Source organism: Juglans regia, chromosome 2 (genome assembly GCF_001411555.2).
Source record: "Juglans regia cultivar Chandler chromosome 2, Walnut 2.0, whole genome shotgun sequence".
Lineage (NCBI taxonomy): Eukaryota > Viridiplantae > Streptophyta > Magnoliopsida > Fagales > Juglandaceae > Juglans > Juglans regia.
Window position 1 is genome coordinate 25,778,368 of NC_049902.1, and position 56,330 is coordinate 25,834,697.

At 35.7% G+C, this 56,330-nt stretch overlaps 1 protein-coding gene and 1 non-coding gene across 2 annotated transcripts; one reads left to right on the forward strand and one right to left on the reverse strand.

Annotated features, from left to right (window-relative positions):
• The first annotated feature begins 31,141 nt into the window (after positions 1 to 31,141).
• Positions 31,142 to 31,213, forward strand: TRNAW-CCA. Its single transcript has one exon. It is a non-coding gene; the product is annotated as a tRNA-Trp (tRNA).
• A 540-nt stretch (positions 31,214 to 31,753) lies between these two features.
• On the reverse strand, positions 31,754 to 37,255 carry LOC109020226. The gene is made up of 7 exons (XM_019002647.2): positions 37,027 to 37,255; positions 36,810 to 36,899; positions 34,411 to 34,565; positions 33,256 to 33,376; positions 32,338 to 32,457; positions 32,160 to 32,230; positions 31,754 to 32,071 (listed from the first exon to the last, which is right to left on the reverse strand). Exons 1-7 carry the CDS (start codon positions 37,132 to 37,134, stop codon positions 31,825 to 31,827), a joined length of 912 nt encoding a protein of 303 aa, XP_018858192.1. The 5' UTR covers positions 37,135 to 37,255; the 3' UTR covers positions 31,754 to 31,824.
• Between the last annotated feature and the right edge of the window lie 19,075 nt (positions 37,256 to 56,330).

Here is a 56,330-nt window from a genome sequence, read left to right on the forward strand (position 1 = left end):
TTACTACCAAATATGCCCATCACATGTGCCCACTCATCTTTTTTTTTTTTCTTAATAGTTAAGGAATTGATTATTAGTAAATTTATATATTTTTTTAATAATTAAGGATGTTTAGAAAATGATTAAAGAAAAAAAAGATTCATTTGTACTAGTGTGCACATTTGGTGTACACATTTGATAGTCATCCTAGTATTGTCATTCAAACTAATCGTTACAATTTTCTAAACTAATCATTATAATTTTTTTAGACTCTCAAACAAAACAATAAAAAAAAAAAATCAATTTTTTTAAATCTTAAAACAAAAATTATATTCTAATAATATTTTAACTTTATAATATTTTTTATTTAACTTTTTCTCTCATTTCTCAAAACTTAATAAAATTCTTAATTCAGACTATTTCACTACTATTCACATATCTCACTACTATTTACAGATTTATCATATCATCTCATCTATGTAACTAAATGAGGCATTAGTGTTATGAGTAATGTTGCATGTAGTCGTGGAGTACGCAAGCGTTATGCAATCATTTTGAAAAATATTGAAGTTCATTATTAAAAAATTAATTTTTTTCATGTGAGTCTCTTCTTAACTCATTTTTTTAAAGAGATTATGCAATACTTATATACTATACGACTGCAAATATAATTTTTAAACTGTTATTATGGTCACATTTAAATAGAAAAGTCTCTTTGTTGTCTCATTTCAATTTCTCCCATTTTCTCCTGAGTGAAAGACAAGGCAATAAGACGGCACATCTCTTGACAGGTCACGATAGAGTTGTGGATGATACTATTTAGATTTCTGTTATATAGAATCACTTTTATGTATTATTTATGCATTTCACTAATTATGATTAGTCAAAATAGTTATTTTATATTAAAATAAAATAACGCAGTCAATCACATTAACGAAATATTCAATAAGTAAAAATTCATGAAATTCATGTATATAAAGTTTTTGTACTTTTTAACAGTGGCAGCGACCTTCAACTTTTCTGGCAAGTAGAGTGGCAGTAGATGCTGCAGTCAATTCTTGTGTTTAATTTTTCATGTCCCTAAAGTTGTCTATGAAGATTATGCATTTGGTTTACTTATGAATGAAGTTGTTATCTAAAAAAAATAGAGAAGTCCCCCTATTACTGAGATTAATACTATTTAATTAGTATTATTGCTATTTATTGTTTTTTAAAACATTCTAGTTGTTATATTAATGCAAGTTTGGCTTGGGGAAAAAAGGTCAGGACCATGTTTTTATTTTTCATTTTTGAGCTTATATTTGTTCAGGGGAATACAAATCCATGTTTATGGGTATGATTTTTTTTTTTTTGAGTTGTGGGAAGGGATTTCAAACTAAATAGAGGTTGAAGGTTAAGCCAATCAGGCCACAGGCTTCCAAAACTTTAGACCTCCATGTTTTTGGGTATGATGGTAGGCTGTCTGGTTAGCAAACATGAAGGGAAAAAAAAAATCGTTTTGGAAGTGAGAAGATGAGTTTTGCCTCTTTTAACAAAAAATAAAGGTTAATCAAGAGTTTAATCCCTTACAACTAGCCAAAAGAATACTTGGTTATGTTGTCTGGTAATCCACGACAGCTGGGTCACTATTTTTCCTTTTTCTTTAATATAATAAGTTATTTTGTCTTTTCAAAACTATTTCAAGAGAAATGAAGGTACATTGCAATTTTTTTTAAGGGTTGTTGCAAATAGTGTAATAATTTGATGGGATTATGTGTATTTTCTAAACCTTGTTTGTTTAATAGTATACACGTACAATCTCAAGTGTCATGTCTAATAAAATGCACTTCATAATATAGTGAAAAAAAACACGTTAGGAAAATTAGCTATTTCGTTTCAAGATTAATAAAAATATATATATTTACTAGTAACGGTTTCACGTGCAAAGCATGTGTACCCAATTGAAGATGGCGTAACTGAGTAGGATGTCGATCAAAATAGCATTGTTCGGTGATCCCAAACAAGAATTATTTTCTTGTGATACTCAAAATTTTCGAACAATGTGTTTATCAGACTGGATTTTTTCGGTGATTTCGAGCAAAGATTATTTTCTTGAGATACTCGAAATTTTCAAGCAATATGACAACTGGAGTTGCCTTGCTCGGTGATCCTGAGTAAGGGCTAAATTCTTACACTTGATGATCTCAAGCAAGGGTTATTTTCTTGTGATCCTTGGAATTACCAAGCAATGTGTCGGTTGAAATGGTCTTACTCGGTTATCCTACGTAAAGTTTATTTTTCTTGCGATGCTCGGAATTACCAAGCAATGTGTCCGTTGAACTAGACTTGCTTGGTAATCCCGAGTAAGATTTATTTTCTTGTAATGCTCATAATTTCAAAGCAATATGTCGGTCGGACTTAAATAAGGGTTAAATTCTTATGCAATGTGTTGGTCAAACCGTGCAAGGCACGTATGTTTAGGTGAAAGTGTTGCTGCATTTTTTATATAAAAAAAAATGTAATATTTAAAATGCATATCAATTAGAACTAATCATTAAGACTTTGAATCATCAAGGAAAAATAATAATTTTTAATATGATAATGAACTAAATAATGTGAAAGTAGTTTAAAGTTTTGTCAATTCTAAAAAATAATTATTAAATCAGTAGTAGCAAAGGTAGCAAACCAAAGATAGATATGTAAATCAAAACGTAGTTTTTGAACAAGTTAAGTCAAGAGGCATATATAGAATCATTGTAAAGTTTAATGTTTGTTAGTTGTGGGCATGTATTTGTTTCACACATGATCAAGCTATCAAGAAAATGTTTAACTTGTTTTACGAAGATGAAATTTTTTTTTGTTCATAAAATTGATCTTCCCAACTCATGTATAGTTTTATTTTGCTACTATACTCATGCCTAGGTCTACATTATTTGTATATATGAAGACGATTTTAAAAGTTGAATGTTTTGAACTCAATAAATGAAAATGTAAAACAAAAAGGCACAAGAATAGGACGTTAGTTTGAAATTATTTAATACATTAACCCTTATGATTGGACCACGTTTTTGTAGATATTAATAGATAAAAAAAATTATTAGATTGTCTTATTTATAAATAACTCATACCATATGATGTTATCCCTAAACACAATCGCACATGAATCTAATCCTAAACATTTCATAGCACGAGGGGATGACCAAATTTACCTAATTTTTCCAAAAGGAATCTCAAAAGTAAAAGTATAATTTTATTTAAGAGATAATACAATTTAATTAAGGAAAAATAGATAGTAAGAAAAAGATAAGAAAAATAATCTAAATGAAAACCTTGTTAATATTGCCCGCTAAACAAAAAATATTTTAAAACCTCATGGACAAAAGATAGCCCATCAAACATAAACCTCAAGGAGAAAGATGTAATTTTACCCATAAAAAAACATTAGAGGTGCAAGGGGATTTTCCCCATCACACATAAGCCCATTGGGCGCTCGGGCAAGAGTAATGGATTTCGTCCTGATACGGAATCGTTTGGATTCAAAGATGAGTTGAGATGAGTTGAGATGTGCTGTGAATAGTAGTGAAATTGTTGAGATGAGTTGAGATGAGTTGAGATGGGTTGTGAATAGTAGTGAAATTGTTGAGATGAGTTGAGGTGAGATAGTTTTTGGATTGGAAGTGACTTGAGATGGTTTTAACTTTTTGGAGATGAGATAGATGTGGGTCCCAGAAATTATTGCATAGTGTTTTGAATAAATTTGTTTTATTTATAAATATATTTATTCCTTAAGTAATAATAATTTATAAATTATCTACCCAATTTTTTATTTTTATAATATATTTTATAATAATATTTTCTGCATTACAATATTTTTTTTCTAACAGAATTTGTTTGTAAAATATTAAATACAAATTGATTACAAAAAATTGTTTTAAAAATGATTTTTAAATTGTTTCAAAAATCGTTAAATAATAATTTTGACTATTATATATAAAATAATTTTTTATTTTACACCCGTGTGAAGGAGGGCTGGGTGAAGGCGTGGGTCTTCATTTGCATTCATTACATAGTTGCATAGAAAAGTAAAAAGCAACATAAGCTATTTTGTCCTATATGAAAACAAATAAAAAGTTTGGAGAGAGTTTGCTGGGAAGAGTTGAAATGTTCTGAAGTGATCTTCGAATCCAAACCACGCGTCTCAAGGCCCAAACTTGCCCACGAAACCGCTCGCCTGCAAGGAAAAGTAAACAATGATGGTTGATAGGACGGAAAGGCATGACGTCGCTCGGCCGAACCCCGCTCATGGGGACATGTACATGGCGGAATGGAAAAGACGGGAACCTTTGATCTTCTGATATGGGAACATCAACGGACCACCAAAGACACCAGCATAGTAAAACAAATCGGGAAACCACACCGCATTAATGGAACCACTACCTGAGCAACACGCCCATTAATAGCACTGTCATAGAGGCACGCCGCATTTAAAGGACTCTGACAAAAAGAACAGTAAAAACGACATAAGCTCCACAGGGGCAGGGACGATCTGTTCCCCCCAGACTCTCGGTATAAATAGCAATTTCTAGGTATGAAAAACCTATCCGCTCTATGGTCTCTAGACTCTCATTATTTAAAAACTTCCAAAATACTCTACTAACTTTGGCATTGGAGACTCCCTAGCCCCAAGGCCTCCCTCTCCCAGCTACTTTCTTCATCATTTTCGCAGGCCCAGCTTTGAAGATCTGAGTTGCTGGAACTTGGCCCAAAGGCGTACGAAATATGACGTTAATAGTAGCGCCATTTGTGGGATCTTTGTAGATCTTGCGTGTATTTCTTATGCCTACAAAAACTCATTCCGGACAACTCAGAAGGGACACAAAGGAAGTTGCAATAGAGACGAGATTGAAAGTTATGGAGGACTGGGTAATAAAGTTGACTGGATAAGTGCAAAAACTTTGTAAGGAGAATGAGGAGCTCAGGAAACCTCAACAAGGACAAAACGAAGAGGCGAAGCCCAGTAATAGCGAGCACATGGAGTCCCGAAACGCAGAAGCTGGAGCGAATGTGGAGGAGGAAAGGAAGAACATGCAAGACGAGCTTCGCAATCTCAAAGGGAAATACGAAGAGATTGTAAAGAAAGTGGGCACATCATTGTCGATGGACCAACTACTCACAAGCACTGGTCTACCCACATAGAAGAAGTGGTGGTTGTGCCCTTTTCCACCGAAGTTCAGGATCCCCACCATGGAGTGGGAGAAATTCGAGGCGAACAGGTCCTGGCGAGGGAATGTTATGTCCAAGAATTGAAGCAGAAAGACGGTGGAGTCATCCCGAACGACACCTCCAAGAGAGAGCAAGGCATGCATCGCTTGAGAAGCCTTGGCAGGCCTTAGTCTATGACTCATCCTGCCAAGATCGAAGGGGAGCGGGAGGGTGTATGGTCCTAGAGGCAAAGGCAAAGCAGGTGTAAGCTCCCCGGCTGAAGGCTCTATCTTCCCTTATTTTGTAACTCGCTACTTGAATATTGTAAATTCTTGTTGTTTAATGAAAGACATGATTTTTCAGGACAGTGCACCACACCTACTTCAAACTTTCACATAGTCGACAAGACATCGACAGGGGAAACTCCTTTCACCCTCACTTACGGCCACGAGGTGATGCCGCCAGTGGAAATCAAGATCCTTACTTACAGGGTTCAGCACTTCGAACAAGACTCCAATGACAGATAGCTAGAAGAACAACTTGATTTGCTGGAAGAAGTTAGACTACAGACAGAGGTAAGAACCGCCGCCAACAAAAGGAGGGTCGAGCGACGTTTCAACAAACAAGTACATTGAGAGCATTCAAAGTCGGAGACCTCGTACTCAAAAAAAACAAGAACAACAACGTGAGACAAGGGAAAGTTGGACCCCCAATGGGAAGGCCCCTACGTGATCACCGCCACCAATCACCCGAGCTCCTATAGACTCCAAGACTCCCAAGGAAATGAGCTACTGCAACCCTAGAATGTCGAACACTTACGAAAATTTTATTGCTAAAGCTAGCTTAATTATTGTAAATTTATGTTTTCATGCATACACTACAAATCCTAATGGAAAAGGTGTTGTGTTTCAATATTGAGTTTCAGAAACGTAACAGAATCTCTATCAATGTAATCTCCATTAACAAAATTATCATCAATGTAATCTTCAATAACAAGGTCTTCATCAACTGTTTACCTCCTCGCAGGACACCAAAGGGACAAGTCACGCCAGAGGCTGCTTTATCCCTCCTACGGAGGAGTTCAGGTTGGCCTTTGGCCACTCGAAGACAAAGACTTACCTTCCTCATGAGCATCAACAGGCAGGATCAGGTCCAGTTACAAATTGTCCAAACAACATACCTCCCGCGAGGCCAAAATGACAGGTTGAGCCAAATGTCACCTTGTCCCTCCTGCAACGGAAAGGCTACCAGAAAAACTTATCCCAACCTCCGCCACAAAGAAATGTGGGATCAGCACCAACCTGATTCAAACTTACCATTTCCTACGATGTCAACGGGAGGGAGCGGGTCATGTCCCAAATTGTTTAAGCAGCCTACCTCCCCATGAAGGATAATAGGTGAGCATGAGGCTCAACCTCCTCATCTAGGAGAGCGGGACCAACCCTCCGGTGGTCCGAAAAACTTACACCTACCCACATCGCGGTGAAGAAGCGGACCAGCCACATCGCTGTCCGAATTACCTCCCTCGAGGGATACTAAAAGAAAAGGTAGACCAAAATGTTGCCTTATTCCTCCTGCAGCAAAGTGCAGGTTAGTCCTCAACAATCCGAAGGGAAAGACTTACCTTCCTTGTAAGCGTCAACAGGCAGGAGCGGGTTTAGTAGCATACTGTCTGAACAACCTACCTTCCCGCAGACCAAGAAAACAGGTTGAGCCAAAGGCTGCCTTGTCTCCCCAAGGTAGAGAGCGGGACCAGCCCCATGGCTATCCAAATAACTTACCCCAACCTCCGCTACGACAAAAAGTGGGTTTAACGCCAGCCTGACCCAAAACTTACCCTTCCATTCGTTGTCAAAGGGCGGGAGTGGGTCCAGTAGTAGACTGCTCGAATAACATACTTCCCGTGGAGAACAAAGGGGTTTCCCCCTCACTCATAAGCCCACTGGGCCCTCAGCCGAGAGTAATGGGCTTTGTCCCAATACCTGGCCGCAGGGCTCAAACTTGCCCATGAAACCACTCGCCTACATGGAAAAGTAAACAATAATGACTAATGGGACGGGCAGGCCTGACACCACTTGGCCAAACCCTGTTCATGGGGACTCGTACAATTAAGAACGGGAAAGATGGAGAACCTTTGATCTTCTAACATGGGAACATCAACGGACCACCGAAGACACCAGTAGAGTAAAGCAAATCGGGGAGCCACGATGCATTACTGACGCCACTACCCGAGCAACATGCTACATTAATGGTACCGTCACAGAGGCACACCGCAATTAAAGGATTCTGACAAAAATAACAGTAAAAAGGACATGGGCTCCACAGCAGTAGGCACAATCTGTTCCCCTTAGACTCTCGGTATAAATAGCAATTTTCAAATATGAAAAATTTTTCCGCTCTCTGGTCTCTAGACTCTAGTATTATTTACAAATTTTTAAAATACTCTACTAATTTTGGTATCGGAGACTCTCTAACCCCAATGGCCCCATCTCCCAGCTACTTTTTTCTTCGTTTTCGCAAGTCCAGCTTTAAAAACCTAAGTTGATGGAACTTGGCCTAAAGGCATACAAAACAAGATGTTATCAAGAGGCAAATGCAAATTTTTGGCTTACAAGCTACAGTAAATCTACATATTTGGATAGGTACTTCTCACCATCTATTGCTTATTTTATCAATTATTTATCTCTCCTTCCCCTCACTCTCTCTCTCTCTTCGAAGGACTTTGTAGGCAAACAATAATTTATTTAAAAAATTTAGAAAAAATATATTATTATTATTATTAAAAAAATAATATTTTATTATTATTTTAGTTAATAGATTAATAATTCAATGCAAGAATCTCTCTTGAATGACAAAGGCAAAAGGCAAAACATTTTATTTTATATAAATTTTACCTTTGTTTTGCCTACACCATTGCTAATACTCTTAGAGCCTCAAGGACAAAAAGATAATTTTGCTCAACAAACACAAACCGCGAGGACAAAATGATAATTTTTGCATCAAACACAATTTATTGTTCACACTATTCACACTATTATATATATATATATATACACACACATACATACTAGGTAAGAGCTTACGTGCAAGGCATGTATTCCCTGTCGAAAGTGTTACTGCATTTTTTATGTGGTAAAATATGATAAATATAAAATAATCATAAATCTATTCAACATATTTTACAAATGATTATAATCATACTTGAAAAAAATGAAGGAAATAAAAAAATGTAAAGCTATTGGACACATAACAAATCAAATGTGAACTCATTATATTAAAATCATAATATGGCATGCATTGCTCCACTGGTTATAAGAGCAATTAATATACATGTAAAAATAGACTATTTATTTGAAATTTAAAGTATAATAATTTTTCAAAGAGAAAATATACTTACAACCGTGAATTGCGTAACCGCCGCGTAATCGCTTTGAAAAAAATGAATAAAACATGGGATCCACATGAAAAAAATTAATTTTTTAATAGTGGACCCCACTCTTTTTCAAAGCGATTACGCAGCGATTACGCACTTCACGGTTGTATGTAGAATTACTCTTTTTCAAATGAGAATAATATTAGTTTAAAAAGTATTATTCATTATAATTCATTATTATGAGAAATAATAAGAAGATAATTATTATTATTTTTAAACAATATCTTATAGTAATAAAATATTATTCTTTAAATTTAAAGACAATGTTTTTATTTTTGAACTTAAATATAATATTATTATTCTTTTCAAACTTGGGGTTGCAATATCGATCTTAGAAAATAAAAGTATGTTCTTACCAAAATAATTGTTTAAAGATAAAAAGGGTTATTAATTCTTTTATTAATAATTTAAAAAATGCATTACAAATAGATTAATATGAAACGCGTTACTATAAAAAATAAAATAGTGAATATGATAAATTAGAGACCAATTATAAACTGATGCATAAATTAGAATCTAAGAATAATAAATGCATTTTGTAAAATGAAAATATTATTAATTAGTGACTATAATTTATTTTTATGAATTACTGTGAAAAGTAATACGAAGATAATTGTTCTTTTTTTCAAATAATATTATATACAAAAAATACTATTATTTTTAAATCTAAGAAGAAATATAAAAAAAATCCTAAATTGCTAATTTTTTCCACAAAAGTTCAATAAACTAAAATCTTCAATTTAGATTAATTGTAAGTTCATTATTATTATTATTATTATTATTATTATTAGAATGATAAAAAAATCTAATTGTATTTTTAATCATGAATTAGAAGACAAAATTGTAATTGTACAAGTGAAGGCGTAAATGTAATTGTGCAAATGGAATAGTGTGAATACAAACACAATCTACTATTCATGAGGCTATAACCTCTTTTTTTTTTCCTAAGCCTATAACCTCTTTTACTGTAGAATATATATATATAGAAAAATGTTAGTTTGCCGGCCGAGCTTATTTCTTCATTTTGACTGTTCATGTATTTAATTTTTTTTTTCTTAATGATTAAGAAAATGACTTATAGTATATTGGTATATTTTTTGTATTATTTAAAAATATTTAAATATGTTCAAAAATTATGAAAAGAAAAAGAAAGAAAAAATAAAAAAGCAAATTTGTGTTAGGCAGCACGCCCATCGGTCATTGCTGGGCGGCAACCTAGCATTACTCATATTCATATATATATATATATTATATATATATTGTATCACATTCATAAGTTCCAATTTAAATAATAGAAAAGGATCGACAATTTTATTGTCAAGATTTTGGATGTTAAGATGAAATGTGAGGAGATAAAACAATCTGTAAATAGTAGTGAAATTATTTGAATTAAGATGTTTTTTCGAGTTTTGAAAAAAAGAGAGAAAAAAATTGAATAAAAATATTATAAAACTAATATATTGTAAAAATATTATTTTTAATATTATTTTTATTTTAAGATTTGAAAAAATTGAGTTTTTTTTTTTTGTTTTGCTTAAAAGTTTGGAAAAGTCATAATGATTAGATGAAAAATTTAAAAATTTAAAATTGAAAAATATGTGTTTGTGTGATGGGTAATGAGTAATGATACTAAAAGATGACTACTAATACACTTACAATTCTTTTACAACTCATTTTTAAACAATCAATAAAATCATGGCATTACATTAAAAATAAATTTTAATATTACAAAACTACCCTCCATTTCATGTAGAGTTGTAAAATAGTTATAAAATTATCATTTTCCTTAATAGATTATGTTACTTTATTTATTAACTCCAATATAATGAAAAATTTGACTTACCTCCTATTAAACTGAAAATAAATAAATATACTTTTCTTTCAATATTCTAATCTAATCTATTCACTTTTTAACGATATGTATCTAATAAAATTTTACGGGGATATAAGCCAAGAAAAAAAATCTATTCATCCATTTTTTTATCATTTTATGATGTGATATTACATAATAGATTTATAAGTAAAATATAATAAATAGTCTCTGATCATTGAATGTTACATTATAAAATGATGAAATAATGATAAAAATTAAAATGATGAATAGCATTACTTATAAGCCAAACTTACTTTTGATATGATGAAGTCATCAGTAGATATAATTATAAAAGAAAAATGATAGGGTTATTACTCTCTTACTACTCATTTTATATTTGATTTTTTTAAATTTTTTATTTTACTTAATGGTTAAAGAAGTGATTATTAGTAAAATTATATATTTTTTTAATTTTTTCTTAATAGTTAAGGATGTTAAAAAAATACTTAAAATAAAATAATAAAAAAATAAAAAACTTGAAATGAACTATAAGTAATAAATAGATAGTAATAGGATAGTAACTTTGTCACTACCCTTATAAAAATAAAGGAATTCTTTATTTAGATTAGTAAATAAACAAGTTAGAATATATTTTGTTATATATAAAAAAGTTAAGAATATATTTTTTCCATGCTTTTTAGCGGGAATACTTCACACGCGCCATCGTGCAATCATGCAATCTTGGACGACTGGTCCGAATCGGGCTGTCTGGTCGATGATAGTTGTCGTCAAGACTCCCATGGCTACACTTTTGACTAGAATTTGGGAATTCGGCTCATCAGAAGGTTTGAAACGTTGTGAGGGAATTTATAATATGGTAAGTGACGTCGACGATTCATTAATCGGAATATCTTGAATCGGTTGCTTCACAAAAATAATATAATTTATTTTTAAAATAATGTATAAATAAGTTCGAAGTATAATTTGATTGAGTAACTTCAATAAAAACAAAAAATAATATAGGTTGTACAAAAAACGCACTCTTTTTAAAAAAATAAAATAAAATTCATTATTAAAAATTAATTTTTATGTGAGTCTCATATTTATATATATTTTTTTAAAAAAATACACGACACTTGCGTATTCTATGACTACAAACATGACCTTTTATAAAAAAAATATAATCCGAATCAAAAACTTTCAATAAGATCACAATTCATATATTTGACCTTAAATGTTTCTTTATTTATACTTTAAAATATCATTTTTACAAAGAAATGAATACCATTGAATTATAATATAATGGTAATTGTCGATACATTTTTACTACATGTATATTTTTGCGTGGCTAACTTTTGGTTAAAATTTTGGACGCTCAAGGACTTGATTTAATCCCATTATATTGAATTAAGAGAAATTTTATATGGAAATGTTACGCCACACACTTCCACTTAATTAACATGTGATTTGTTAATTTTATCATTCTATCTTAATGCTTAAATACGTGTGTGTTTAAATATAAAGATAAAAATCACAAATCACATATTATATAAGAGAAGATGTATGATATAAGACTTCTTTATAGTATTTCTACTTAGAGTAATGATTTACTTGTAACTCTTTTTTATAATTTTTATACAATCATGTATTAAATTGAGGATATTTATATAAAATAACTTATAAAAGTAATATCACTTTACATAAATCCCCTCAATTTAAAACATAATTATATAAAATTTATAAAAAAGAATTATAAATGTAGGATTTTCCTTCTACTTAATATGTGTATTTTACATATTGTTCTACTAAATTCTCTCCCTTGTTTTTGTTTTTGTTTTTTGTTTTTGTCTAATCAAGCATGCATACCATATATAAAAAAAGAAAAAAACAATAAGGTGTATTGTTTAGGTGTACTAAATTCTCTCCCTCGTTGTACTAAATTCAAATCCTTACTCCTTAGTGCATTGAATGCTTGTCTAGCACATATTCAACCTAACAGCCATTAAAGAAAGAAAAAAAGAAAAAGAACTCATGAAGTTTGGCATGAGAATTGGCAAAGGAATATCCAATAACAATGCCTTGTTAATGTGGGTCATCAGAATAACTAACTAGTTAGGCTGCATTTCGGAATATGATTGTTCTCAAATTTTTTCAGATTATTTTATTACTATTTACAAACAGTTTACTATTATTTATAAATTATTTGTTACTATTCATAAATTATTTTACTAGTATTTATAGATGATTTGAGATATTCTTAAACCTAGTTTGGATAGCAAATTTATTCAAAATCATCCAATATCATCTCAATATCCAAACACCACAATTACAAACATTGTTCAATTTCAAATTTTTAACTTTTTCATTTAATCATTACCTAATCATTATAACTTTCCTAAACTTCTAAATAAAAGATAAAAAATAATTTAATTTTTTCAAATACAAAAATAAAAATAATATTAAAAAATAATATTTTAACTTTATAATATTTTTATTTAATTTTTTCTCTTTCATTTCCCAAAAGTCAATAAAACATATTAACTCAAACTATTTTATTACTATTCACAAACTATTTTACTACTATTTATTAATTATCTTATTTTATCTCACGATCTAAATCAGGACTAATATCCAAATCGAGTCCTAAAATTGGAGCCATAACAATCACAATGAACATTTAGGAGATGTTTGGATTCGAAGATGACTTAAGATAAATTGAGATGAATTGTGAATAGTAGTGAAATGAGTTGTGAATAGTAATGAGATTTGTAAGTTAAAATTGCTAAATAGTAATGAATAGTAGTGAGATGAGTTGAGATGAACTGAGATGCACTGTGAATACAAACATCTCCTTAAGGCTTTATTTGGATACATAAATAGTTTCATCTCATTTCATCTTATATCATTATTATAAATTTTTTAAATTTTTATATAAAATATAATAAATAATTTAATTTTTTCAAATTTTAAAATAATAATAATATTAAAAAATAAAATTTTATTTTATTTTTATTTTTTATATAAAATCATTTCATCAAATCGAGCCTAAATAAACTTAGCACCAACTTTTCAGGTTTACGAGTTTACCTGGCCGGCACACTCCTTTTCAAGTAGGTGAGGTGTCAATGGAATAAAGAAATAATAATCAATCATTTAGTCAAATGAATAGAGAAAGCCTGGTTTGATTGTACGGAATAATTAAATTATTTTATTTTATATAATTATTATAATTATTTTAAATTTTTATATAAAATATAATAAATAATTTAATTTTTTTAAATCTTAAAATAAAAATTATATTAAAAAATTATATTCTATCAATATTTTATTTAATATTTAACTTTTATCTCATCTCATCTTATTTTAAAGTCAAATTCTCCAAATTAAGAGAAAAATAAATACAGAAAAATAAAACCTAATGTTGTGCACAACATGTTGATATTGTCATACTACCATCAATTATAATTGTTATATAATGTAAATCAAAAAAATAAAATAAATAGAAGAGATAAAACTGAGATCAAGCGGGTAAAAGTCACGTCAGTAATGAATTGATATATGTAAATAGAATTAATTTATTTTTTTAAAAGAAAATACTATTTAGACGGACAAAATTGATGATTGTATTTTTATTTTTTTATTTAATAGTTAAGAAAGTAATTATTAGTAAATTAATATTTTTTATCTTTTAAAAATATTTAAAAACTGATAGAAAAAGCAAAAAAAAAAAAAAAAACATTTGCACTTACTAATATGATGCAGAGACACCATTCTCGATCATCTAATTTTGTCGTTCCTTAAATAAGATATCTTCTAAGCTTAACACTGTCGTTAACTCTTCGATAAAAAATATAAATTTAATAAAAATGAGCTCTCATCATCTCATTGTAATATATCACACATTATATTTATTTTTTTATTTTTTTATTTTAATCTTATTAAATTAATTGAATTTTTTTTATTTATTATCTATACATCACATGTTTGATAATAGAAAAAAATTAAAAAATTAAATGTGACATGTTGTTTAGAAATGAGGAGTGATTTTTTTCAAAAAAATTCAATGCAAAGCATGTTTTATTGCGGCTATATCATATCTTTTTGCCTCGAAAAAAAGACTTAATGAAAATTTTGATTTTTTTAAAGAAATTACTCTATCAACTATAATTTAAATATAGGATTTAAATTAATTACAAAAATATTTATTTCACGCAAACACTTTCAGTCATCTCATTCTCACCTGACCTGAGTGCTGCAATGTGGGTGGGTGCAGTCAATTCCATAGAAATGGGTCCTGGATGTGACATTGCTACCTGTGATTGATGCGATTAATTAATTTTAACGCCACCCACTTTGTTGGTTTGTTCAATGTTCATAATTTTGTTGTTTCAATTGTTGTCAACAGTTTGTGCAACATAAAAACTGTGCTCAATTTTCCCTCATTTTTTTAGCTTTCGTTTTCTCGAGAAAGGGATAGAAAGTGAGAGAATGCAAGAGAAGTCACAACACAACTGTAAAACACCATATGATCTTTACTTTGAGGAAATTATCACCTTCTAGCCTTCTCTACCATGTTATAGTCTTGGACTAATTGTAGAATGAAAACTATTGATGCTATTTTTTGGATCTGGCAGTCATCAATTAGTTGGATGACCCGAATATAATGCATGACTCTTGAGGTGGTAGAGATGTGCAACCATCGAATGATAAAATAAATAGAAATGATAAAAGATAAAAGAGACATAAAGATTTATGCAGTTAGGTATTGTGAACTAGATTTAGGTAGTTTAAGAGTGAAAATTCACTATGAACATGTATAAGTTACAAGCTTTTCACTTTTACTCTTACATTTTACAATTATAATTTTTTTTTTTTTTACAGAATTAAATCCACAAATTGACTTGGATTCATAGGATACGTTATGGAATGGATAAAAACCCCCAATCCAATAGGTTGGGCCCGACAAGAGATAAGAAGCCCATCTCACGTCATAGGGATCCATTCAGCCCGATAAAGAGACCCCGTAGGGAGTAAGAAGTTCATCTCATGGCCCAAGGATCTAGTCGGCCTGGACAAGAGACCCTTGATTTGGTGAGAACGAGGATCGAGAAAAGGTAATGAAGTTCCGACAAGAATTGACAAAGGCCGGTGCCTCCAACATAGGCCGAGAAGTAGTTGACGTATCAGTTAGAGATGCATGCCGCATTAATTACCCTTCCCCGGTACTCTATGTCGCCTTAAATGCTTTAGGCACACCCAAGGTACTAATGATTTGAGGCCGCTGGAAGATGTGTGGGAAAAGCCACCATCACCCACGCCTTGAGAGGGAAAAAGGTGGGCAACACGGGTTGAGGGGTCGCCGATGTATTTGTTAAAGACCCACGTAAATACTTTCGACAGCTGGAGTGTGAAGGTAATGGGAATGCCCGTTGACAACATGTGCAAGTTGCTCTCCCCACACCACGAAACATGGAAGTATATGTGGACGACTTGCTAGTAAAAAGTAAAACCTCAGCACAACACTTGGCTAATCTCCGAGAGGCTTTCGCAGTGCTACGATAGTACCAGATGAAGCTAAACTTGGCTAAGTGTGTCTTCAGTGTCAGCTTAAGAAAGTTCCTCAACTTTCTGGTGTTAGAAAGAGGGGTAGTAGTGAACTAAGAGAAAGTGGACTCAGTTCTTTCTATGGCCCCTCTGAAAAGTATTAATGATGTATAAAGACTAGTAGGGAAAGTGAAAGCCCTCAATAGATCTGTGAACATGTCTATAGACAAGTGCTTTCCCTTTTTTAAGGTGTTGCGAAAGGCCCAGAATTGGGATGACGAGTGCGACAGGGTATTCGAAGCCCTCAAGACCTACCTGGCCAACACTCCCCTTCTAAGCCAGGCCAAGTCGGGGGAAGTATTATGCGTATACATGTCCGTCTCTCCACACGCAGTATCGTCGATCGCGAGGAGGAGGGGAAGCAGAAGCCAGTTTACTACACTAGTCAGGCCTTTTGGGGCACTAAAGCACGATACCCGCGCATAGAACAATTGGTACTTGCGTTGGTAATGACAGTCAAGTGATTGCGGCCATACTTCCAAGCTCACCTCATACGAGTCCTCATGAAAACTCCAGTGAAGAAAATCCTCCTACGACCAGATGTATCAAGACAGTTGTTCAATTGGGCCGTGGAGCTAAGTGAGTTTGACATTAACTACGTCCCTCGAAGTACATTGAAAGGATAGGTGCTGGCTAACTTTGTGTCTGAATTCACTAGCTTCCCCCGCCAGATATCTCGTCTCTACCCATTTTTCTCTCTGCTCGTTCTCTCTCTCTCTCTCTCTCTCTCCCTCCCAGGCTATCTTACCTCTCTCTCCCTACGACTACGAGCCTTTTCCCCATCGCGACCTCACCTCTCTCTCTTCTAGGATTTCAGGTATGGTTTTTTGTTTTCAATTTCTACATTTGTTGCTAAGCCCATCCTATAAAGTTTTGCATTTGTTGACAGTTTATAGGAATAGGGATGAGATAAAGCTTCTAATCATTAGTAATTGATCGGTTGCTTGCTGGAGAAAGAGATCGCTTGAAATAGGGATGAGATAAAGCTTCAACCTCTCTGAAATGCGAAACCCTTTTTCATATAGACATGGCCTTCGATTCATTCGCCGGGAGAGTCTCTTCGGCTCATTGTTCATTCCCTCTACTTATCAAGAGTAAGTCTTCAGATCTACTTTCTCTTCCTCTAAATTTGCTTTTCATGTTTTGTGCTTTATATTTTTGATATGCTATTCACTTATGAGAGCATGGGAAATGAAAGAGGCGGTACTGGTTTTAATGTATATGTTTTTATTTTATCCTAACATTTGGGGTTGAAAGCTATACATGTTTTACTCAAGGTGCATCCTATTGGTTTTACTAGTGTTTGGTTTAATATTAGGAGACTAAATTATTTATATATTGATTAGTTGTTTATATCATATGAGATGAAGACTGAGGCTCTGTTACCTTATTGGTCAGTTATATTTTCCCCTAGACTTGAAATCTTGATGTTTCCATTTCTTTCTTGTGATGATGGGTGATGCTTGAGATTTTCAAGATTGAAGAACTGCCTAACTTTCTTCTATTTTGGTGCTTCGAATGCGGTTGTATCACTAGAATATGATGCTTTATTTATTTTGCCTATGTGGGCCATGGAGTTTTGAATTGATTTAGATATCCTCTTCTTTTCATATAGATTCTGCACTGTCACCTACCTCCAGCAAACTTGGTGGCTTGAAACCATATGTTCTGTTTTGATTGTGTGCAGCCTTATGTTTTGGCTTGATGTCAACTTGCATAAGTAATATTTTTAACAGAGAGTTTGAGATAAGGACTGTTTATTATGTCTTTTTGTATCAAAGTTATGTAATGGACATATTCAATATTTACTCCTTGGTTACAATAGTATTTGTCCAATGAGCGTAGAAATGGTTTCTAATTGCATAATTATATTTGACTTTGTTAAATGCTACATAAATGCATTGTACTGAGATGTTTGATATTAAATGTATGAAGTTTGGATGGAGATGGATTGCGTTGAAGTGTTGGGATTAAATGATGGAGTTGTAGTGGAGTTAAAAAGCATGATAATGATGTTTAGTACTTGTGCTATTTTTTTCCCTTTCTTTTAAAACTACTGAATATTGTCAGTTTCAATTCACACTTCACAAACATTTCACAATTCACAGTTTCATTTTCAAAAGCAACCTACTGTAATCCATTCCATTTTACATTTAGAAGCAACCCAACAGGCCAACATAAGGCATTCAATGTGACTTTTGATAAACTCCAAATATTTTAGTTTTGATTTTGATACACTGTGGACTGAGAAGATACTTGATACAGTTTGTTGCTGTTTGAAACTTAACTTCATTGGATTACTTATTCTAAAGCTAGTATATCTTAGGCTAACTTTATTGGACGTGGTTTGGATATCTAGTATATCAGCACACAGTTGATGCCTCGAAAAGAGACGCTTTCAAGACTTGCTTTCCCAAGGATTTCATTAGAAAAATAGACTGATTTTGTTAATTCAATATCTGAAGATTATTAAATCCCATATTACTCTGTTCGAGTTGCAAGGTTTTCTAGCCTTGGCCACAAATTACTCCTTGAAAAACTTGATGTTATCTCTACTTGAGTTTTAATGATATCTTCATTTGCAGGTTGTTGTTCACTTGAGTGTGAATGTGTGCTTCTGATTATGTTTCTAGTGTTTGAATTTGGATGAGGCTTGGTACCTGTGCTTTGTCCTTAACATTTGTGCAAGTTTTAGGTGTAAGTCTGCAATATCTTTTTTTTTGACACCTTACTTTTTTTTTCTGATTGAATGCAGGGGACAGTTTTGAAGGAGGCTGATATTTGCTATTTCTGTCGTCGCAAACTTGGTGTCTGCATAAGGGTTAGCGTCATCAGAAAGTTTTTTGCTTTCATCTTTTGTATTGGACTTCATGGACTGATAAAAAACAAATCTTCTATATTTGATTGCATGGGGCTCTTTCCAAGTGAGATCATTGATAGTTAACCAATCACGATTTCTTTTCCTACTGTGTAACTACGTTCACATTCTAAAGCTAAATGCCTAATGAACATAGATCCTACAAAACTATTCACTTGTCATTCTAGAGATTTCACTTGGTGCTTCATTATTTTCAAGTGCATTTGGTTTTTTTACTTAGAAGTTTTCCTTTTCACTCCTTTACTCATTTAGTGCATTTTTCCATGATTTAGTACTTGTGCTTATTTTCTTTTTCCCTTTCTTTTCAAACTACCTAGAAATTGTTGCTTGTATTCCAATATTTTCTGTTTTTGTAATATATTGTTCACATTCTTTATGTATTTTAGTTATAAGGCTGTGAGCCTATGATACTATTTTGCTAGTATTTTTTTTTATTTCATAAAAAACTATTTTTTATGAGAAGAAATTGCCGAAAATATATTTTTCATGCCGGAAATATATTTTTCATGAGGGAAAAAAATATTTCCTACCATATTTATTGTCTGAAATAGGCATTTCCAGCAACATCATTTGCCACGAAAAACTTTTCTCGCGAGCAAGCTCCACTCGTGTGTGGCATATTTCCTACGAAAACTCTATATTTCCAATGACCATCATATGCTAGAAATAATAGTATTTGGGACAACAATTAAATTTGTGGCTACTGGCAGCATCCATTGCCAGTTATGTCTAGGTAGTCTCCTACGAGTCGAAATGGCGAGAAATAGTCATTTCTAGCAATAATGCTGCCTATTTCGAACAAAAATTCTCCCAAGAAAAAGACCTTTTTGTTGTAGTGTGTATTTCACAAGAAGAGCTGCGTTATGTACTAGCGGAGATACACGATGGAATCTGCAGGAACCATTCTTGCGGAAGGTTGTTGGCAGCGGAGGTCGGAAGGGCAGGATATTATTGGCTCTTAAAGATGTAGAAGAGTTAGTCTGAAAATGCCGAAAATGTCAAGAATTCTTCCCATTACCTCACTGCCCACTTGAGGAGCTGATGTCTATCACGTCGCCCTGGCCTTTTACGCAATGAAGAATTGACTTGATCGGGCCTTTTCCCCTCGGCAAAGACAGGGTAAAATTTGTGGTAGTAGTAGTAGATTACTTCACTAAATGGGTAGAAGTAGAATTCTTGGCAACTATAACAACGAGTAGTATCACTCGTTTCTTGTGGAAGGCAGTAGTATGTAGGTTTGGAGTTCCTCGAGTAATTATATCGAATAACAGGCGATAGTTTGACTGTGATCATTATTGTGCTTGGTGCCAAGAGTTGGGGATTGAGGTTAGATATTTGTCCCCAGGACACTCACAGTCTAACAAGCAGGCTGAGGCCACTAACAAAGCTCTGTTCGGCATCCTAAAAAAGGAGATAGGCGGCAGGTAGGAAGCGTGGTCCGAAGAGCTCCCAATAGTACTATGGGCCTATCATACTACAGTGAAGACCCCAACATGAGAGACCCCTTCGCCCTTACCTATGAGCATGAAGTTGTCTTGCTCGTGGAAATAGGGATGCCCACATGCTGCGTTCAAAACTTCGATCTAAAGGCCAACAACACAAAGCTAGAAGAAGAACTCGATCTGTTGGAAGAAAGAAGGCAGGAGGCAGGAGGCAGAAATAAGGACATCGACTCATAAGAAGAAGGTGGAACAGAGCTTCAACAAGTGGGTCCGGCCTCGTTCCTTTAAAGTCAAGGATCTAGTACTCAGGCAGACAAAGGTGATGGCTCAGGATGAGGGAAAGTTGGGCTAGCGGTGGCAAAGACCCTATGTAGTCACAACCAGTGGTCACCCAAAATCTTATAGACTCAAGGACGCACAAGGAAAAGAACTACCATACCCTTGGAACACAGAGCATCTATGAAAGGATTTTAGTTGAAAATGAAAGAGGTTTTAAAACGATGTATTGAGTCAAGTCAAGTGAAATATTAATGAAACCTTTTGTCTCCTCATTTGTGTCAACTTTTCTATTGTATCCTGTATTTCTCAACAAATCTCAACAAAAGATAAGGGTGACGAGAAGACTAGAGGAGCCGAGAAGACTAGAGGAGCCAAGTACCGTGTCTCAATGAACTTGCCTCATCCCTTCCTTTAGTCTACGAGGTCAACAAGAAGACCAGGCAAGCCAAGTACCGTGTCTCAACGGACTTGCTTCATCCCTTCCCTCAGTCTACGAGGTTAACGAGAAGACCAGGGGAGCCAAGTACTGTGTCTCCAAGGATTTTCCTTAACATTTCTCTCAATCTACGAGGTCGATGAGAATACCAGGAGAGCTGAGTACTGTGTCTCCACGGATTTGCCTCATCCATTCCCTCAGTCTATGAGGTTAATGAGAAGATCAAGGGAGCCAAGTACTATGTCTCCACGGACTTGCCTCATCCTTTCCGTCAGTCTACGAGGTTGAAGAGAAGGCCAAGGGATCCAAGTACCGTGTCTCCACGGACTGACTTCATGTCTCCCCTGGTGCACACACGAAAATGGGAAAATAGAAAAGCAACCAATAAACTTCATCTAAAGCAAAGGGTGAAAGAAAGAGTTTAGCTTCATTAATTTTCAACATGATTACAAGTAAAAGCGAGTGGTCCCAAAGGCACTTACGCGCCATTCAAGCAAAATACTTACAAAAAAAAAAGTGAAGCTAAGGAGCAGGTGCATCAGGGCCAGGACCGGGGTCCTCCGAGTCTGGAGGGAAGACATCGAGCATCATCTTTTTGCCCAAGATATAGCGATGCTCGAGCTCTTCTGGATCTGGAGGAAGCTTGGTGAGGTTGAGAGCTCTTAAATATGCCTGTCGGTTCTCTAACACGTAGTCCTGCATCCTCTTGAGGCATTCGATATACCCATACGAACAAGCTTGTCGCACACAATTACTGCCAACCTCAATTGCCCCTCTAGACGAGGGACCATGTGTTAGACTTGAGACAGATTGCTTCTCAGTTCTCGAATGAGAATGCCCTGGGCAGCTAACTGCTTCTCAGCCCCTGCTAGCTCGCCTGGTCTGCGCTCCTTCTCTCTTGGTTTTCCACAGCCTAAGCAGCGGCCAACGAGTCTTCCCGTCCCTTCAAAGCCTTATAAAGGGACTATCATTGTTTACCCAGTTGCTGAAGTCGCTATATCTCGTAGTCTTGTCGATCTTTCAATGCAACGTTCTCCTCCTGCAGTTGGCTTAGCGATTCCTTAAGAGAATCCACCTTCGCAGTCAGGAGCTCCATCGACTACTGGGTTGAGCTCCTCGCCTCCACCTCAAACATAACATCGTGGTGAGCTAATTCTGCTTGCTCCTTCGCCTTAGCAAGGTCGGCCTTCAATAGGGCTCTCCGATGTCGGAGTAGCTTGACCTTTTTTTTGGCTCTTCCGAAGGGAGAGCTGGGCCTTTACAAGTTGCACTTCTAGGTGCTCCTTTTCCTCCCTCTCAACTCAAGCTCAACGCAGGGCTAATCATGCGAAGGAACGGAGATCTTGGTTCTCCCCCTCAACTGCCTCCTAGCCATCCACAATGAAAGCAGCCAGTTGAGGGACCCCCTGTCACCAAGATAAAACCAATTATAATGAAAAAAATAACTAAAAGAATGGGAGATCGAATAAGCATAATGAGTCGGGGAGACTTCAGAGAATAAATCTAGGAGTGATTTCATCACTCGCTTGAGGGATTTTGCCTTAGCCCCTCTTACTTCAGAATGAGTTAAGGGAGGAATGGCCTCCGCGGGGTTCACCTCAAGGGATAGTCTATTCGTGACCTCGTTACCATCACCCTCAGCCATGGCTCCCTCTTCAGGAGTAATAGGATGGCTCCCTCTTTAGGAGTAATAGGATGTTGGACGGAGGTGAGGGGATCATATTCAGTGGCCAGAAGGGGCTCCTCACAGGAACTCTGCAGCCTCTCTCCCCCATTAGGGTCGAGCACACTCTCTCACTCAAGCATTGTCCCCTCGACCACTTCGCCCACAAAGGTAGGAAACTTTGTCGCATATGTGGGGGCGAGGGGTGTGAATATCTCCCCAACAACAGGAGCTGAGCCTTCGGCCTTATGGTGTTCGGTCTCCATTGCCCCCAAGCTCCTAACTGGTTCGACAGTAAGGGCCTTAATGACCTTGCGATAGCATCACTAGACATAAACTCCACCTTGGGTGATCGAATGACGGGGGACTCGGGGATGGACACCCTCTCCTCATCTACGTTAGAGCTCCTCGTGTGCTCCTTCCCAATGCCTTCGGGAATTTCCACTGTAGATGGAGAAGATGGGGTCATATCCACATCTATCTCGGGTAACGGTTTCATCAGAGTCGATGACCTGGGAGCTACTTCAAGAAAGGCCTTATAGAAATGCATCAATAGCATCTCGGCCCCCCAGGACAATCTCTGAATACTTGCTACAGCGACAAGCGGGGTCGGAGCAGTAGAGTTGGAGGGCTCAGCGGTCGATGGGGTAGGAACAGCTATCGTAGAGGGCACAACTATCGTAGAGGGCGCAGCTACAGGTGGTATAGGAGTAGTGACTACAGAAGAAGGAATGACCAATTCCTAGGAAGCAACAAAACCCCTGTCCCCTTGCTTCCCCAAAGGCTTTGATGGGGGACGAAACAAGATCAACGACCGGCAGACTTCAGTTGCCACCGAGGACTACCCTAGAAGGATTTGAGAAGTGGATAAAGGGCTGATGTCCACCCTGGCAACCTTTGCGCAGGGCTTCTTCCCCTTTTTGATTGGAGGTGGACTGAGGGAGTGTTTACAATGCAGATTAGCCCCAGCCACATAAGTATGGTACGGTCTTCAAAGATAGTATGGCTCAGGGGAGGTAAAAATCGCTCTATGTTACCTTCCCCCAGGAGAGCCTTCAAGAAGACGTCGGAGGGATGATTCTTCACCCACTCATTGACAATGGTGATATGGCGCAACTCTTTTGAGGATGATGTTGGATGAGCTGCCTTGTCGTCTGGAATGATGCTCCATATGGCTCTGACGGGAAATTGACAGTGAGACAACTACCCGACAGGGAACTCTCATCCACAATCGAACACAAAGGAAAATTTCGAGGTCCAATCTTTGACCTTACGATAGCATTGCTCCAAGGAGACAAGGGCGAGCATCACCCTAAAACTGCAAATATCCCCTTCATGTTTTATGAGGTTATGGGTCAGGAGGAATTCGCGACCGGTGAGGTCGGCATGCTCAAGATCAGATTCCAATAAGGCTCAGCACTACAAGATGCAGTAGCACATCAGAATCCTCCAAGTGTCTAGGTGGAGTTACACGGGGGCCAAACCTGAATGGTCCAGCAGGTCACGGACAGGGTGAGGAAACGACAACCTAGGCCTACAAGAAAACATGCTGGGGAAGAGGGCGACCTTTGAAGCGTAGCCCTCACAGTCTACGACCCCCTTGCGTGGGCCAGGAACCTCAAAGGCAACTAAATTTGGGACATGGAAGGGGGAGGACAACGAGGACAAAGACTCCAGGGTAGGGGTGGGCAGCGGGGGCCCGCCCTTCGCTACCCTGCCCTCATTCGCCCTGCCCCGCATGGAACACCCCATGGAGGGGCGAGGGGTGGGGGGCGGGTTGACCTTAGCGAGGCCCCGCCCCAGCCCCCGCTCCACACCCCTTCTCTTTTAATATAAAAAAGTATAATTTTTAATATTTATATAAATATATTGTATATAGATATATACAATTTGTTAAAAACTTGAAGTTGAATTCAAATTAATGGATTGTCTTGGCCTCCTATATAATGGTTGGCCTAAGAGACCAAAGCAATTCAAAATACAGCTCTAATGAATTTTGGGTCTAAAAAAAAATTTTCTACCCAAAATTTTTTGTAGATCCGATGTATCATGGAGTTGAGCTGGGGATGAGGAGTCCTACACCCGCCTCCCGGGGGCTAGGGGTGGGGTAGGAAACACTCCCCCCGCATGGTGTGGGGGGCGGGGAGGGGGTGCCTCAGCCCCGCACCATGCGGGTAGCACCCCTACTCCAGGGTGACGTATGAACACCAGTTATGCCCAATGAAGAATTGGGCCGCCGTACGTACCTCAGGGCGGTTCAAGCACTCGGGAACCTTAGGCTGAATGACCTCCTTAAAAGCCATTTGGATGGAAAGAAATGACAATGGAGGGAGGAAGGAAGTAGATGGATCGGACAATGAGAGTCTTGAGCCAGAAGAACAAAAATTCCAGAGGGCAAAAGTCACGGTAAATGGAGAAAAGTGAACACAACGCCCCTTTAAATAAGAAGGATGCAACGGTTGACGTCCATCACCTCATGTCAGAAAGGGGGATACAAATTGGCTTGAATCCCGTGAAGCACGCAGTATGAAGTGACGTAGGTGGAGCCAAATGACATTCCCAGCGAAGTCAAAGGAGCTGAATTTTCGGATTAGAAGAAGTGACTTCAAAATAAAAACAGTTCAATGAGAAAAGAAAATGAGGGAAAGGAAAAAGAAGAATGAGCAATTGAATTCCCATCGAACAAGTTCAATGAGAATTGGCGGGGTAAATGGAAGGGATAAAAACCCCTAGCCCAATAGGCTGAGCTTGACAAGAGACAAGAAGCCCATCTCACGGCCTAGGGGTCTATTCGCCCATATCAAGAGACCCGCAGGAAGTAAAAAGTCCATCTCACGGCCCAAGGATCCAGTTGGCTCGGCCAAGAGACCTTCGAATTGGTGAGAACGAGGATTGAGAAAAGGTGATGAAGTTCCAACAATAGTTGACAAAGGCAGGTGCTGTCGACACAGGCCGAGAAGTAGCCGATGTCGCAGTTAGAGACCCACTCCACATTAATTATCCTTCTTCGGTATGCTACGGCACCTTAAATGCTTTATGCACGCCCAAGGTACTCATGATTTGCGGCCGCTGGAAGACATGTGGGAGAAGCCACCATCACCCACGCCTTGAGAGGGGAAAAGGAGGGCCCTGCCGACACGGGCCGAGGGGTCGCCAACGTATCTATCAATGACCCACGTTGCATTAAATGTTTTCGGAGTCTGTAGTGTCAAGGTGATGAGATTGCCCTTGACAACACGTGCAAGTTGCTCTCCCCACACCACGTATAAAAGCTTACCACAAGGTACATTCGAACTCAATCAAACATTCTATTGACAGTACCATTAAGAAAAACTGATTTATGTATCAGAGGGTTTCCAGACCACCCTCGAGCCTCCCTTGAATTTGTGTTTGTGCAGGAAATGAAGCCAACCCCTCTGGTAACCTTAGGAGGCCTTGTTGTGTATACAAAACACGTTCAAAACACATTAAATCTACTTTACAATAAAAATGTGTTTATAATCTAACGCACCACATCAAATTAAGTCAATTTATAAATATATTTTTATAAAATTTTATTATAACTAAAACATTTTTCATAGAATTAACTCTCTAAAAGAGTAGAAGAATAAACTCAAAATCCTACTTTACTTATCATAATTTATTTTTTCATTTGTTTATTATGGTTGTCTTTTTTCATCATAATTTGTATAATATATTTAAATATGGGGACCATATCAGCAATGTTTCCAAAAAAAGCCATTGCCCATTACGTAAACTACAGTACCTAAGGTGATTTAATCTACCACTATTATATATGTCTTAAATGCCAGTTGTTTTCTATTCAAAATATGCAGATAATTTCGAGGACGTAAAGGATTGAAAACTTGAAAGGACGTTGAAAACAAAAGGAGTTATCACATCATCTAAAAAAGGAGAACACACATGTCATCATATATACCACACCAACTTCCCTATTTCGATTGCTACTCGCGGAGAAATCCCACCATTTCTAAGATTGTGTGTGTTAAATTAAATATATGTATATATATATATATACACATATATTTTAAACTTGTTTTCTAATTTTTTTTTTATAAAAATATAAAAATAAAAAACACAATACCAAAAATTAAATAGATACAAATTTTTTTAAAAAAATTGATAGTTACATTTTATGGGTGTACTTATCATTTTTCTTTGATTAAATAAAACTTATTCTTACGTCCAGTTTTTCATACATTTTGGTTTCGTTTGGTTCCTTAACTCTTTTCAACTCATCATTATAATTTTTTCAAATTTCAACACAAAATATAATAAATAATTCAATTTTTTCAAATCTTAAAATAATAATAATATTAAAAAATAATATTCTAATAATATTTTATCATCTCAACTCAACTCACTTCAACATCCAAACACAATCTTTATGGGATACGTTCGAATGTTAAAGATAAGTTGAGTTATAAATAGTAATATTTTATAAATTTTGTTAAGATAAATTTAATTTTTTAAATTAAAATATATGAAATAAATTAATATAAATTTAACTTTTTTATAAAAAATTTAAAAAATAATAAATTCTATCATTAATAAATTTAAGATCGAATTGAAATTAACAACCAGAAAAAACATTATATTCTGTCGTTGGTGGAAAGGATGGATTACCAATTACCTCTGGATTACCAATTACCTCTAAAATGATAATAATGATGAAGCTAATATTTTAATCCGCCGATCATTCCATAAAAAGTAACGTTAATTCCAACAGCAACAGATCCGATCCCCCGCATGATTAGTTTTGAGCAGCTCATGACTTTTGTCATAAAGCTTTTTACAATAAGGCTGCAGTAATTAATGCCAAGTTCCATGCATATGCATGCATCTTAACTCATATGACTTCAACTGTTAAAGGGTCCCAATCATTATGCTGAATCACGTGTCCCAACTGAGGGGTGCAGGTCGAATATTTGCTTGGACTTTGAGTTTGGTGCACACGAGCAAGCAAGTCGTGTGGTTGAGATCTAATACATGAAAACATGTTAAATGGTGATAGGAACTTAAAAAGAGTTTTCATTTTTTATTTATTAATTAAATTTTAATTTTTTTTAAATTTTTTAAAATTAATTGTGAGCTCAAGATATTTTATTTATTCATATCAAATGGTGACTATTTTTTTTTTTAATTTATTTTTCGCTTGAGAATTGACAAATAATGTAAGGTAGTTCGTGGTTGAAGATTTGGTGACTATCCTTTTGTTAGGTATGTGTGATGGGGGGATGATCCCACCAAGTATTGCTGTGATCTGACACACTCTGACATACCATTAATTTGGTATGTGTATATATGGTGGTGAACATCTTGATGACTCTGTCGTTCAACTTCCACAACCTCACATAGTGGTTAATAAAACATTTTCTTTTCCTAATCATGATGATCAATGAAGATTTTGATTACTTTTTTAAACTACTAATTCTTCCTTTTATTATTATTATTTTTTTAATTTTTATGCAAGTTCTATGTTCCAAATGGAATCGACTACTAACCTGAAGAAGAATTGGAATCAGAAATGAACTATGAACTATAATATATATATATATATATATATATATATATATAAGTTTTCTAAATAAAATCTTATTTCAAAAATCTGAATTGTTTAAGTAAAATTGAATTTTTTAGCTGAATTTTCTTTTACAACAATTCTAGAATTTAAAAAAAAAAAAAGGGGGAAAAAAGTATTTTTTTTAACTCAGTCAAATTGAGCCATTAAATGATATGTTTAGTAGCGGACTGCTGAATTAAAAATGGGTCCACCGTCCAAGAGTAGACATTGGACCGAGCATTCAACATTGGGCCTTTGGCATTAGTAAAAACTGCTAGAGTCCATCCTAATTCAAGCCCTTGCTCCATTTGGGCCTTTGGCAACTTAAGGTACTGAGCATCGCGCACTATAAATTGAACCATATTAATATTCTAAAAAAAAAAAAAAAAGAACTCCGGTTTTGTTCAACCAAACAGAGTATAGCTGGGGAGCCCACTACATTGTATTGTAGCTTCTTCATAGTTCATATAAATGAAATTCACGTAAAGTTTTTTTTTTTTTTTATAATTTGGTGAGGGGGTCGAATCCAAGACCTCCATTTTGAATGTTTGAGTGTTATGCCATCAGGTCATATATCTTCGACAAAATTCACGTAAAGTTAATCCAACGTTTAGAGTGAAAGAGAATTAAATACATTTTGTGAGTTGTATAACATTTATAGCTATCTGAATGACTTTTTTTTTACCAAATTAAATGCTTAATAAATAGTATAAGACTCATTTTATGTGTTTATCTATCTCTTACTCTAAGTAAAAAACCCGAGGCTATCTCCACTGTACAATTCGAAAGTTTAAGACTATATGGCCCATAAGAAATGCAAGATTTGAGTGGCCTCCTCAACTCTTCAAGAAAGAAATGCTTAGTCTATTGAAACAATTACAAAAAATCACTATACAAACTATTATAGGTTAATATGATATGTCAAATTATAATTTTTTTTATTACAAAATAGATGCGAGATGATATTTGCAGTTTTAGAATATATAAATATCGTGCTCTTTCTTTGAAAAAAGTAGGTAAATATGGGATCCATTTTTCTAAGAAAGATTTTATTCCCAAGTAGGTGTGTAGAACACATTTAGTAAAGTACTTGCATGACATAATTTGATTTGAAAAATAAAATTTAAATTTAATGATAGACCCCGCTTTTTTTTTTTCAAAGGGAGTGCATGAGGTTTATAACACCCTAAGACTGTAACTAACATTAGTCAAAATATATAGAGAAATGATATTTGTAGTTTTAGAGTGTGCAAAATCCACGCACCTATTTGAAAAAGGTGGATAAATCTAGGATCCATATGAAAAAATTATTTTTTTAAGAGAAATGATATTTGTAGTCTTAGAGTGTGCAGTCTCCACGTACTCTCTTTAAAAAAATGAGTAAATTCAAGACTATGAAAATTTATTTTTTTAATGGTGGCCTCCACTTTTTTTAAAGGCAGTGTGCGAGACTGTACACTCTAAGACTATATATAGCATTTCCCTTTCTTTAATGTTGGACTCTACTTTTTTCAAAAGGAGCACGTAAAACTTGCACACCCTAAAATTATATCTAACATTACTTAAAATAGATAGAGAAATTATATTTGCAGTCTTAAAATGTACAAATCTCACGCATTTCTTTAAAAAAAATAGATAAATTTGGAATTCATATGAAAAAATTATTTTTTAATAGTGAATTTCATTATTTTTTCAAAATGTGTGCAGGATTTGCCCACTCTAAAATTATATTTAGCATTACTAAAATAGATATGACATATCACGTGAAATCAAATCAATTTTAAAGTGTCTTAATATATTCTCTCAATAAATCTAATAATTATATAAAGCATCCTTAATGGATTAGCTAAATCCATTGAATATTTAGCTATTAGAGAATAAAATATGCTCACAATGGATTAGCTAAATCCATTGAGTATTTAGTTATTAGAGAACAATTATGAACAAAACATACTCATAATTAGAATTTAACTACAGTGAATTTCAAAAAATTTTTCATATTTAAAAATTCCTGTTTATACATCAAATATATTTTTTATTAATTATTTATCTCTCAATTTCTTTCTATCAACGTCCATCTTCATGTGCTAGTTGGGTTCATGTGCTGGATGGGTGGTTGGGTCAATCCAAGTTTGATGGTTGGAAAATATAATTCTTTTAACCCATAATTTAATTAGAATATAATTATTAATTAACATATAATAGGTAGAATAATAAAATAAAATAAATTAATAATTAAAAAAATTAAATATTTTTTAATTATAAATCACTCATTACTATATAATGAATAATAGAGATTTGATATGAATAATTAAAATTAAATTAATCTTATATTATTTTATTGCTATATAATGAAAAAATAGATATTCCAATGTAGAGATTTATGTGAATAGAAGAATTAAAAATTAAATTTCTCTTACATTCATCAAAAGTATCATTTAACTTTGACTAATCCATTCAATAAATCTAAGAATGTACAAAAGGGGTTTCTAGTTGGTTGTGCAGAACAGGATTATACGATCAATCATATTGGCGGAACTTAGAAAAACACGAGGGTTTGAAGGGTAAAAATCCACCCCATTCCGCCACAATTAGCTACACTGGTGAATTAAATTAGAATGAACAATCAAGTAAACATGGACAACATATTTTGGTGACCAGTTTTGTGGAGGTCGTTTGCCTATCCCAATCGACCTCAACTTAACCAATGCGTTTCGCCTCAAGCCTTGGGGGAATGAAGCAAATCAGAGTGCAACCCAACTTCTTTTTTTTTTTTTTAATCTATTTTTGTATATTAAAGATTAAATTTATGCTTTATATATTATATACTTTGCTACAATGAACACAAGGGATCCGTGGCGCAATGGTAGCGCGTCTGACTCCAGATCAGAAGGTTGCGTGTTCGATTCACGTCGGGTTCAATTCCCTTAGATCCCATTATTTTTAATTTTGCCCAATCAGTAAATGCCACCTGTTTACAGCAACTCAAGATCATAAATATATGTCGTGTACAGAGAAGGTATTTTCTCTGAAGATTTAAGTCTTTAGAGATTTACTGTTTGGACTAGATCATGTCAGTCACGAAAGTATACTGGAGAGTTATTAACGATTGTAATTGATTTGTTTTTTCAAATCAACTTTGTAAATCCTCTCTTAATTAAGGTTGACACCTGTTTACTCAAAAAAAAAAAAAAAAAATCATAAATATAGTAGCTCTTTTATTGCCAAGAACTACAATTCGTCCATACAAATTAACTAACAGTAAAACCAAATTAAGGCCTAGTCTCGGCTAGAATTTGCGAGCAAATTTGAAATGGGGGTTGATTTGCCATCCAATCCCAAACCATTTCAGAAAAAAGAATGACGTGCGACGATTCGAAATATGAACGACTATGATACAGACGTCCTTGTCCCCTTCTCATGCATACAAAGAGAGACAAAATTAGCATGAAGAGATATGCTGGGAGACAATCAGATTCATTGAGAAGCAAGCTGTAATGTGCAACCAGTTGCACAAATTTCGAAGCAAATGTTAATCATTTACAGTGTCTTCATCTTCCTCAGGTTTCACAAAGAACTCGATGTAAGCGATTCTGCTGGGTTGCTGATACCCAGCAGAATCAATGTGTGGGTGAGGAATGGATTGTCTCGACACTGAAACCAGGTGCTGAACTTTCAGCATCCCGCCTCGCCCAATTGTCAACTTGCTTCCTCTGTTATCTTTGATAACGCTGCTGGGAATATTTGAAGTTGTTGCTCGAAGGAACTTGTATTTATACCTATTAAGACCAAGGCAAGAACCGACAGTCACTTTTCATGAGGGTCAAATGATGCATCAAATGAAGTCAGTAAAAAACAATAAACTACCTGTAAGAAACTTGCCGATCACAGCTAAATGCAATCAAGAGATCAGTATTTGCATAATACATGAAGTCTATCTGGAAGAAAGGCAAGGATTTAAAACTGAAAAAATGTTGATATCTGGACAAACTAAAAGCTTTATTGTGAATTAAAGATAAATAAATAAATGAGTTAAGACCATCACCTGCAAGTCCCCATGGCCTTCACCTCTGAAGGTGACAGAAGGAGGAACTGGTTGTAGCATGATCTGGATACTTGATCCAGGCCATTCGAGATCATCAATAGCTTCCTTCAATGCTGCAGACTGGAATTTAAATATCATGAAATGAAATATTAAAAGTGGCTCCTGATTAGAATAGAAGGCTAGGAAAATGCATTATATCTGCTGAAAAACATACTTATGCATCTATTAGAGGAACATTTTTTATAGTTTAATCAAAACTCCTACACAAGCATCATGAGGCCTATACCTCTTAAAACTCAGAAAAGAAGCCTTGGATTAATGATCTTAAGTATACCCTGAGACATGTAGGTTGTCATAGTAAACGGCATAACATCACATCTAGCACTACCTTCAAACCTTACAACCAAATAATCGAATGCATACTTACCATTTATATAACTAAGGAACATTCTTGTAGTCCATCATTAACAACTTAAGAAAGGGGACATGCAGACGCCACACACACATATAGCATTCACATACATGCTCTGACACAGGTTGAAGCTCAATTTATAATGAACTCCATTAGGCAACGAACCTGGAAAATTGTGCGAGGTTGAACAAATGGAGGAAAGCGTTGACAATAGCAAGAAGATTAGTCTGAAAATAAAGTCTTTTTGAGTTCAAATAAATTAAGGTAGATTTTGAAAGGTCATGTGCGCTAGTTACAACTAAGGTTTAGAGATTGTACAATTACACAAGCACAATATGTTTGCATTATGATTCAGAGGACTACAAAAAGTTGGAGAGAGAGAGAGAGAGAGAGATGCAAAGCAATTGTTAAATCAGAAAGCAGTTACAAAACAACCACTATCATGCATTAGAACACCGGATGAGGATAGACCAAAGCAGTGCCAAAGTGTATGTACAAGAGAATACCTTAACAGTAAAACTGAGCGGGGTGCTTCCTGCAGGTTCAAAATTGTAGTCCCACGATATTGTGTCTGGGATTCTGGTCCTGATCTCTGCATATATGCATGCATCCAGGGAATCAACGGACCTTCAAAAATAAAGACAATATTGCATCAAACTCGAATTTAGATTGTGGATCAGTACAGAAATATACAGATGTCACTCTACGAACTACAAGTCCTAGTATAAAGCATCATCAGGTGCAGAAGATATTTTATCCAACTCTCTGGTATAAAGATAGATTTTGATTTTGATACTAAATTGAAGGCCTTTCTATTTTCTCAACTCTCTATTCGTAACAACTATTCAGCAGAAAAACAAAGCCAAAAGAAGATTTCATATAAGTTTTGAAAATGTCCAGATCCGAGAATTTTCCATTTAAATGTGTATCCCCCATTGTGATTGGAAATACTTTTAAGAAGTATCTATGCAGTAAAAACCAATCCAAATCCACCATACTCATCCCAAGCATGTTTTAGCTTGCACATGAAAAAACAAAAAAAAAAAAAATCTTTCTGAAAAGGGGAATTAGGAGCTCTTTGGTTCATTGCAAAAAATACACAACGGAAAGGAAAAGAAAATGCAAGGCTTGTTCCATCTGCGGTTTATATTTTCAATAAACTAAGGTTTCAAGGAAGGCAAATACTTGTACTGCACCATTGATTGACTGTCAAAACTTTAGGACTTCAGTTCCATACAACAACCAAAAGAGAAAAAATCTCAGATTCAGAACTTCAATTCCCTTTCTTTTTGAATATTCTCCAAGAAAAAGCAATTTTTTAAGATGGGGAATCTTGGAGACCCTGCAAACGCAATATGTCTTTTAGCCAATTAAATCTCGGGCCCGTGTAACACATCCCTATCACATGGATCAGGTAAATCATCGGATTTTCACCAATGGGACGTGGCCCCTAGAAATTGTTTGCACCTAAGGGTCCAAACCTCATACCTGTAGGTAGCTTGCCACCAAAACCAAGGCCCTAACCACTTGAGCCAACCCCTAGAGGTTAATTAGATAGCAATCAATCAAATTTTCACCCTTTAATCAATAACTACACATGACACGTCTAAAATTAAAATGGAGCTAAAGAACAAAAATAGATGGTAAAGTACGCAACATACTTGAGAAGGAGCTGCATATCTGGTCCTGGATATCGAATTTCAATCATGCTTGAGCGCCCGGGCACTGAAAATGTGTTCAAGCAATCCACCAAGAGGCCCAAGCTCACTCCAAACCTAGGCCGTCCTTGTGCACCATACTCATATCGAATGAAAAGCTACATGCAGATATTTTTTCTATAAGAAAATTTTCATTGAGACAAGTAAATAGGCATAGCTCAAGTACACACGATACATGTAGATATTAATAAGAATGTAATGAAACATGACCTTTTTTACAACTCTTTTCACAATCTCGTGTGAAATGGAAGGAGGTTATGTGAAATTTGAAATTCAAATAAGATTGGGAAAATCAAAATCCAAAAACAAAATCCTTATATATTTTTTACGAGGTGGCACTATCACATTCATCGATTTGTAAAATGGGTTGGAAAATAGTTGTTCCATATCACTATTTATAATAAAGTTATGTTCCAAAAATCCTTTTCAAACAAATCATACCCTGTTTGGCCGCTAGGAAAAATAGACTTGAACGAATAAAAAAAAATTGCATATCATATTAAAACTTGTCTTAATATCCTAGGAAATCATAAACTAAAATCACTAAGAGCATTAGCATTGAATTATGCAAATGCAAATAAAATGGATAATTTGGTTAACAGAAGATGAAACTGACCTGCATTGAATTATCCAAATCTAAACAAGATGACTTTCAGCTACAGTAAACTATCTCTTGCGGTCATATTTGACCATCACTGTAGTTCAACCAAAAGTATTAAAATACTATTTCTTTCATCTGAACACTCTCTCTCTTCCCTCGATTTTTCATCTCTATTCTACCAACTGTTTTTCTTCTCTCGGTTTCTTCCTCCCGCCAGCAAATTCTCTTCATTTCACCCTTGTGCCTTTTCTGTTCTCCTAGGGTTTCATTTTTGTGCCTCTTCTCTCCAGTCGTTGAAGCCCTCGTGCCTTTTCTCCTAGAGTTTCATGCTTCAGCTTCGGCCTACTGAAGCTGCGAAGTTCGGCCCTTTGGTGGGGCATTTGACAGTAGGGTGTGGTCTCTCTCAGAGGTCGTTTAAGGGCCTGGTTGTCAAAGCCGCAACAGTTCTCGCACCAAAGGTGCTAAATTTTGAGACAATTTCTGCTTTCTTGTTGATTAGTGCTATTTTTTTTTTCTAGTGCTTTGGTTTTGCCATGTATATTTTGTCTGGTGAATTTGGGGCCTTTTATACTATGTAGGATTGCTATGACTCTGTAAAATTCTTTAGAGCTGTGTTCTTATGAAAGTCTCATTTCGTTGAAGTTTCTTTTTCATCTTTCTTGTTTTACTTTAATTAGGGGAACACTTATTGATGTAGTGAAATCATGGTTATTTTTCGTGATATCTTCGCTGATTCTTTGATACTTTTGCTTTTGCCATAATCTGTTTGATTAAAGTCTTCAACCAAGATTCGGACTCTACCTCTCATTCACTTCATTCTCGGCAATTCAACTGCGAGTAGCTATGGTTGAATGATCTGTGAAGATTTTGGTGATCTTCGGGTCATTATGTGGTGGAGTTCTATAATAATGCATTTTAAAAGTTTATGAAATTTCTCAGTAGTCTCTCAATTCTGGACCCATCTTAATTTTGTTTTACTTATCCAAAAATGTTTTCTTAACACATCTTATTCAGTAGCCATCTTGTTTAAAAGCCCATCTAGTTCAATTTGCATAAATCTGGTTTCAACTTCTCTGTTAAATCTATCTTCAACTTCATTCTTTCTTTTGTCAATTCAATACAAGATCAGAATATACAAGATTCTTGCTTTCTCGATTTTCTCTCTTCTTTCTCTTTCAACTCTGTTACTTTTTTCTTTTCCCAGCTCAGTAAATTTATGACCAATACAGGCATGTGCTTTCCGGTTCAGGGCATTTTCTGCAGGTTTAGCATTATTCCAGCTATGTTATGATGCTTTTCAGATAATTTCCAGCATAGTTATGGTGAAATTAAAAAATATATATATATATATATATATATATATATGTCACTGCTTTCCGGTGTCACCTGGCCTTTTCTGGTATTTTCTCAAAAAATATTATAGAACAAAAAATAAATTGAAAAAAAAAAATTTATTAAAATTATAATATTTTATTATTATTTTTATTAATATATGGATAATCCAACGTGGGAATAGGTTTTAAGTAGAATAACCAAATGTAAAATCACGTCATATTATGCAAATTTTGCATTTGCATTTGCATAATCCAATGCTAAAGCTCTAACACAAACAGTTCAACAGCTCAATTAAAAGGAAATTCTAGTTTAGTTTTCCATTCTTTGTTTCCTACATATTTTCCGTAATTAAGCAGACGATATAGAATATTACGTAAGAGTAAAATAGAAAAAGGATAGTGGGTACCTCGCGCTGCAGATAGACTTTGGCTTGAAGACAACGGGTTTCCTCCACGATCAAAACGACGCCGTGTTCAGAAAGTTCCAAGACTGCGTCCTAGTATCCAAAAGACGGAAGCTACAACCAATCAGATGACAACGACATGAAACCCTAGATTTTTTTCATTTTATCGAAAGGAAGTGAAAGGAAAGGAAGACGAATGCGGAGAGAGGGCGGGGCATGCCTGGTGGCGTTTCCATCGGACGGCGGTGAGGGCATCGACTATGCCCTGGACGTTGTCGAGCTGGCACACCAGATCAGGGGCTTCCGCCTCCATCGCCGACGAGCTCATGCTCGGATGCTCTCTCTCCCTCTCTCTTATTTCCCGCCAAAATTAAGAATTAAGAATTGCAACTTTTTTTGGCTGCAAGTAAGAAATCACTCCATGGGCTTTTCGTTTTGGGTTAGGAAAACTCCGCTTATTATCAGGGGCGGCTCAATATAAATTGAGGCCGAAATTAAAATCAGTCATTTATAATTATAATATAATAAAATATAAATTATTATATAAAATATTTTAAAATTTCTTTAAATATAATTTTTGTGAATTTATATTTACAACAACTTAAAATGAGACTTTTTTGTACTTCAATTTAGTAAGATCTTAAAAAATTACTTAAATATATAAATAATTCATTATATTAAATATTAAATTTGGTATTATGGGGCTTTACACACATTGAAAACTATAAAAATTATTTTAAATTTTTTTTTTCAAAAAAAAAACTTCATTTTTATTTTTGGGGGCCTTACATAGGGTGGGGGCCTTAGGCAATGACCTAAATGGCCTTACCATTGAGCCGGCCCTGCTTATTACACGCTGTTGGTTTTTAGTTTCGACGTAACTGAGTTTGAGTTGATCTGAATTGAGATATATATTTAAATGGATAAAATAAATTTAGATGAGTTTAATTTTTAAAAAATGCTTGAACCACTAAGAGGTGATTTTGAGAATTCTTACGGATTGATTTTTTTTACTTAATAGTAAAAGAAGTGTTTTTTAATGAGTGTGATTTTTTTTAAATATTTAAAGATTTAAAAAATACTTAAAAAACACAAAATAAAAAAGTGCAAAATGCACTTATCGATAGAACTTTTGAAAAGGCCACCTCTCGGTGGTTCTAGCAATTCTTTTAATTTTTTTAAGAAAGTTGAAAAATAGTGAATCTCATTAATAATTAGTTTAGGATGTGGTGATCTCACTTTAACAACTAAACATAACTGTTCTCACAATTTGGCCTCGTCTTTCACATAACTTAACCTCACGATTTGGCCACATAAGCAGAAGAGACCATTTACCCCAAGATTCGTTGATTAGTCATGTCATCCTAGCTTGAAGCAGGTTCAAAAAATTAACCTATTCAATAGTGTCTGTACCCATGATAAACTAAAATTATTGTTGCCCCCGAATTTTGATATGATCAACATGTTTTTGTTCTTTATATATTTTTTTATGAATTGTTACGGATATTGCTAGAGAAAAATCTACTAATTCATTTTATCTATTTTATTCATAAGCATTACTCATTTCCTATTGTAAGATTTACGGACGACTGTCACGTGATATGAATATTAATGTTGGAAAAGTTAATAGAGTCATTTCATTTTTATGAGGGTAAGGTGTTTTGTCATTTTCTTAAGTAAGGCAGTGGCTAGGTCTTGTTTGTAGTTCTCAAAGTTTCAGTACTCAAACAACCTAGTCGAACGTGACAGATGAGTTGGAAAGATTATGGAAAGGTTTTACACTTACTGAGGAAGAATAGGAAATCGTAATATTCATTGATGAAGAAACAAGGAGATCAGATTTAAGAAGTCAGAATTGTCTGATTATACATATTCTAATGGAAAAATCTATAAACAATGAGGCTTTCAAAGCCATGATAACAAAATTATGGAATCCAGAGGGGCTACTCTTTAAAGAGAAGGGCACAACAAATTTTTAGTTGAATTTCAGAAACTGATAGATATAGAAAGAGTCCTACACGGCAGACCATGGTCTTTTGACAAAAATCTTATTTGTATTCAATTATTTGATAGTAATACTCCTCCACAAGAGATGAAGTTTAATCATGAAATCTTCTAGATTCAACTTCATGGATTGCCTCTAGCAGCTATGACATATGAAGGGGGTAGAATTGGCTCAACAGTGGGGGAGGTACTAACTGTCGATGTGGATGAAAATGGTCTTGGCTTGGGGTAAATATCTTAGAATTAGAGTAATTCTGGATATTACCAAACATCTTGTCAGAGGTAAGATGATTAGAGTGGAAGGAAAACAAAGGAGGATAGAATTCAAATATGAAAGGTTACCTTTGTTTTGATTTCATTGTGAGGCAATTAAGCATGCTGACAGGAATTGTGATGTAGAGAAGGCAAGAAAAAACACAACTGGGTTTGGTAGTATATCTCAATATGGTAAATGGTTGAGGGCATCCCCTTCAAATACAAATGGACAAGGGGATAGAAGGTATGGGGTCCATGGGAGAGTCCAAGACCAATCAATTCAAAAACCAGGTATGGTAGAACAGAATAAAGCAGATGACATATTGCTTGTAGAAAATCCTGTGATTAATTTTATTTCATCAGAGCCAAGCTGTTCAAACAAAGGAAAATGTGATTTACAATTGGAACATCACAACAACTATGCTGAAATTGAGGTGAATAAGTCAGTTGATCTAGCACAGGAAAAAATATCTCATCAAGCAAAATGGGTTATGACAAAGGCACAAAGCAGTTCAATAACAAATTCTTCTGATACCCCTATTAATTTGTCAAATTCAGTTACAAAACCTATGGAAATGGCAAAAGGTGAGGAAGTTAGGAAAAAACAGATTGGCTAGAAAAAGAGAGCAAGACAGGCTAATATAAACAGAACAACTGAAATGCAGATGGAAACAACTGATGGAAGTGAAACAAGCAGTAAAAAAAGAGATAACACATAACTTGACAACAGTAATCAACAAACTCATTTCAAGAAACCACGAGATATGCTCATACCTGTAAGGAGCTTAACTCAGGAGGAAAAGGTGGAGGCAGCCCCACCATCATCAATGAAATGCATGAGTTGGAATTGTCGAGGGATTGGAAACCCTCGTACAGTTCAAGAGCTTCACTGCTTAGTGAATGAAAAGTGCCAAACATCTTTTTTCTTATTGAAACAAAAAGCAAGAGAGAAAGGATGAAAAAAATTAGGAACAAACTTGGGTGTGATAGGAGCTTCATTATTGACAGTAGAGGACTCAATGGGGGAATTGTTCTTATGTGGAATTCTCTTATTTCTGTAGAATTGGAATCCTATACTAACTCACATATATCTGTCAAAGTTATAGAGCCTCAAAATGGGAATGAATGGTATCTATATGGATTTTATGGAAATCTTTGTAGTGTTAAATAAATAGAATATTATAAGACAATTTTAAAAACTTTAGTGATGTTTAGTACTTCGTATAGGTGATGAGTTACAAAGAGAAAATTCAGAAGTAATACTACGAGGTAAGTAACTTGATCATAAATTGGGATTGACATATATTAGTTAGTTACATTATTATTAATTAAATCCAATTCTTTGGAAGCCAATATTTATGTACCACACATGTTATGATATTTGCAAGCACGTCATTTATCATAATTCATGATCATCTTTCATTTCCCACATTATAGTTATATATGTATTATGCATCTCGCGGATCTCACGTTGCATAATACACATAAGTTTTTATAAGGTCAAGTGTAAGATACATATTAGATTAAGCAGATGGCTATTCAGATGCATGGTACCAATGCAGTCAGGGTGGATGTGCATGTTATAGACTTAAGCGTGATCCACCATAGTATTTTATCAGATTAGATCAACGGTTCTCCTTATGGTCACAAAATGTGGAACCAATACACAACCTTGCACATAAAGTTAAGTGTGTTTGCCAGTTAGACAAGTTAGTTAATCCAAATAAGTCAGATAATTCAAATCAGTCAGATAAGTCAATATACTAAAAATATTTTCAATTCATGCATGTCATCAACATATTTATATGTCATTAACATATTTATGAACAATCATGATTTTAATTCTCAACGTGAAATATTTTCTGAAAAATCTTATGTCAAGTATGTTTACTTTATGATGAGTTTCTTACTGATTAATCGACACATTTTAATTTGTTTTATGTTTTTATCCACCCGGGTGATGATGATAAAAACGAGCAAACGGGCTAGGCTTAAAGGGAGCAGTATGATTTAATTCTAGGCTTTTTAGTTAATTTTATGTCAGATATGTTTCAATTCAGACTTCGGTTATATTTTCTTAAAATATTTTTTAATTAATAATTATTTTTATGAACTAAATATTTATTTTATTAAAATATGAGATCTCTTGCTTATTATTATTTATGAAAATATGTGGCATCCCTAGCTTGCTAGAAGAGAGTGTTACAGAAAAGGTAAAGGTTTGAGTGGCAAGTGGGGAATTAATTTCAAGTGAAGGGAAATGTGATAGGGTGAAGGTGTGACATGGTACTGGGAATACAATAGTTGAGAGAATTCGAACCAATTCTTTAGAATTTTGAGAAACTAACCATGAGCTTTGATTACAAGGGACAAACAGTGGCTTTAAAGTAGGGGTGATACCCGCATGGTGCGGGGCGGGGGGGAGGGGGGCCTCCCCCGCACCATGAGTTCCGGGGGGGCGGGGCAAAAAACCCCTTTTGCCCCGCCCCCAGCCTAGGCTAACACATTGTATTTAAAAAAAATTTTTGATCCAAAAAAATTTTTTTAGATCCAAATTATAATATAATTAAAATAATAAATTAAAATTTCTAAATATAAAAAAAACTTAAACTCATTAGAGTTAGATTTTGAATTGTCTTGGCCTTGTAGGCCAACCTTTATATAAGAGACCAAGATAATACAATAGTCATCTTTAAGCAATGTAGGACTTAGGACTTGAATACAATTTTAAGTCTTTAATAAATTGTATATATCTATATACAATATATTCATTTATATATATAAATAGAAAAAAAAATTATGTATGTGGAGCGGAGTGGGGGGCGGGGCGGGGCAGGGCAGGGCAGGGCTCGCTGGGGTCATCCCACTCCCGTTAGGCCCTCTCCATGCAGGGCGGGGCGGAAGTAGGGAAGGGCAGCGGGGGCGGGCCGCCGCTGCCCACCCCTACTTTAAAGGGACTAGCAGAATCTAAATTGATTGAAGAGGGCTATTTGAATAAATGTAACAAGTTGGAAAAAAAGGGGTGGTTTTACAAATGGTTGGAGAAGGGGGCAGTGAGCAAAATAACAACCAAATTGCATTAGCTACAGTTCAAGCCCTATTAGAAGATTATGTTGATGTATTTGCTAAACCCAAGGGGTCACCCCCACCTATATCTCATGATCACGCCATTACACTTAACCTAAACACAAACCCCATCTCGATAAGACCCTATTGATATCCCTATTTTTAGAAAGATGAAATAGAGAAGATAATGAAGAAGTTGCTGCACAATGGGGTTATACAACCAATCCAAAACCCATATTCTGCTATGATATTATTGATAAAGAAGGCGGATGGCACGTGGAGATTGTGTGTAGATTACCGGGGGCTGAACAACGCCACAGTAAGGGATAGATTACCTATAACGATGGTACAAGAGTTGCCAGACGAGCTTAATGGGGCCTCAATATTCTCTAAGCTGGACTTGAGATTCGGCTATCATCAAATTAGAGTTAAGCCCCAAGAACTCAAAACAACATTTAGAACTTATGAAGTCCATTATGAATTTTTGGTTATGCCATTTAAGCTAACCAATACCCTCTCTACATTACAAAGCCTCGTGAATGAGGTATTAGGCTTTATCTCAGAAAATTTGTACTTGTTTTTATTTTATTTTATGAAACTTTGGTGTATAGTAGGGATGAAGAGGAGCATGTGGGCCACTTAAGCATAGCTCTATCAACACTAAGGCAGAACTAGCTCTATGCAAAAAAGTCCAAGTGCAGATTCGGTTGTCGAAAAATCTCATACTTGGGCCACTTGATTTTAGCCCAAGGAGTTAAGGCCAACCCAGAAAAGTTGAAGGATATGAAGGAATGGGCTCAACCTAACTCACTTAAAAGCCTTAAGAGGTTTTTTTGGGGTTGCCCGACTATTACGGGTCGGGTTCGGGTCGGGTCGTTATCTTAATGGGTTGGGTTAGGGTTTGAGATTTTGACATGAAATATTTAATAAGTCGTGTTCCGGTTGATCTATTAAGTATAATATACATGTCTTGACATGATACGAATATGACTCGTTAACACAATTTGACACTCCTACTTTAATGTGTTTAGGCCCACTTTAATGAGATGTAATAGCTAGACACGTAATAGGCTTTATTTTAATTCCTTTATGTTGCTTATTTTAAGAGTTGGCCCACGAGGTCCAGTAGTGAAGAAGAATTTCGTTAGGGAATTATGACATGCATATAGCTGTAGTGGACCATACACTGTTTTTCATACAAAAATGTCATAATCTTTTCCTTTACTTTTTTCTTCTTCCTTCTACTATTCTCGGAGGTTTCCTCACTCTCGAAGTAAGATCTTTCATTATAATATTCTATTATTTCATACAAATCACAAGGGTGTGTTACAACATCCAAGTTTAATTCACTATGGAAAATTCAGCATGTCAAGAGAGAATTGAATGGTGTCGCCCATCGAGTTGCTCAATTCGTAGTGACTTTAGAACATGAATTTTTAGATATTAATTGTGTTGTTGAATGTATTGAACCTCTTGTACTAGCTGAATGCCATATTTCAATTCAATAAAATCGATTATTATGTTGATTTAAAAAAAAAAAAGAAGTTTAACTCACTACAACAAATATTGTCTTTTCCCACAAATTTTTTTTCAAGATATACTATCGTGGCAAATACTTAGTTGATGACACGAAAACCATCTATGGGAAAAAACATTAGTCTTTTGCCACAAGATCACGTTTGGCGAGTAAAATTTTGAGGGAAAAAACTTTTGCGGTGACTTTTTCTCGCTACATATAAACTTACTGACAAACCTTTTTTTAATTCTGGATTATTAGTCTTTGCGGCGACGTTATCAGCTTTTGTGGCGACGTTATTAGCTTTTGCAGCGATAAAATCCTATTGCAAATACTAATAAAATTAAAACCCTTATTCCTTTCTCCCCGACTGTCGAGCCTCTCCCCCCTGCTGGGTCACCGCAAACGTCTCCCTTACCGTCAAGCCACTGTGGGTCTTCCCCTTCAGCCCCTTGTGCTCTCGCCAACTCGCTCTCTCTCTCTCACTTTCTCTCTCTCTCATCCCAGCAAATTCGTGCACCTTCGCCATCTCCAGCCATGGCCATCGCCACCATTAGTTGCCTACAGCTCCGCCAGTCACCATTTTACAAGTTTTTCTTGTGATTATTAGCACAATTTTACATGTTTTTTTTTAAATTATTATAAGCGTGAATTTGAATCTCCAAGGTTCAGATATATTTATTTCAGCCTATATTAAACTATTTGTTATGATTATTTTTGGCTCAGTCTCATTTTTTTATTTAATATTTTTTTTTTCTGAAATCTCTTAGCATTTGCCGTGAATGCAACTTGTGACAAATACTTTTTTTTTTTGCCGGTAGTGATTATTTCCCGCTATAAGATTTCTCCGTAAATAAGTATTTCCGACGAAGTATTTTGTGGAAAATATATATTTCCTAAGAAAGTATTTTATCAGAAATAATTTTTTCCCACGAAGACAACTTTTTCCATGAAAAATATATGTCATGGGTAAACACTTTTTGTCACAACCTCTTTCCATGGAGAATGATATTATTTCTCACCACATCATATACCATATGAGACCTTATTTGCCATGAAGAAAAAAGGTTTTAACCACCATGGTAGTTCATGGGAAAAAGAAGATTTTTCCCATAAACTTGTGGTTTGGTATAAAAAGACATGACTTTATTCACCAATTATATGCCACGAGTCTCGCACGGAACAAATTGGTGGCAAAAAATATTTTTCCACTATGAATATACTTTTTCCCATGATAGTCACTCCCAGGAAAAAACAGTATTTGTTGTAGATATTTTATAATTAATTCTTCATAATTAGTCAAACCAAGGAATGCAATTGATGAAGATCATTGAAAACGTTCAAGCGATCAAATAACATTTGAATCGGCCACTTCAAGCACGTGTAAATTAAACATTATACATCACTTAAACATTAATTATAATATGTTCGAATGTTAATTATAACACATTCATATACAATTTAAATAGGTTCAAACTTAATACACGCCATTCGAACGTTAAATGGTAATATGTTTGGATGCAAAAATAACTTTCAAATACAATTCGGTGTCATTCCAACAATATTAATTTGAATAAATTCAAACGATGAATTCAATATTCCTGCAAACTAACACACATCAAGTCCATTGAAATTTGCATTTGGACGTAAAAATAACGTTTCATCACATTACTTTAATTACATTCGAATTAAATAGATCAAATTCAGTCAAATACTATGGTAAAACAATAGAATGGTAATGGTAATAAGTTAAAATTAATTACTCTTTGACAATTCTAATTTAAAGCAAAACAATACCTACGAGAATTTTTTTGGTGATGGAAAAAGTACTATATATAAAAAATATTATTTGAATAGAAGTGTTATAGCACAAAGAGATTTCACAGGAATGGTGGTATAGTCCCACCTATGATTCCTGCCTACGGTGCATGTGGTAGGGATGGTGGTATAGTCCCACCTGTAATTCCCGCCTATAGTGCTCTGATAGGTACCTCTTATGTGAAAAGGAACTGTAGGGATGGTCGTAAGAAGGGATGGTGGTAGAGTCTTGCCTACGGTGCACGTGGTAAGGACGGTGGTAAACAGGGATGGTGGTAGAGTTCCGCCTGTGATTCACGCCTACGGTGCATGCAGTAGGGATGGTGGTAAGCAGGGATGGTAGTAGAGTCCTGCCTATGATTTCCACCTGCAGTGTCCGATAAATGATTATGTTGAGTTATTGTCTAGAAAAATGGCGGATATTATTTATGGCATGTTTTGGGTCAAATGAGATTTTTGGCGTGCGTTGGAAAATAATCATTTTCGGGAAAAATAAGGTTTTTGGGTCATACTCGTGTTTCGTCATGTGTACACATGTTTGTTGGTTGCATTAATGCATTTTTATCTCGTGGGTTGTTTGCATTATTACTTACCTGCAATACCCCTTTATGGTATCGCAGATTTTTGTAGACTATACATACCATTCATGGATCATACCTTTCATTCAAGTTATAATTCCTATGTTGATAAGGGTGGGACTTCTCCTTTTTTCGAAGGCAATAAAAAATCTTCGTCGCTTGTGGGCTTTTCCTAGTGTTTTATTGTTAAGTATAGTTATGTTATTTTCAGCGAATCTGCCTATTCAACAAATAAATAACAGTTATATCTATTAATATGTATGGTCTTGGACCATCAATAATGAATTTTCTTTAGAGTTTAGCTACTTGATCAATCACTTACTTCTATTATGTTAATCTTAATTACTACTGTTGGAATTGTGGGAATTGGGAGCATCACAAGTACCACCGAGCTCAAAACAAATCTTTTTAATAAAATGATGTCATTTTGGTGTAGGGTTTTGTTTTAAAACCCCCACCTTCCTTAACCCCTCTCTCTCTCTCTCTCTCTCTCTCTCTCTCTCTCTCTCTCGCCCTGGGCAACAGGTGGATAGCTCGGGGGACCAATCTGCTACTGGCCGTCACGATAGGGGCATTTGCCCATGGAGGGAAAGGTCGAGGCCCGGTTGTGATGCTACAGGTCACCCATCCCAACAATAAGTGCCAAGTGTGTGTACATGCAGAAAATGTACAACAAAAATGCAGCGGATAATTTAAAAGTAGTCAACTAAGTACTCGTAATTGTTTAATACAAATATTCAAAATAAATTGATTTTAAAAAGTTATACAGTTATCCGTAAAATAAAGTAGAAAGCTGAATACATAAATAAAAGGCAAACAAATCCCATAATCCAAAAGCAACCACATGCCATTCCCTTCATGGAGCCGATCCCTCAGGCTCTTCGTCCTCATCTGCATCAAAATCTACGGTACCATAAAATGGTACTGCAGGTAAGTAATAATCTAAACAACCTACAAGATAAAAGTGCATTAATGGAACCAACAATTATGCATGCATATGATGAAATATGCACTCTACCACCATCCCTACAGTCTCTTTCCTTTCACATGAAAATTCAATTTTCAATAAACACATGAACATGAATGCAGTTACACGAAAACCCAGTTTCCATTTACAAATATGAACATGCGTGCAAACATGCAATATACAAGATACGACATCAATATCCAACAACCAACAAATCCCAATATAAACTAATCACACAAACAACTCCATCCTCCAATCCCACCGACCCCCTTACTCCTCGGACTCAGTCCGGCACAACCAACCAATCATAGTAAATAAATGAGTTAGCGCAAAAATACATTTAAATCTCAAAAGTTATTTGGAAAAATACTTACAACGCTATAATATAGTTTTCAAGGGATCAGGGAGGTGCAAGAGGTGGCAGCACAACAACGTAACAGTGCAAAATGCACTATGGCCTTGGGTCTCAAAATGCAAGATTTCGAATGGGGACAAATGAAGACTTGAGATTACAATGGAAGGGCTTAGGGATGTCGGTGAAGCTAATGGTGGTGGTGGTTGGCAATGGGTGGTGGCGTAGAGGGCGGTTGAAGGCCAAAATACTCAAAATAAAAATGGAGTTGGTGGAGCTTCACCGGTGGTGGATCGGAGCTGGGGATGGGTGGTTTAGGTTGCTAGGAGGTCAAGGAAGATGTAGTGAAAAGATAGTGGCTGGAGGTGGCATGACGGCGGCGTGGGAACACAAAGAAGGCCGCGGTTTGATGTCGTGTGTGGAGGAGAATGGCGGCGAGGGAGGAGCTCTATTTGTGGAGTTCGTTGAGCCCATTATAGAGAAGCTTAGGGATCTGGAAGGATCTATTAAAATATTGCAAGAGGATGTTGATATACTAAGGAATCAATAATTATGATCGTTTTAGTTATTATTTTACTTTTTTATGTTGTATTGAACATTATATATTTGAGATTTAATTAATGTATGGTTTTTATTTCTCGTGTTTACTACTTTGTTTATTTTTTCCATTTTACTTGCCATTCATGATAATATAAAAAATGATACTATATTTAAAGTTATATTTATATAAATTTAACATAAAAGAAATCATTATAAAGTTTTGAAGTTAATTACATAAAAGTAATTTATAAATTTATAAATATTTTAACTCACCACAAATCATAATATATAATATATACACATTTTTATATTTTGAAAATTATAACAAATTAATGGAAAAAAATATTTATTACTTTAATGGAAAAATATATGCACAAATCCATACTAATAAAAAAATTAATTGAATCTCTATCCATTCGAACAAAGAAATTTAAGTTCGAACGGTTATTAACTTACCCCAGAAAAATTAAACTAATTTCCTGTCAATATTATTATTCGAACAGATTATATACTGTTCGAATGGACATTAATTCCATGTTCGAATCTATTTTATTCCGTTCGACCGATTTTCCTTTTTTGAGACGATTTTGTTCGTCACAAAATATCTTGTTCGAATGGATATTTTTCCGTTCGAATGAATTTAATAGCTCAGGCATTTTTGGAGATGAAAGGTAAATTTCATCTCCAAAAATGACTTTTATTTTGTCCCTAATAAATTTTATCCCTAAAAGTCAAATTTCTTCTAGTGGAAGTCGCCGTAGTTTTCTGGAATCTCCTCCATCGGAATGTACCTGTGCAATGAAGAATCGGGTTAACTTTGTCAGCTTCTAATGGGTAGGAAATATAAACGACTGTCAACAATTTCCAAAATTTTCCCTTTTTTAGGATATCTCATATATTTTAGCCTACTTTAAAAGTGAGAAAGTTTTATGTAGTGAAAATTCTAATTATTTAATTTGAATTTACTTGTTTAAATTTAAAAATTCTCGATAATAAAATAACCTAAGAATTATAGAGGATTTTAAAAATCAGAATTTTTATATAGAATAATAACCCACCTAATCTTTACTTAAATCGAAAGATATCCATGCATAACGTGGTACAATATTGACAATAATGATCCGTGCTGACCATCATCTTCTTCTTCTTCGTTTTCATTGTTTTCCCCTTCTCACCAGCTAGCAGTGCCCATCAATGTCAAAAATGCTGAAAACAAAAGCATTATTAGCGCTTATCACCGGAAATATTTTTTGAAGATTTCCTTTTTAAAATCTCATAATTAATTAATTAGCAATTCTCACGTATTCATATATAAATTATAAACCAACGGATCCAAAATATAAAATTTGATATTGTTTTTGTATGATCTCCATGAACATGCATGCCTCATTAATATACATATATCTGTGAAAATTAAACAAAAAAATTTACAATCCAGTGTGTGCTCGTCCGTCCGTGTGTGTATCCATATATAGCCGTTAGCTGTGCATATTAAATGGAATATGATCAATAGGTGAAAATAGGTAGAGAAAAAGGTGTTATCGCCGAGTACATGCAATCTTTAATTTAGAGATCATATAGATCTCTAAATATCACCACTAATCACCAAGATGAAAAGGCCGGAATGCTTTGTTTAGTCCTGAAGAATTTAGTAGGATCGATCATAATCTTCACATGAACCAACCTGTTAAAGTTTTTCTTGAAATATTTAGCACCCCATATTCTTTCTCGTCTATAGCTTGTCTTGGCTTTGTTATTATTTTTTCCAATGTCAAGGTCCCTATAATTCATATATGCAGCTCTTGGAGATTTTGAAACATAGGCAGCCATGTAACTGTACAGCCTCCTTATCCAACTTATATGCTGCTCAGATGCTGCAATTCCTTCATCTTCCCAATAGACCAAGTATTGGATTTTATATATATTACCAGCTCTATGGGGGAAATGAATTGCAGACTCCGAAATCACTCATTTTCTGCCCATAGGGAGTGAAGATCAATTTTGTTGTTTCTGCCTCTTTCTCATAAAATCTCTCCCAAATCCCATCGAAGCCAACTTCGGCAATAGATTCCATCACATAGTCAGATTTTACTTTGAAAAAAGGTCTTATTAGGGGAGTCTTGTTTGGTAGAACATCAAGGGATTAGCCACTTGGAAATCCACCAAAGTATAGGACTGATTCAATCTAGCTCATTTCAGTGCAATCTTCTCTTACCAAACCCAGTTCAGGGAAGCTCTCTTGCATCAATGAAAGGAGATTATCTATCCCTCCAAGATACAAGGAACTAAATGAAGCTTGTATTGTCCTCCTCCCTTCTTGGCTAGAATTTGTTGAAGACCATGCCCATGCCTGAGCAGTCCATAATGGATGCTCATCGCTCATCGCTCATCGCTCAGCAGGTAACTGCATTCGTAGTTACCAATTGAATGCAAATTAAATGCATTCATACTGATATTTGCCTATAAATAGAGGCTCGCAGCGAGAGCCTCAGACACCAAGGAACAAGATAAAAGAGAGAGAGTCAAGAGAGCTCTGAGAGAAAAGAAGAGAGTTGAGTTGAGTGGAGTGTGATCCTCTTCCTCTGTAATATTTTATTGTGTTCCAGTATTTATTAGTGAAGCTCTTTTCTGTGAATGTAGGTAGTTGCCGAACCACATTAAATTTTTGGTGCCACTAACTGCGTGGGTGTGCTCTTTTATTTCCGTTTTTATTCATTCTGCTATATTGTTTTTCCCAACAAGTGATATCAAAGCGATTGCTGGAAGAAGTTTTTACAGAAAACGCGCCTCCTGAAGATCAAAGAGTGAAGTCCACTCTTGACATGTGCCAAGGAGAGGATTGAACGCGTGACCCCACGTGCACCAGGCGCCGCAAGCGCTCCAGAGAAGTATTTGCGCATGGCGTCCATGCATTTCGCACACAACTGACCACTAAAAGGCGCGTGACGTCCATGCGCCTACGCATTTTTCAATTGCCAAACAATGCACGCACGACAAAGTCCATTTTTTGGTTTTTTTGCTCATCCTTGTGTTATCTAAGTCCAATTTTGACGAAACAAGACTTGTTTCCAACAAAATCAAGCATTCTAGACACAACGGTGCTATCCGTTTTGCAATATTCTACCCCAAAGATCCTATTCTAGAATTTTGTATTTAGAATCAGTCTAAATCTATGAAGGATTCAGCATCAGGGGCCACGATAAAGCTGCCTGCCTTAAACTAAAATCCTTGGAGACCTCGGATAGAGGATCTCTTGAACTGCAAAGATCTATCTGACATCTTGAAAAATGAAGGGAATAAGCCAAATGAATATACGAGATCAAGTGTGGAATAAGATGCACAAGAAGACTATCAGTCAGATCAGGTAATGGATTGACCAAAGTGTCTTTCACCACGTGGCCCAAAAGACAGATGCATATAACCTCTGAAAAAAGTTGGAGGATATCTATCAAGCTAAGACTACTCGAGACAAGGCCCTTTTGATGAGATGACTTGTTAACTTGAAGTTGAAGAGTGACACCTCTATTGCCGAGGAACTAGCAAATTTTAAAACCTAGTTAACCAGCTCGAGTCCATCAAGTAGAATCTTGGCGATGAAGAAGAAGCCCTGCTATTTCTCAATTCATTACCAAATAGTTGGGAGAGGTTGGTGGTCTCCTTAAGTAACTCTACTCCAGATGGTAAACTTACCATGACGATAGTTAAGGATGCCTTGTTCAATAAGGAGGCCAGACAAGGAGATGAGCATGAATCAATCTCATGTCCTTGTCACCGAGAGTAGAGAATGACCTCAAGGTAATGATAGAGGGAGAAGTGGAGGTAGAAACTGAGGGAAGTCTCAACCACGTGGAAAGTCCAATAGTAGCAGGAACTAGCAAATGGGTAACATGAAGTGTTACCATTGTGGCAAAGAGGGCCACATAAGGAAAAACTGCCGCAAGTTTTTAAGGGCGTAAGGTCAAACCATTAAGTTGAAGAAAGAAGATGGTGAAACTCTTGTCACTCATTCGGGAGATGTGACAAAACTTTCTACCAGTGACGAGATGTGTCTGCAAGTTGCAGGCCACAATGTTGAGTGGGTGATAGACATAGCAGCATCATACCACAGCACTTCCCCTAGTGAATTGTTCACTCGTACAAAGCAGGAGACTTTGGTACGATAAGGATGACGAACACCAGTTTCTCGAAGATCGTGAGAGTTGGCGAAGTGCAGATAGAAACCAACATTGGTTGCACCATGGTGTTGAAGGATCGACACATTCCTGACCTTCGGCTTAACCTGATTTCTGGAACAGCCCTTGATCAACTATGTTATGACAGCTATTTCAGCAAAGGCACTTGGAAGCTGTCACAAGGTGCCATGGTTGTCGCCCGAGGACATATTTGCAGTACGTTGTACAAGACCCATGTGAAGATCGGTTATGATAGCCTCAATGCAGTGGAAGACGAGGCATCACAGAATCTGTGGCACAAGAGACTTGGACACATGGGTGAAAAAGGGGTTGGATAGGCTTGTGAAGAAGACACTCATCAAAGTTTCCAAAAGAATAGCGTTAAACCCTTGTGAGTACTGTTTGTTTGGTAAACAGGGCAGAGTCTCATTTCATTCCTCTACAAAGAGAGGATCAGAGTTGTTGAGTCTGGTACACTCTGATGTATGTGGTCCCATGGAAGAAGAGTCATTGGGAGGTAATAGATATTTCATGACATTCATTGATGATGCTTCATGAAAGGTTTGGGTATATGTTTTGAAATCAAATGATCAGGTCTTCAAATACTTCAAGAGTTTCCACACCCTAGGGGAAAGAGATACGAGAAAGAAGTTGAAGTGCCTGTAAACAAACAATGGAGGATAATATAGTTTCAAAAGGTTCGTTGCATACTGCGCTAATCATGGTATTCGACATGAGAAGACAGTCTCATATACCCCTCATCACAATGGTGTAGCTGAAAGAATGAATCAAACCATCATGGAAAGAACAAGATGCATGCTCAGTATGGCCAAGTTACCAAAGCCATTCTGGAATGAAGCTGTTCGTGCTACTTGGTACCTGATCAACAGATCACCTTCTGCACCACTGGAATTTGAAGTTTCTAAGAAGGTTTGGTCTAGAAAAGATGTCTCTTACTCTCACCTGAGAGTGTTTGGGTGCAAAGCCTTTGCACACGTATCCAACAAGCTGAGACAGAAGCTCGATGTCAAGTCAACTCCATGTATCTTTGTTGGATATGGAGATGAATAATTCGGATACAAGTTATGGGATCCAAAGACAAAGAGCATTGTCAGAAGTAGGGACGTTGTGTTCCATGAAAACCAGCACATAGGAACTGAAGCTTCCTCAACATCAAGAGAGCTTAGTTCCTATACCCCAAATCCTGCACCATTACAGTTTGCAACAAATAATGAGGATGTACAAGATCTAGATCTAGAAGTAGAAGAAGAAGCTCAGGGTGTCGAGCAGGGGGACCAAGAACCCTCTCCACCAGAAGCTGGTGTACCACCACATGGGTTAGATGGTGATGAACCTCCTTTGCTTGATGAACCTCAACCAAGAAGATATGCAAGAGGCTGCCTTCTGATTCCATCGAAGAGATATCCAGAATCAGACTATATTCTACTTATTGATGAGGGGGAACCAGAGAGCTTATAAGAAGTTCAAACTCATGCTAATAGAAGCCTATGGGTGCAGGCAATGTAAGAAGAGATGAGTTATTCGCAGAAAAATCAGATCTATAAGTTGGTGAAATTTCCTGAATGAAAGAAAGTCCTAAAGAACAAATGGGTGTTCAAGTTGAAGAAAGATGACCTAGGAAAGTTGATAAAGCCCAAGGCCAGATTTGTTGTCAAAGAATTCCAACAGAAAAATGGAATCAACTTTGACGAGATGTTTTCTCAGGTGGGTGAAGATGATGTTAATCCGGATTGGTAGCCAGCTTGAATTTGGTACTCAAACAAATGGATGTGAAGACAGCCTTTCTCCATGGAGATTTGGAGGAGGAAATCTATATGGAGCAACCAAAAGGGTTTGAATCTCTAAGGAAAGATCACTTAGTTTGCAAGCTAAAGAATAGTTTATATGGCTTCAAGCAAGCGTTGAGGCAATCGTATAAGAAGTTCGACTTATTCATGATGAGTCATGGTTACAAAAGACTTGTTGAAGATCAGTGTGGGTATGTTCAAAGATTCCAGGATGAAAAGTTTGTCATGCTCCTTCTTTACGTTGATGATATATTAATCATTGGTGATGATAGGTTCGTGATTAACAAACTAAAGAAGGAATTATCCAAGTCCTTTGACATGAAGGACTTAGGCCCAGCACTGCAAATTTTGGGCATGAAGATTGTTCGTGATACGAAAGCCAAAATGGTGTGGCTATCACAACAAAAATATATATGTTGAACGGGTTATAAGACGTTTTACCATGGGAGATGCTAAGCCAATGAATACTCCACTTGCTAGCCACTTCAAGTTGGGCAAGAGCTCGTGTCCTTTTTCAAAGAAAGAGATTGAAGATATGGAAGTAGTCCCCTACTCTTCAGTAGTACGAAGCCTGATGTATGCAATGGTTTGTACCAGACCAAATATTGCTCATGTTGTAGGCATGGTGAGCAGATTCCTTTCAAATCCAAGAAATGATCATTGGGAAGCAATCAAGTGGATTCTCAGGTACCTGAAAGGTACATTGAAGATGTGCTTGTGTTTTGGAAGAGCTAAACCTGTTTTGGAAGGCTATACTAATTTAGATATGGCAGGAGATCTGGATAGCTGGAAATCTACTTCGGGATTTCTTTTCACCTTTGCAGGAGGAGCTGTCTCTTGGCAGTCCAAATTTCAGAAGTTTGTTGCTTTATCTATAATAGAGGCAGAATACATTGTCGTAGCGGAGACCAAGAAAAAGATGTTGTGGATGAAGCGTTTTCTCCAAGAACTAGGGATTAATTAATAAGACTATAAGGTACATTGTGATAGTTAAAGTGCTCTAGACTTGAGCAAGAATTCCATGTACCATTCCCGCACCAAGTATATTGATATCCACTATCATTGGATATGTAAAGCGATGGAACAACAGTTGTTGAAGCTTGTGAAGATCCATACGAAAGAGAATCTAGCAGACATGCTAACGAAGGTGGTTACAAGTGAGAAGTTTGAGTTATGCAGAGACATAGCTGGAATGGATAGCATCTAGGTAGATGGGTATGGAGGGGAGAATTGTTGAAGTCCATGCCCATGCCCATGCCTGAGCAGTCCACAATGGCTGCTTAGCGGTCAGCAGGTAACTGCATTTGCAGTTACCAATTGAATGCAAATTAAATGCATTCATACTGATATTTGCCTATAAATTGAGGCTCCCAGTGAGAGCCTTAGACACACCAAGGAAGAAGAGAAAAGAGAGAGAGTTAGGACAACTCTAAGAGAAAAGAGAGAGAGTTAGTTGAATTGAGTGGAATGTGATCCTCCACTTCTGTAATATTTTCATATTCCACAATTTATTAGTAAAGCCATTTTCTGTGGATGTAAGAAGTTGCCAAACCATGTTAAATTCTTGGTGTCACTGAATGCGTGGGTGTGCTCTTTTATTTCTGTTTTTATTCATTCCGCTGTGTTGATTTCCCTAATAGAATTGGCACCAGTTAACACAACGCGAATGAATAGATCTTCATGAACTTTGTTTGCAACATGTTGCCACCGATAAACAAGCTTGGTTTCATTTTGTTCCAAGTTTCTATTAACTTTGAATACAGTCACAGTTGATGAAACATGAACCAACTCGATTTTCCATACAACAATGATTCCAAAACTGGACCCTCCACCTCCTCGAATTAATGGCCGAAAACAATTCATCCCCCATGGATTTTCTATCAAGGATTCTACGCTTGACGTCAATTATTTGTGCAACAATAATATTATCTGCAGCAAGGCCATATTTGCGCATCAAGGAGCCATATCCTCCCCCACTAAAGTGTCCACCAACACCCACAGTCAGGCAAAGTCCCGCCGGAAAGCCAAAATTTATACTTTTCTCAGCAATCCTATAATAAAATTCACTAATAATTGTAACGCCCGTCCTTGTGGTGGGACTTTTTCCAAAATATTTTTATAAAAGGATGACGGGAATTACAGTCCTATTTAAAACTTTTCACTTGCATACCCAGGGTGCGAGACTCCACGTTTATAAATTAAAATGTGCTTTGGAATAAAAGTGGTTTACAGCGGAAAACATAAATCTTGAACTAAAAAGGCCTCTCATATGTTTAAAACTCGTGCCTAGACTTCGGTGTTCTTCCCTATGGGTCGTGTCCGTCCTAATCATGTAGTTCCTGTGGGGGGAGGGACATGCATAAACACTAAAATGAGTCGAAGACTCGTAAGCATTACTTCATACAGTTAAAATATAACAACATAAGTTTTCATTCATGCATTCATCAC

Excerpts from the sequence above, each read along its gene's own strand:
- LOC109020226 (XM_019002647.2), bottom strand. The coding sequence starts at position 37,134 with ATGAGCTCGTCGGCGATGGAGGCGGAAGCCCCTGATCTGGTGTGCCAG. Across the intron at positions 34,566-36,809 it reads AAGTCTATCTGCAGCGCGAG|CTTTTCATTCGATATGAGTA; the intron begins GTACCCACTATC and ends ATCTGCATGTAG. Across the intron at positions 33,377-34,410 it reads GATATGCAGCTCCTTCTCAA|GTCCGTTGATTCCCTGGATG; the intron begins GTATGTTGCGTA and ends TTATTTTTGAAG.